Genomic DNA, 72,089 nt, shown 5'->3' on the forward strand with positions numbered 1-72,089 from the left:
ATCTCAGACATAACCTCTAAAATTCCTTAGTATAAGAGGTTAAATCTAGATGTTGTTGCTATATTCCTTGCCTTCTCTTATAGAATTGGATCTCAAAGTCTTTAGGTAGGAAGTTCTCCTTCACTTTAGTGACCATAGCCTTCCAATTTTTTATAGGAGTCTTTACCATGTTGATTCTTTCATCTTGTAGGTATTTTCACTAAGACAATGCTAAACCTCTGAGCCTTGACTTAGCCACCTTGACCTTTTGTGCCTCTAATACCCCCTCACACTCAAAATGGTTCTCCATGCCATCTATATAGTCCATGACTATATCTATGTCCATCTTTGCACTAAAAAGTGGTACACCTTCCAAAGATTTTCCTTCTAGGGATTTGATAGCCTTCAAGAAGGACTCTTCATTCAAGACAGGGCTAGGTTCAAGTACTACATCCTCTTGTACTACCTCTTTACCCTTCTCATACTCCTCTTCTTCCTTCCTCCTAGCTACATCAGTGAATGCATCCAGTTGCACCTTGACCTCTGTTAGGGATTCTTCAAGAACTTTTTTCTTATCCCTTTGTTCATCAACTTCCTTGGCTAGTTCTACATTAGTCACCATGCTAGTTTCACCTAGTGACTCTCTAGTAGCTGTAAACATCCACCAACTATTTTTGAATCTTTAACCTACTCTAATACCACTCTGATGTAACAACTAACCTTTCTCTCTAATCCCAAGCTCTTTAGGGTCTTCACTAGGTCATTCACTTGACCAAATAAGGCTTCTACACACCCTATTGCTTCTAGGGATCTTAGTCAGTAGATGTTAATCCTTCAACTAGTGCACGTCAATTAGTTAGTGCAAGCTTTCTCATAACTTCACAAATAACCCCAATTCTGATTGGATCTCTCAAATGATGAGATTAACACCTAGATATACCCTAGGTTCAAGATGCCAAACCCAAGACAAGGAAAAAACCCTAATTGAGTTGCAAACCATAAGCTGATTTGAAATCAAATGCTTAGAAAAAGGCTACAAGGATTAGCCCTCTAAATACATTAAAATTGAGATATTTGGAAAAAAACCTTAACAATGGCCAAAACAAATTACCTTTTTGGATACCCTTTTCAGAGTACTTTAAGATTTTGGAATTCTTTAGCCTTGAACTTGTTCATATAACACAAGCACATTTTTAGCCTTAATTTGAGCGTTTTAAGGGTTTGGTGTTTTTTGGTTCAAAAACGTCTTAAAATTCCTTATCAAGACTTCTCCTTGGGATTGGGGTTAGCCCTCACCATCTCCTAGTCTGTAATGCCTACCGCTAGTTCACATTTTTTTATCATTGTTGAACTTTTTTAGAACTAGTTTTATGTTGTTGGTTAGCAGCATTCTTTTGAGATAAAAATATTGTGTTATGGATTCAGTTTATTATGTGATGAGATTATTTAGACTCTACATTTCATGTATGTATGATGATTATTTTTAGTGTTCACAATTATTGATGATGATTATTACATTGCTTTCAATTATTAATGATGCTTAGTAAGATGATTTATTATCATATGTGTTTTGTTATGGATACTTACCCCATACTTGCATGTGCATGGTGTGCGTGTTTTCTTTGTGTGTTTGCTTTTGTATGACATGTCTAATGTAGTTAAAGAAGGGAGTTGTAGTCACCTGCTAGTCAAGATCTACATGATGCACCACTTCCTACCATTGTCTGTTTAGTTTAGTATATATTGTGTTTGTACATGCATAATTTTTATGCAGGTTGCAGGTACCAGGTATCGACTTTCTTGAATTGCCAGGATGAGCGTACCCTATCACATTATCTCAATGATAAGAGAGGGGAGATAAATTCTCAAGTCTAAATCGCAACCTTTTGAGCCATTTGTCCTAATTGGAAAATTAGGACAAGTATCTGAGTTGAATACCCACCAAATGTGTCGAATGACATATTTCGTGATTTTTAACCCTTTAGATTTATTTTGTATGATTTGTTCTATGATGGGTTTTCATATTTTATCCTGGAGGTCTATGGTGAATTTTCTATTAATTAAGTCTTAATAAATAGATTTAATTAATAAATTATTTATTTGAAAAAATTAATAAAATATCATGATCTTCGATATTTTGATTGTAATTAATTAAATGTGAATTATTGGGGAAAAGAAATTAAATAAAAGAAAACTACAAATTAAAAATAATAATAATTATAAAATAATAATAAAGTAATAAATAAAATAATAATAATAAAAGTTATAAAAATTAAAATGAAAGTTATAAAATTTAAATAGAGATTATTTAAAAAGTAAATTGGAGTTACAAGCTTGCATGGGAATTAACATGTGTCAACAACCTGGGGGTTAGTGCATCAATTAAGCACAAGGTGTCTACAATTCTATGACTCATCAAAAAAAAGAATTGAAAAAGACCCATGCTTAGTTGGTGACACCTTTCAGCGGTTTCAAGAAGCAATCCAAAGGTTTCTTGAGAGCTCTTGATATTCAGGCATTCATAAAAGCTTAAATGAAAAGCTTAATGGAAGCTACAAGCTTAATGGAAGCTACAAGCTTAATGGAAGCCTCGAGCTACAAGCTTAAAAAAAATAGAAACTTCAAAGCTTACATGCATGGGAGAAGATTCATATGCTCATATATTTTCTACTTGCTTCTATGCTCCTTCTAGCTCTTCTAATCACTTGGAGGATTCGATTGGTTTGGATTCTTGAAAGAATTGTGAATGATGGAGAAGGAAGGGATTTTCTATGGACTTCTGAGGCATGGCAAATTAGCATCAGTGTCCAGGTGCACTCGTGATAGTCTCATATTCCCTTTGCACTCTTTCTCTTCCTGTCTTCATCATATATGTTTTATGTGTCTGAATACTCTCTATATTTGAAATTGGAATCTAGATATTTTATTTGGATGAGAAGAAAACAATAGAAAAATCCTAGATCCAATTAAGGAGTAATAATTAGATTTTAATCAGGTTTGGGTTCGAATTTATATTAAATTAGAAAGACAAGATTTGGAATTAAAATAAAAATTTTATAGTGAAAATTCGAATGATTAGATGTAATCTTTCTATCAATTATATTTTTAGATGCATATGAACAAACCCTTTTATGGTTAAATTTAGAGAACAACTATTTTAACAGGAAATTCTTAATTCATCATAGATTGTCCTGTCGTTGCCCCTTGGATAGACCCGAACTCAATTATTCATAATTTTTTATCGAGATCGAATTCATTTGATCGCTCTAGTCAGAATTGGTGCAACTTGGCCCTCTCCAACATATTTAAATTTCAGCCTGATCCAACGGTTCATTAGGGAGATATGGCCGTCATACTGGGACTGTTTTATTCAAGGACAAATATTTCTCCATTTCCCATAACCAAGAGTTCTTTATGCTTAAACTTCACAAAAATAATATATCAAAGCATGGAATGAAGTAAAGATATTATTGAAATCTTCCCTTATTAGAATCTTATTAATATGCATTAGATTTATATGGTTTATTATCTAATCTAATTAAATCAAATTTAATTAAGATTAGTTAATAGTAGAAGAAGTGTAATTAATTACTAGTCAATCTAAGTAAATGGATGAGAGAAAATTAAAAGAAAAGAGATACTAATGATTTAGTTGTTATTCATTGATTGGTTCGAATATCAATCATTATAATTGAATATTGAAATTATTAGTGAGTTATTATTTATTAATAATTTTTAAGTATAACAAATTATTAATGAAAGATAGTATATATAAGTTTATATAATTATTAATTGATTCAATTAAGTTCAATCTAATTCAAATTAGTTAATAATTGAAGTATAGTATTAAGAATTTAGTTGAGATCAAATTAAGGGGGGAAAAATACAATGGAAATGAATTCATGTTATCATGAATAAAATTGTCATTTATGAAGTTGGTGATCATTATACTTAGAATCATCAAAGATTATTTTGGACAAATGATTACCTATTGATTATCATTAAATCTTACCCGGGGAACGGTTCTTAAAGAAGTTATATTTAATTTACTAGTTACATCATTGTTAGCAAAAATAATAAAGAATCTGTTATCGTAGATTTATTTTAACTTGTTATTAGTTATTAAACTATTACTAATCCTAATGTTAATAAAATAGAATATAGTTGATTGATAATTAGTTGAATCAAATGAGGTTTAACTAAATGATTATCAATAATACGGGTTTGTCAAGAAAAGTTAGTTTTCATTGATAGAATGGCGAAGGTGGTCATTATAGATTTATTAATAAGATTTCCAACATAGCTTGTTATTAACAAGTTATTGAACTATTAATATGAATATTTGGATTGTAGATGACTTTTTACGTACAAACTATTGTTAGTTATTAGTCAACTGGATTTGTAATTATTAATTGAATTAATTAGAGTTAATTAGATTTAATTAATAATCAAGTTATGTAATAGTTTTTTAATTGATATGCTAATATCGATTCCTCTAGCAAAGTTGTGAAGTATTTACATCGAAGTTGATAAGTCGTACTCTCATGACTTGAATAATGACCTTAAATGTTTTAATGGTGAGACGTAGTAATATTGAATTGAAAACTATTAAATGAAAAAAGTCATGAAATAATGTACCTATGTTAATTGGTAAATTAAATTGATCATTTTATTTAAGTTATAATCTTCTTAATCAAAGATTGATAATTGGTTCTTTTATGAATGAATAATGATCCTTTGATTATGTTGAAATGTAGAAGTAACATTAAGGAAGAGTTGTCCAATTAGCACTATGGATCTTAGCAAGTAAAGCAAATGATTTAATGAGTAAATAATTATCCTTAAGTTATTCTTAGAATAATGCTATCGGGGAACAATTGGGTTGACTTGTAGGTCAAATGATGAAACTTAAAACACTTGAAGTATACTTGCAAACAGAAAATTGGAAACCCCCACACATCATTCAACTATGTGAATTTAGTAAACCAAAATATGTGTTTGCATCGTGTATTCTATATGCTTCTTGTTTTGGGTTTTGGGTTGACTAGTGTTGACCAGTCCTAGGTTGTTACCAAAGGCTCGAGGGTTATGAGATGTGAAGGCATGTTGATTTTATTTGATCTCAATCTTTATAAGGCCAACCATGGTTATGTGATCGTATGCTCTATGAAATGTTTGAATTTGTTCTTCAGCCTTCATGTGTGAAGCTGAGATGTATATGTCTGAGAAGCTTGAGCTAATCATTTTTGAGTCATCAATCAGTTATCCTTGGATTATTTTCTAGTCGCCATGATGGGACTGAAATGTGGATTTATTTCTTGATAATGTCATGTTGTGACATGTTTGACTCAACCATTTTGGAGTCTTCGATTAGTATGATTTTGAGATATTCTTGGTTACTTGTTGAGAACCATTTATCTTGAGATATATTTTGGTTATTGAGAACCAATTGATACTTATGATTATCTGTGATGCCTTCAGTTACCAATAGAGAACTGTTGTGGTCATGATTTTCTATGGATGCTTTTTCAGATGCTCATGGAGATTTGATGATTCTTATCTTGAAGATTTGATGATTCTTATTATGGATATTTGATGCTTTTATGCATATTTGATGATTTTATTATGGATTATCTTTTATGATTTTGAGATTTATGATTCCATGAGCTTAGAGTAGGTAATCTACTTGTAGTGTCGAGAAGTGGCTTGCAATGGGGGCCAGGGCCCTAAGTGGCTGCCAGGGTAACTCATTGTAAGTTCGGTTAATAAGTGATAACATTTACACACTAAATGGGGATTAAATGAACTTAAAAAGATAATTGTTTTGATGTTCTTGCCCATGCCTAGAGTGCTTGTATAGGCTAGGATGGGAGTAGTGAGAATGTATGGTTGTGATAGTGCATTCCGTAGTATGCCTCGTCAGTATGAGAAGATACTAGTGGCCGCATGAGATTAGTATGGACCCGTGGAGTTTAGCTAACTGCCAGGGTAGCTTGTACATGATAATTGCGATGACACTTTTCCGCTTGCAGAGTAGGTTTCCTACATGTTTTTGTGTGCCTCTGGGAATTAGATGTCGGCTTTGTGTGATGGAACCTTTGAGTTAGTATACTTTTAAGATTCTTGGACTTATAGAGATTTGTGCTTCATGAATTGATATCCTATTTGGGACTTGAGATTATCTCCTCAGCATGGTAGGAGTGGACCACTTAGGTTCCACGCGGTCGGGTGGTAGTGTATTTTCACTCTTATCATTTGAGATCCGTCCGAGACACTGTGGCTGGAGCATCCTTGGTTGGTATTTATTCTTCATTATGTTCTTGGAGCATTATGATAGATAATATACCTTATGATGGATGTATTTACTGGTATGTTTCTTATATTGATGATTTTCTTTACTTTGCATATGTTAGTTGATGATTTATTATGCTTTACTTTGCATGTTAGTAGGATGTTTTAGGAGTGACATTCCTACTATGTTAATACCGATGATCTCTTCGGTGCTTTGGAATGTTACGCACAGAGGGATTGCTAGGATTCATGATGGTCTAATGATGCTATTAACGGTTGGGAGGAACCGTGCACTTAGTTATTTATGCTTGTGATATATGGTTATCTTTTGTGATGGATGTTTATATCTTTTGTGATGATGTATCATGTATGATATGTGGTTTCATTTATGTTATTGCATCATGGATTAATATTAGATGATGATGATGTACTTTATTTACTTGGATGTTTATTCTTTTAAGCTTTTCATACCCTGTGATATGTACAGTGGATGATTGAGCTAAAACTAAAACATAATTACAAAAGGACACTTGTATATTGTTTAAGTACATTGGATGTATCATTGTTATTTCATAAGGATGGGATGTTAGATGAATAGTTAATTTAGATGTGATACAACGTTGAGGGATCTTTAAAGAATGTAGCCTGTTATGTTTATTTTCATTTGAATTGTTGCTATTGCTTCCGCAAATGTTATGAATGGTTTTATCTTTCATGTTTAAAAAAAAAAAATTATTTGGCAAACTTAGTAAAATTCTTTGGATCCCTTGGCAGGGCATTACATAGTCATCACATGCTAGGATTGATGTCTCTATACTCTCAATCCACTCAAAATGCTCATTTGCTAATCTATGATCCCTAACCAAACATGGTTTTCTTGCCTAGGGAATCACTTCATAAGACACAACTATGCTTTCCATGGGATCTCCATTATGGTACATGGAGTATATGAATTCTAGCTCCAAATCCCAAGAATCCATACAATGTATATGAAGGGAAGTGGCCCTAAGAACCCATTTTCTCCAAGCAACTCTATTCAGAACAACAGACTGCTAAGTTACAAAATAATTTATCTAAGAACAATAAACTATCTAAAACAACAAAATTTTTTTTTACAAAATTGAAAGAAAATATCCACTTCCACTTTGAATACAGATAACACTAAACCTAATCTGTACACATGCCAAGAACTTGAAAAACACATAAACTATTACAAAGATATTGTTTGCACAACCCATACAATGTAATAACTTTCTTCTAGGATTGGCATGATTCCAAATACCTTAAGTGGTTGAAGATCTCCCATGAAGAATTTTCACTTTTTGCATAAAAGTTACAAAAGTTGTCAACAACAACTTTGCAAGAAATGAATAATTTGTAATTTCACAAATTGACTACTCAAGCTTGCTCCACTTGCTATCAAACTTTCCAAAAGGCCTAAGATGGATCCAAATCACTTTCTTTCTATATTTAGCCCTCAAAACCCAAAAATGCTCTATTGAGCCAAATGATAAATTTTGAGTAATTAGGAGCAATATTGCATAGTGTGGCTCTTCTAACCTATGTAACCTCACCTTAGCACCAAGTTGGTCCTCTTATTGATCTAGTGATGTGGCTAGAATCATTACAAGGCAAAATCATCAAGAAGACATAGGTTTACACCTTAACTTACCTAGGTGCTCCTATGCCACTAAGGACCTAAATCACATTGACCCTATGTGTGGCTTCTCAAATATTCAATATTGGGAAGCCTTATATTTCAAACCAACATTAACCATTCTTGAATCTATGCATCAATCACCTTTATTTGATGAGTACATGCAAATTGAATGTTTCTCTTCCAATCTAATTACACCTAAGACATCTTCTTTAATTCTTTATCCTTATTTTCAATTCATTTCTTATGTTATGTTTCACATGATGACTTGAAATGTTGAATGGTATATTTTTCATGATCATTTGACTTGATACATATAAATTCCTATTATGTTTCTCATAGATATGTAACATTGTTATATCTTATCTTTCAAGGGCTCTTTCTCCTACTATGTGAGAAACATAATACTCATTCCCCTTGTCTCCTCACTTTTGGGGAAAGGGTTATATTTCCTCTATTTCTCTATATCATAGGATCCATTTTCTCCCTTTGATGACATTTTTTCCTTTTTATTTTATGGCATCTTTTCTTTCATTCATTTATTGTGATTACTTATGAAGTAACATCCCAAGTGTAATCTTATGTTTTCTTGAAATTTTATGTCTAATATAAATTGAAACCACTCAAGGAGGTGTAATGTGTCCTTATTTTCTCATTCAATGAATCCAATATCCTTCATAAACTTGCATTCTTTCTGATAATTTATCCTAGATGCAGTTAATTTGTTACATAGGGATTAGCATCCTAAGTACAATTTTATGCTTCTAAGTGAATCTTTATTTTAAAGAATCTATAATTTAGGGTGTATATTGGATTTTGTTCACTTCTCTCAAGGATCTATTATCCCTTTGGTGTTCCTTTTGTGATAACTAAGAGGGAATAACATGGTATCCTTTCATATTTCTCTTTCATTTCTCTAGATAGATTGTATTTTTTTTGGTACATTCTTATCTTTGCCTATGAAAAGGTTTTTTACATGATTTCCATTGTGTGTCTATATCTAGAAAGTGTCTTTTCATATATTGGATTATAATGTTTCTCATTTAGTCAAAAACTATATTTTACTTCGTATTTGATATATTTTATAATATCTTATGTTTGGTATTTCAAATCCTATGATATTTTTGTTGACCGTAAAGGAAATATTGGTATATGTTTCTGTTAGTGTAAAACACTTAGTCATTTTCTAGGCAATGTTTGTTAGTCAATAGTGTGACTAAGCCACTATATAGGCTGAGCAAGCATAATGTAAAGTATACATATTTAGTTTATTCCAAGAACTAGTTAGTGTCAAGTACACTTAAGAGTCACAAAATAGTTTAGTGAATACCAAGTGATTAATGATATAGTATATGTCAAGTGAGAGACAGAGAAACTTTATAGTATAAGTTGAGTGGAGTTAAGGCCTAGGGACACATGAATCATACTATGTGTTGAGTATCAAAAGAGTATTAGTGTTGAGTAAAATAATTTTTGCATGTGAGCTTGTAATGACACAAAAACTTATGTAATTTTTTTTATCAATATAGAAGCATGTTTCAAAGATTGAAGAAAATTAGAAGGACCAAGAAGAAAAGGGGACGATTCAGATCATTGATCATGATCTAGAAGATTTTCTAAATAGCTATATTAGGAGGGCTTTAGACCTAATTCTTAAGTGTATGGTTGAGAGAAGTTTGGATGTGAAGTTTTGAGGTGAATTAGAGGTGAAAGATAGAGGAGATTGAGTAGTGTAATGAGGAGTGATTGAAGATCAATCATAGAGAGGTGATATCATATTGGATAGAGGAGATCTTTTGTCATCATGGAACTGCATTCCGAAGGATGAGGTATTGATAAATTCTAATAGGTGTTTTAGGGTAAAACCTCTTAACATAGTAACTTTAACAAGCCTTTGTAAATCTCCTAATATAGTACTCACTTAGCTATGATGTAAAATCCTTTAACCAAGGTAGACCTAACAATATTGTAAGCCTTTAATAGGGTAGATTTTCAAAAGTGATCAAACATTGTAGCCTTAACATGCACACTTTATTGCTGTAGTAGTCAATATATTTGTGGGTGTCATCCCCAGTACAATTTCACCTTCACCTTGGAGGGTTTAAATGTTACCAAATCTTTGTATCAAGTTTTTTATGAGTTTGTTAATTTTATTCATGCAATTAGATATTAGTTCTAATGTTACGTTAAAGTACATGATTGCATTGTCATAAGGTTAAGGTTTAGATGATGGTTTATGATGGAGACATCATATATGGTTCATATTTAAAGTGTTATAGTTTTATTGATCTTGATTCAACCCCAACCCCCACCCCACCCCACCCACCTCTCTATATCTTAATTGAACCCTATTAGATTTCCAAAAATTAGTATCAGAGCAGTACACTCTTGAAAAATATCTAACCACTTGGGAGTTAAAGATATTGAATATGGAAGCCTACAAACTAGGAAGGATCATTGAGAAACAAAAGTTTTATGTTTATATTGTACTTGAAAAATTTAAGACTACAAAGGAGATATTGAGGAAATTCTTGAAGTGAAGGAAAGAGATGACAATTCAACACAATGACACACAATAGAATGAACAAATTATTGAAGAATTATTTGATGATTGGAATTCTAATAAATTTGATGTAGTGACAAGAGATACATTGGAGAAGGAAAACACTTTAAATGAAGAAGTTAGAGAATTTAAGAGAAAACATGAAATACAATCAGTAACGCTATCTAGAGTGACTAAACAAAAGAAAAAAGTTGAAGAAGCCAAGGCAATGGTTGATGGAGAAAAGAGGAAAATAACTAAAATTCTTGATAAACATATCAATGAGATATAGAGGCTGACTCACAATCAATTTGAAATGGTCAATCAATTACTAAGTGATAATTATGTGATTGTGAGAAAGGTGGAAGAGATTGCAAATATGAGATCTAAAAAAAATCAATTGAAGAGTGAATTGAAAGATGGAAATGGATTAAATGAAAGGTTGAAAAAGCCAAAAGATGCTATGAAATTTATTAATAAATGAATGAATGCACCAAGAAGACCTCATGAGACTTCTGGACAAGGATATGCCAAGTTCCTATTAGATGTCGAGTAGGGAGAGTCATCACAAAAAGAAGAACAAAGGAATATGACTACAAAACCAAAGAACAAGAAGCCTACATGCTATTACTATGGAAACTAGGAAAGTACAACAAATTTCCATAGGAGAAAAATTGGTAAGTGAAGTCCTAAACCCAAATTTAATGATTATTACTTCAATTGCAACAAACAAGGTCATCAAGAACATGAGTGTAGATCAAGGCTAATGAGACACCGACTACTTATAGATTTGAAGGTTATTTTTATACATATTTATAGAATGGTCATAAGGTACATGATTGCATATCTAAAGTAAAGAACAATTAGAAACCTAAAGGTTAAAGTAAAGCACCTAAGCAAGGTAATACCATTAATTAGGATTACAATACTTGTGTGAATTATGAATATTGTGAAAAGTATGGACACATTGAAGCAAATTGTGCTAGAATACATCTTAGAGAAATATATAGAAACTTGATAGATTTTGGAATAGTATATTTTAATTACTATAAGGTTGGTCACCTAAGAAAGGATTGTATGAACGAAGCTTTAACACCTAATTTTGAAGACATCAATGGAAAATATGAGGCAAATACCAAATAATTCAGAATCCAAATGAATCAAAATTCGAAGATGAAATTAGATGAAATAAATAGTGCAAATAGTGAGATTATGATCACCCAATCCAACGGATTAGGTGATTCCACAACCTCAATATAGATGATGAGATATGTATGGAACTATTTTTTCAAACTACAATATTATATATTAATTTGTAAGATTTTTTTCATAAAATTCCATATTAGCATGGTGTTAGATGCATGAGGATAGATCTAAAGTTTGAACCAAGCAATGGATTCCAAGATGAGTTAAATAACATGTGATGATCAAGAGACAATGTTGGAGTCTTTAAATGCTAGTGAAGAATGTGTTGTTATAGCAACTGAGTTGGAACATAGACTAAGTTAGATATTGAAGTGGTATCAACTAAGAAAAATCTAAGAAAGTATGCTTGTTGAGTTTTACAATGATGGACGAGAAAGTTATTGCATACCCACTATATATATGACACATTAATGAGTCCCTACTATTGAATTTTTGGGGTATATCATGAATTTAATTAGTCATTTTACATACTATGCATTTGAGTTTTTAATAGACCAAAGAGAAAGAGAAACTCCAAACTATTGTGCAACAATTTGAGAGAAGATTTCTCAACGTTACTTTGAAAATAAAGTGTGATTCAATGTTTGTTTTGTTATCAAGTGAAAAAAATTTCATAGATCAAACCCTATATGAAAATAATGGCATCAAGTTCTACTAAAATGGAAAAATATGTGTCATCTCAAATTAGTGATAATTAGTTGATTCATATTGAAGCATGTAATCCTACTAAGTTCAAAGCATACCCTAAGATAGTAGCAAAAGGAGATGTATTTGGAGCCCCATACTCCATTCCACCTAGGGTTTTCTTAATCCATGATCTTAGATGTTTTTGTATATGTAATATTGGTATAATATGAGAATTTGAATTGTGAAATTCATATAAGAATCTTTTTATTGATGAAAAATTGAAGGTGGAACATAATCATATTTTTAAGAAAGGGTAAACTCTTCCATAAATTTTCCTAAGGTTTTCAAGGTAGATTGGATCAAGATCATCTTAAGTCATGTATGTGACATCAATTCATGGCTAAAAGGAGGATTGGTTTAAATCATCTGTAATGTCACATGATACCCTATTTTTGATAGGGTCAAATCTATTCGTTGCTAGGGGAGAGAAGTTATTAAGAAAATACTTTGGAAAATGGAACAAGTGAGGAATTTCCATCTCTACCATAATAGATCTTGAGATAGAATTTGTAGCAAGGGTCATGGTTCACAAATTCTATCAATCCAGTAGACTAAAAATGTACCTTGTGTTGCAATTGATGTGGACAACTTTCAATTACAAAAACTAGAGGAAAACCTAAAAAGCATCAAGAAAGGAAGCAAAACCATATGTAAGTTTGGCTTACTATTATTTTACATATTATTTTATGTGAAAAATCCATTCCTTACCATTGGTAATATGAATTTGAGTAAGAAGAAGCTAGTGACTAAGAACATCAATGAGTTTATAAAAAAATTAGGAGATGATTTTGAGAAAGTAATGGATAGGTATTTTGAAGAATTCAAACAAAAGATAAATAATAGGTCAAGGATTCCTGAATTAATTGTAGAAATATACTCTAACAACATCTATTTACTAGTTGATATAGATTAGACCTATATTTAGGTAATTATACTCAAGATTGAATGATTGAGGCCATTAGGGTATGAAATAAACATTGATGATGTTTTAGCTTCCATTACTACATTATTTGATGAGCCTATTGACAAAGATGTCAAGTCATTCAATACATATGAAAAAAATAAGATCAAAATCATGATAAAAGACAAAGTGCCAAACATGGAAAAAATGAGAAAAATGATCACAAAGACCCTAAAAGGAATATTTGGTAAAGCACCATTACGGATAAAATAGGGAAAAGGTGAAGTTTTAAGCAGTGATAAAGATAATGGTGATAATGAAGAAGGAGATAATGAAGGAGTATAATAAAAATAAGAAGGTAAAGGCAAGTAAATAGTGGCTACTGAGCCACAGGATACTAAAGAGAAAATATTATTTTTACCAAGCCTAAGGTAAAGAAGAGTCTAAAGAAGACTATTGCAAAATTGACACCCACTCCATAAAGGGGGACAAAGTAAAGGACCATGAAAATTATCACTATATTTGCCACACCTTAGAAGAAGGAAGTTGTCAAGATAACAAATCCAGCTCAAATTAAGAGATCTATAAAGAGGAAGGCAACTTGTAATGAAGAAAATATGAGAAAACTAATGAATAAACCAAGGAGAAAGCTCATGGTTAAGAAGGATGATGAAGAATATGAAGAGGATAGGGCTGAGTTAGATGACTTGAGCCAACTCAAGATAGCTACACAGAAGAAGCCACAAGACCTAGATGAGCTATGTTAAAACATAAGATGTTGTGTGTTTTCATAATATAAAGTATGATACTTTAGTAATGTTGATAAAAGTAAAGTAGAGGAAGAAGTGTTAGATATGATGGTAAATTTTAAGTATACACCTATATAGTTAGGTAAGATGATTCTAGAAGCATCATACAATAAAGTTGATGCTAAATGGAAATGGGTACTAGTAACTAAAAGGAAAATAAGGGAAGCTTCATTGTCCCAAACTATCTCTGAACTAATAAAGCAACAAATCTTCTTAGCAAAGAGGAACCATACGAATAGATTTTTTCCTAAAATAAAGCATACCTATTACTAAAGAATAGATTTTAAGATGTAGTTAAAGAGAGAAAGATGAAATGGAAGAAGATATATGGGTTAGTGCTTAATGGTGAAGAAATAAAAGATGAGGAACAAAAGGAGTCAAGTGAAGTAGAGCTAGATAACAAAGAGGACATATATGATGATACTGATAACCCAATTGATATAATTAAGAGAATTTCTCAAGAAAGTGATTGAAAAAAATATACACCATAGAGGATGAACCCATAGAATTTCAATAGAAGGATGGGACTCATGGAAAGGAAGATCCATAGAAGACTACGTTGGATGAGATAGAGTAGAAGGAGAAAGATCTTACACAAAATTTAGCAAAAGAAGCATTGATGAACACTAATCTTTTGTTAGTTAAAGTGAACGAATATCCTAAAATTTATACACAAGTAACTTCTTAATTAGTTCTAAAAAAAACCTACCTCTATTATTACTTTGAATCTTGTTGATAGTCAAGCACATGCACATGTGAGTGTTTCCAAGAAATAGATTGTGTCGATTGGTGAAGCTATAAATGCACAAGGACCTAAATAGATCAATTATGACAATAAGGTTAGTTCAACTATTAATATAGAAGAAGAGGAGAAGGAATATATTTCACATGCTCTAGTAGATTAGTATATTGTAGATGTGATAGTAAATGCCTCAGGGCTTTATATTGAGGGAACAAAGGAGGTTGTGCAACCACATTCAACAAGTGAGCTCATTTCAACTAATGAGTAGAGTAAGATTAATGCACTTGAACATCAGATGACAATTATTAGAGGGAGAAAAAATAGTCAAGAGATAATGAAAAAAGGTGTCAAGGAATCTCAAAGACCAAACATGGAATTTCCCACTTAAAGTCTACAACTATTTGTTTTGAGCACCAACACTCAAGATTCAAAGGGAAAAAAACAAAGAAAAGAAAGTTGAGATCTCTACAGGTATACAAGGAAAACCTACTACACTTAATGAAGTGATTGTGATTCCAAATTGGGACACAAATAATCCAACATATGATCAAATGAAGAAACTCCAAGAGTTGTTAGCTAGGAAGACCACATAAGAGGAGATGATAAGAGAACAACAATTGAAAGAGGTACTTTATGAGATCAAGGACATATTGCTTGAAATGGTTGTTGTTGATAATCATTGAATAGTTTGTTCAAATAGTGGAGAGATGGAATGACCTAGATATTGGGGTAACTGCAAGAAGTTGGGTCTCACTTTTGGGCAAAAAGTAGAAGTGTTTTACCTATTTTTGAAATTTTTTGTCACTTGATGTCAAAATTAGAGGCATTTTGAGATTGAATATAAAAAAACTTAAGTAATAAAAACTTTAGTATTTGGAATCTAGTTTTTGAATATGTAATTTATTTTTGTACCCATATGATGAATTTTTTTTTTGGTATGGATCTCTAAAAACTACTTTTTCAAAATGCTTGTTTCAAGACCATACCACACTCGTATATGGACATCATAATTTGACACAAATAAATGAGTTCATATAAATCCTTTTAAAGAGAGTTACCTAATACACCTAAGATTGATAGCAATATTTTTTCTTAATTTTTTATTGAATATTTTATTATTATTAATTATTAATTTGCTATAAAGGTACATTTTAAAACCTCTCGTATACGGACACCATAATTTGATCAAAATTTCACTTTTTTCAAAAAAAAAAAAATTAACCTTAAAAGAATTGTATGTAGATTGATAAAATATAAATTAATTTAAGAAAAATTTAAAAATAAAAAAGTTATTAAAGTTTTAGTGAACTTCATTAGTTTACATTTAACTACCACCTTTCATTAAAAAATAATGTAAAAATAGTAAATAAAATCATAGCACTATAAAATTTATATTTCTAAAATTAGGACAATGAGAGCTCTAATGGGTTTTTGTTTCATTAAAAAAATTGATTAGGAAGACCCTCTAAAAATTATGCCAAGACGTGAATTTGTCAGTTTAATGCCTTAGCCAAATCTTGAGACGTCAAGACATAGGCTTGGTCTCACAAAGCCTATCCCAAACCAAAATCTGAGGTGGGAGAAAAAAAATAGCACCCAATGTTGTTAGAAATGGCCACTCATTATTTGAAATTCAAAAAATGGGTACCCATTTTGAAAATGTCAAATCATCATACAAAATCCCCCCAAAAAACAAAATTTTAAATTTTTAGAAATGGGTGCCCATTTTTCACTTTTCAATAATGGGCACCCATTTCTAAAAAATTTAAATTTTTTATGTTTTCAAAAATAGGTACCCATTTTTTGAAAATAAAAAATAAGTACTTGATTTTTAAAAAAATGGGTGCCCATTTTTAAATTTAGGATCAAGTGCCCAAGCCTAAAATGGGTACCCATTTTTAAAGGATTGTGATCTCAATCCACGGACTTCTGTGGAATTAAGACCCAACTCCTTGCTTCTACCCATTGACACTAGTGAATGACTAATGCAATGGTATGGGGGGAAATTGTAGAAGCTCATGGAAAAGATTGCGACAGAGATTTCTATAAGAAATTCAAAGATTTCCAAACTTGTAGATAATTTGGAGAAATTCATTCAAAATCTACATATATTATTTTGAAAGTTACGTGATGTATCTATGTTCACACAAGAAATAAGAGCTCAAATGGACAAGAATGAAGCTGATTTGAGGTATAGTGCTAATACATTAAACATTATTTGAATTTAAGTTATGCCTACATCTCATTTGGAGGTCATGCAAATTATGTATTTATAGAATGCAAAACAACTAATAAAGAGATATCCAAATGATTCCATAATAGATAATATAGTAGATCTTGTGACTAAATTAGAGATTAAGATTCAAGAAATAGACTCTTTGAGGACTTCTTTGGATAGCTCATTGACACTAATTTTGAAAATTCATAAACCATTTTTTTAATAATTATGGTTTAACCCATTCTAATACCCACTAGAAATCATGACAAAACGAGAGGAAATAATGTATCATCAAGCACAGGGGGAACAAAGACATTAATTAGTGCATGCATATAGTTTTTGAGCTAAGAAAAGGTATGGAGCATATCCTAAGGGGGAGATTTTATAGATTTTGACATTTTGAAGTTTTGTTAAGAAGGAAATGTTGATCATGATAAGTATTTTTGAAACTAATGCTAAATGGGCAGATTATTGACCCTAAAGGAAATCTTGGTATTTTCTATTAGCACAAAGTAATTAGTTATTTTCTAGGCAACGTTGGTCGGTCAACACTACGACCAAGCCACTCTATAGGTCAAGTAAGTATAATGTAAAGTGTATGTATTTAGTTCATGCCAAGTGTTGGTTAGTGTCGAGTACACTTAAGAGTCACCAAGAAGTTTAGTGAATGTTGAGTGATTCAGGATACAATCTATATTCCAAGTGAGAGATAGAAAAACTTTATAGTATAAGTTGAGTAGAGTTAAGGCCAAGGGACAACATGAAGAATAATATGAGTTGAGCATTATAAGAGTATTAGTTTCAATTAAAATAGTTTTTCATATGAGTTTTTAATGGCACAAAAACTTATCTAAAAAAAATTTCATCAATCTAGAAGCATGTTTTACAAATCGAGAAGCTAATCAAGGAGCTAATTATGCATTTTAAAAAATATCATTAATCCCTATGAAAGGAAATCCACAAATCATAAAATTAGAAGGACCAATAAGAAAAATGGATGAATCTAGATCGTTGATTATGGTCTAGAAGCTTCGCCAAACAACTATATAAGGGGGATTTTAGACCTAATTCTTAAGTGTGTGATTGAGAGGAGTTCAAATGCAAAGTTTTTAGGTGAATTAGATGTGAAAGACAAAGGTGAGTGAGAAGTACAATGAGGAGTCATTCAAGATAAATTAAAAATAGGTGAGATCATATTGGTTAGAGGAGATATGTTATAAGCATTGAAGTGCATACCAAAGGATCAACTACTAACATATTCTAATAGGTATTTTAGGGTTAAACCTTTTAATAGATTGGCTTTAATAGTCCTTTTTAAATCTCCTAATAGAGTACTCATTTAGATGTGATGTAAAATCCTTTAACTAAGGTAGACTTAATAGTATTATAAGCCTTTAACAAGGTAGATCCCTAGCAGAGTAGATCATTAGAAGTAATCGAACATTGTAGCCTTAGTAGGCACACTTTATTTCTATAGTAATAAAGATCTTTTTAGGTGTTATCCTCACCATAGTTTTACCTTTTCCTTGGAGGGGTTTTACATTACCAAATATTTGTGTCAACTATTTTATGTGTTCATGAGTTTTACTCATTCAATTGAATATTAGATCTAATGTTATATTAAAGTACACGATTATATTGATCTAAGTTTAAGATTTAGATGAGGGTTAATGATGGAGACATCAAATATGGTTCATGTTTTAAGTGTTAGAGTTTTATAGATCCTAATTCAACCCCTAGTGCTCTTCATATCTTGCTTTCCCTATTACATTTCCAACAATTTCTTCATTTAGTTCTATATGTTGTTGCATTACTGTATGATACTTCTTGTTAGATGTAATGTTTTTTCATTTTGTGCATGATTATAATTTGTTTCTTATGATTCATCTTAATATATTATAAATATTTTATTATATAATCCATCATATATTTCAATTTCTTGTCTCGTGCTTAAGGAGAAAGGTTTTTTGTACATTTTTTTGTCTATCTTTGTCTAAGGATTAATTTTCTGTAGTAAAATGGAATTTTTTTATCATGTAACATTGTTTTCCTATAAGGAATTGTGTCTTGATCATGACCATCTCTTATGAAAGAGGTTCATGTCCTTGATCATGGACTCTTTCTTTATTAGAAAAACTATGTTCATTATAAGGATTTCTCCTTAGTTTGTGCTTTAAAGTTTCTCATCCTTCTTCCAAGGATCTCTCTACCACCTATACACAAGGGGGTGAGTAGGTGAATTTTAGTTCTTCTTCCTCTCTTTTTTTTTCCTTTTTCTTGAAGTTGTTACCTTAATTTTTGAAACTCCTCTTGAAGATAGATGTCTTGTACACAAGATCTCTTCCTTTCAAGGGTCTCTTGTCATATGTGACATATCCTTTCATAACTTACCAATTTTCTATTTTTATATGAGTCTTGTGTAGTGTAAGGTAGGAGAATCCCCAAAGGAGATGTCCTAGCCACTAGTGGAAACAAAAAACAAGATACAAGATCTGATACCAAAAAAACTCTTTGTTTAGAAAACAACTAATTACATGCAATGTACCAAGCTATAAGGCCTTCTTGGTTACTATTGAATACAAAGCAAGTAATAGTTCTATAAGATCCTCAAGATCCAATCCAAACCCTTGCTAGTACAAATGTGTAATAGAATATAACTCTAGTCAAAACCCCATATGAGATCTAAAATTGTGCTCACAATCCCAACAAGAAATCTCCTATTTCTTCAATCATAGCCACTAGCTCTGCTCAAAATTTTCTCTTCTGCCACATCATCTTCTTAAAGATGGATGATTATGACTAAAGACTCCACAAGACCCCCTTACTTATACCCAATTGAGACACAAGTTAACTTAATAAGTGTAAAATTAAATAAACCCTTACATTAAATGCATATTTAAGCCATAAGTTGGCCCACAAAAAATATTAAATACAAAATGTTAAGCCTCTTATTAATCCATGGTAACCACATGAAAATACTTAGGACAAGCCCCCAAGTTTACAAAACCAATTAAATGCATATAGGAGAGATAACCAAGGCCAAATATAGGTTCTCATGCACCCCCAAATTTATCCACATCATGATCACACACTACATGCAATGCACCAAGTCAGCTAACCATAACCTCAAGAACTCCAGTTGACACCATCACCCTATCAAGTGCCAAAAAAAAATAGATTATTCTTATTGAGATCCCACAAGCATCTCCAAGAAATCCAAGCATCGTCAAAACTAGGTTCTACCAAGCACCAAAAATAATGTCAAGTTCCTTCAGTAATTGAGCACTACAACATTTGAGTCCCTTTACAGACCATGTGCCTTTTCCAACACTACACCCAATAATGATTGAGGACCACTTCTTTGGTGATCAAGTCCTCAACTCCAAACCTAAAATCCCTCCAACATGTAGGATTATAGACTACCCTAGGATGTTAGATTGTATTAGACACTTGAAGTGTGAAAAGATGTTCTCAATAGCTAGAAAAACATCTTTTGGGATTAAACACATAAATCCCAAACTAGTTCTTCACATGCATGTCCTCCAATTCTTCAACTTACAAATACTTTCTCTTGTTGCACTTTTTCATTTTCACATCCATCCTTGATGTACCATGGGTTTTCTTTCCATGCCTACTCTAACCCTTGTAGATTCCTTTAACTCAACTTGGCTACCAATACTCAGGTTCCTTCTAACAAGTTCTTCATTCTACAAAGTAAGTAGGGAATGCTTCCTTCTACCTTTCTCAATAGTGATCACATTCTTCACACAATCATACATAGCCTTACAATCATACTACCAAAGTCTATTATGTAATATATGAGAACTATTCAGGTCCACAATATCACACAGCACTTGATCCTTATACTCCCTAATCTAAAAATCAATAAGACATTTATCTCTCACTTCCAAAGCATGTTCATTTTGTAACTAGCCAATCCTATAAGGACAAGGATGTCTCATCCTCTTCAAACCAAGTTTTTGAACCATCACCTTAGCAGCTAGGTTATTAGTACTACCTATTAGAAATATAAGAGGAATAACTAAGAGGGGAGGGGTGAATTAGTTACTACAAAAATAAGTCCAAGATCCCTTAGATGTCAGTACAAAATAAACTTTTAAAATTGAACTCTGTTGAAGCTTAGTCAACACACTAAAAAAATTTGTAACTTAGTAAATATTGAGATTGCTTGGCAAACACTTAACATGAAAATCTTAAGATATTATTTGTGATTACTTATTACTTTAACTTAGTTGCAAGTACATAAAAGAAATAGAATGAACACATTTAACACCAAGATTTAATGTGGAAACCCAATTCAGGAAAATCTACCGATTGCAACTAGTTACTAATTTTCACTCTTCTAAAGTGAGCCCTATTAGGAGCCAACCTTGTTAAAGGTTACAAAATAAACTATTAGGTGTGACCCTATTAGAAGATTTAATCACCCTATTAGGAGTGGCCTTATTAAAGGTCTTTAGAAAATTCAATAGAATTACCACCTTGTAAGAGCATTTACAAATAGCTATTAAGCCAAGTCTGTTAAGAGATTGATCACCGCTACAATGGTTAAAGAGTATCAATGACATGACCTAATTTGGATGCAACTAAACTACTAATTATAGATCTCAATTCTATTTTATGCTTGATCCTTCTTGATCAAATATATCTTTTCATCTTCTTAAGGATATTTTTCTTATCCTTTTGATTTGCTTTCTCTTAGCATCTTCAAATCCTCAATTATCTTCCATGCTTTCTTATATTTTCTAACCCTTAACATGAACTTCTATTTATATCATTTATTTTTTCAAGTTAGCTTAAATAAAACTTAGAATAATTAAAATTTATCTTATCATTTGGCTAGAACCAACAAATAAATCAATTGAGCTCAATATACCAAAACAAGAAAATCCTTCGTTAGCCAATCTTGCTTGGTAGGCACTAATTTAGAGATGATTTTCCTATGTTAACCAAGTGAAATTAGTCAACACAACATATTCACATAGTTCTTTTGGTAACCAAGTGAGCTTGGTTAACAATGGTTCCATCCAACATTCCTTCATTAACCAAGTGAGCTCAATTAACACTCAACTTTCCTTTGATGCTTGAGTTAACTCATTAGACACTGTATTCTAAACTAAAAAAACTCTAGAATTCTCAGTAGCCACAAAAAACTATCTTTAATGCTCGAGTGAGCTTAGCATACACTGACTGATAATGATATGACATTTTATGTAACATCAAAGACAATACATAATCAATCAATTATTTCAACACTACCACCATCCACAATCACATTGTAGATCTTGGTACTAGAGTTACAATGAGTACTAAATAAATTAATCCTTTGAAAAGGTTCTAGTAACTTCTTACCAAGAAATACTCATCGACTAGTAACTTCTCATGTTGCTTAGGTTCAATGACCAAGCCTTTAGCTCCATTCACCACAATAGTTGTTCTATCACCAACCTTCTGTGAACATTCAAAATCTTTGTGTCCTTCTTCACCAAATCTGTAACAAGTACCCTTAAACTCACCTCTACCTATGCTCCTCTTTAGATCAATAGGTTTTGGTTTTTCTTCTATACTTAGTTTATGTTGAAAATGATTGAAATAATTATAAGAAAAGTTGAGGGAGATTGTTGGAATAAAATATGGAACTAGTAAAGAATGTCCTCAATCATTGTTTTGTCATTGATGTCAAACTTGCTACTTGTAGGAATGACAATTGCTTTAGTGATCCAAATACTATCAATTAGTTGATTTTCAAGGTGGAGGCAATTAATAAGATGTAACTAAAATACCTAGAGAAAGGTTGAAGTTATGATGTTGTAATCAAGTACAAGGATCAGTTAATCCATTGATGAAAAAAGTGTATTTGATGACATAATACAAAGAATGGGCACACTAAAATATATCAAAGATTTAAGGTTTTAGCTAAGTCTTTTGTAAAGCTCAAACTAAGTTCATTAGAGAGAAGGAGCCCAGCAAGCTAGTAAGAGTCAAGAAAATTCCTAGTTAATGCCAAGTAAACTTTAGATTCCGAGTGGTGCTGAGTAGAATCAAGTGCTAAGAAAGTTCAAGTGCCAAGCAAGTTCAAGTGTCGAGCAAGTTCAAGTGCCAAGTAGAACCAAGTGCCAAGCTGGTATAGGTGCCGAGTAACACAAAGGTGCCGAGCACCAGTAACTCAATAATGTCGAGTTGCTGCATTATTTTGGAAATCAAAGATTTTCCAAATCTAAGCTGACAACGTTGTTATCTAGAAATATATGAATTAAAAGGAAGATAAGAATGATGATCTGGTGGCACAGAACACCATGTAGAACATTTTTAAGATACAACTGGTGAAGTTTCAAGAAGAAAATAAGATATGGGGTAGATACATTGTATCCTACCTAATCTATTTTAAAATCCTAAAATTGGAGAGGGAGAATTGAGCAACAAAGGAAAATCAGACTTCTATATAAGAAGACATAAGTTAATGAGAAAAGAGAGAGTGAGAGGGGACAGAAGGAAAGAGAGACAGTGGTCAAGCATAAAAGCATGAAATGCTGAAGAATGTGCCTAGGAGAAGATAGCATAGAAATTCTATTTGTATAGATGACCACAAAGATAATTGCATTGGCAAAATGAGTTAGAAGACTCAAGGAGACGAAGCTTGAGAGAAAGTCAAGTAGTCAGAGCTGAAGTGATTGAAGCCAAGCATAAGGATTGAACTAAAAGTGTGATATGAAATCTGCAAAGTATGTTGTAAGTTATATCAGATCAAAAGACCATTATTGTTACTTTCTAGCAATTGTAACTGTAAGTCTAAATCCTATGGACTTAGGTTGGTTTAACAACCATTAGATAAATCCTTTAACAGGGTGAAATTCCAAGTGAATGTTTTAAAGACCTCTAACCAGGCCCATTCCTAACAGTTTGGTGAAATCCTTTAACAGGGTCACATTTAATAGTGTGTTGTAAGCCTTTAACAGGGCAGGCTTTTAACAGGGCATCACTTCAGAAGAGTGAGAATCAAGTAGCATGTTACTACTGGTTTTTTCCAAATTGGGTGTCCACGTAAATCATTGTGTCATGTGTTGATCTTGAATGTTTTATCTTTGCATGTTGATTTACAGTAATTTTCTTATATGTTCTATTTAAGTTTGAACAGATGAAAAGGGTATGGATTCATTAAAAGTAGTAAAAAGGTATTAATAGGGCATTTGGACCTTGAATAACTGATTCACCCCCCTCTCAGTTATTCTAAAGAATTCTAACAATTGGTATCAGAGCCTGACTGCTGATTCAGTTTAAAGGGACTACTAGCAGAAAAGATCAAAATGCCAAAAAGAGAAGTTCCCAAGCTCAACAAAGACAACTTTGTTGCATGGCAAAGTTTGATGAAGCTAAATCTTAGATCCATAGGAGATTATACAAAATTCAATTATGACTAAACATGTAGATCCAACAGGTGCTCCCACTACAGCAGACATGAAAAAAAAACAAGAACACAATCAGACAATGCTGGAAATTGCATCTGCACTCAGCTATGCTGAATTTGATGATATCAAAGGATGTGACACTGCATTCAAAATGTGGAAATCCCTATCAGACATCTATGGAGGAGATTAGAATGTACAAAGAGCAAAAAGAGAAAGTCTCAGAGGAAAGTTTGATGACATGAAAATCGAGGAAAATGAGAATGCTACTCAGTATGGTGCAAGAATAAAGGAAGTGGTAAGTGCAATAAGATGCTTGAATGGTCAACTGGATGAGGATATTGTTAATAGTAAGTTCTTAAGAACCTTGCTCCCTATCTATGCTATTAGAGTATCAGTCGTACAAGAACTAAGATGCATACCAAGAAATAATCTAAGCTTTGAAGGTATAATAGGTAGACTCACTACATTTGAGTTATCTAACTTTGACAACTACAAACTTGAAAATTTTGAAAATGCTTTTAAAGCCAAGTTATCACTAAAAGATGCCGAATAGGTGAAATCAAAGAAAGGAAGAAAAATGAAGTATGTATCTAGTGACAGTAGCACTGATGAGGAAGATGTGGGACAATTGGAAGCATTGCTCACTAGAAGATTTCACAAGGGCAAAGGAAAATTCAAAGGTAAGATGCCTATCATTTGTTTCAATTGCAATGAAGTAGGTCATATTGCTGCAAGGTGTCCATAGAAAAAAGATTCCAAGGAAGGTAACAAATACAAGAATAGAAGAGATGATGACAAGCGAGATTATAGAGAAAAAGGTAAGAAGTGTTATATTGTTGAAGAAAATTCTAATGACAATGATGATGAAGTTGTTTATGTAGCCATGAAGGACCAATCTGATGAAGAAGAAGCCACAGCACTGGTGACATGTATAAACAAGAATGACAGATGGATAATAGATAGTGGATGCTCACATCACATGATAGGAGACAAAAGTAAGTTTGTTAACTTTACTTAGTATGATGGAAATAGTGTTAGATTTGGTAATGATGCTCCATGTCAAATCAAAGGAAAAGGTTCCATTAAGCTCACAGAACAAATTTCATGTAACAATGCATACTATGTTGAATGATTAAACTACAATTTACTGAGTGTCTCACAATTAGGCAATATAGATTGCAAAGTGGAATTTGAAAACAAAACTACAAAAATCTATGACAATGATGGTAAACTAATAGGAAAAAGAGATCAAACAAAGAGTAATTTGTTTTACCTTGATATGGATGATGTTTCTTGTCTATTCGCAAAATTTGATGATGAATGGTTATGGCATAGAAGATTATGTCATGCCAACTTTGACAATCTAGTCAAAATCAATAAAATAAAAAAAGTTAGAGGGCTACCAAAATTAAAGAAGCCGGATAATGTCATGTGTAAACAATGTCAGCTAGGAAAGATGGCAAAGTCAAGTTTCAAAAGAAAAAACTATACATCTAAAGAGATACTTGAGTTAGTTCACACTGACTTATGTGGAGCAATGGAAATACAAAGCTATAGAGGAGATAAATACATAATGCTATTTGTTGATGACTATTCCAGGATGATGACTGTTATATGCTTGAAAAAAAAAATTGATGCTTTTCAAATGTTTAAGTGGTATGTGGCTAGAGTTGAAAAGGAAACAAGAAAAAGCTTGAAATGTCTAAGATTAGATAGAGGTGGTGAATTTACACCAAATGAATTTGAGATATTCTGTAATGACAATGGAATCAAAAGACAGACATCAGCTCCTAAAACTCCCCCACAGAATGGAATTGCTGAGAGAAGAAACAAATTTGTGATTGACTGTGCCAGAACATTAATGATGGAAAAGAATGTTGCTCTAAAATACTGGAGAGAAATTGTAAGTGTAGTTGTTCATACACTGAACCGAGTACAAGTCAAGAAAGGTACAAATACAACACCTTTTGAATTATGGTATGGTTAATCACCCAATGTAAAACATTTTAAAGTGTTTGGTTGAAAATGTTTTATCCTAAAAGATACTAGAAATGAAAAATTTGATGCAAAAAGTGATGAAGGTATATTTCTTGGTTACTCCACTAGAAGTAAGGCATATAAGTGTTTGAATGTTAACACTAACAAAATTGTGGAAAGTGCAAATGTAAATTTTGATGAGCACACAGAAGTCCAAACTGAAGAACCAAAGAAAATGGAAGAATACAGAACCTTTTTATATTCTTATGAAGGAATGACTACTGATGAGGATGATGACAATCAAATTGAAAATCAACAACAAGTGTCAGTTTCAGCCGATTCACAACCAGTGAATGCCGTGTTGCATTCAGAAGCCGAGTTACAAAATGAAGAAAATGCACAATCTGATTTTGAAGACAGTACACATAATGAAGAACAACTTGACAATGAAATGCATAGTGATCCTGAATCTGAAAGATCAAACATGGATATAAGGACAGAGCCAAGATTATCCAAATATGTAAAAAGACATCACCCTACTGAACAAATAATTGGTGACAAAGATGCAAGACCAATGACAAGGAGTAGACTAAGACATGAAACATGTCTAATCAGCAAATCTAAACTGAAGATAGTATATGGTGCATTATAGGATGATGACTGGTATAAAGCTATGGAAGAAGAAATTAATCAAATAAGGAAAAACAAAACTTGGAGTTTGGTTCCCAGACCAACTGACAAGAATGTGATTGGTACCAAGTGGGTATTCAGAAACAAACTAGATGAGAATGGTGAGATTACCAAAAATAAAGCCAGATTAGTATGCAAGGGTTATGCTCAAGAAGAAGGAATAGATTATGGAGAAACATTCACTCCTGTTGCTAGAATGGAAGGAGTAAGAACTTTACTTGCATATGCTGCCTACAAAGATTTCAAAGTCTATCAAATGGATGTGAAATTTCCCTTCTTAAATGGTATACTAGAAGAAGAGGTCTATATTGAACAACCAGAAGGATTTGTTGATGAAAACAATAGGGATATGGTGTGTAAGTTACATAAAGCACTCTATGGTTTCAAACAAGCACCTAGAGCATGGTATGAGAGACTTCACAAGTATCTAGTGCAAATTGGATTTGAAAGAACTGATGATAACAACAACATGTACATCAAAGCTGAAGAAGGTAAAGACATTATTGTATCTAAAATTTTTGTGGATGACATAGTATTTGGTGGTAAGGAAGTACTTTGCAAAGGCCTTGCTGACAAAATGAAACATGAATTTGAAATGTCTATGTTTGGTGAAATCAAATTTTTTGTTGGATTGAAAGTACACCAACTTAAACATGGAATATTTGTTACATAATCAAAGTACATCAAAGAAATTCTTAAAACATTTGGATTGGAGGAATCCAAACCAGTCAACACACCAATGGCCATAGAAAATAAGCTGTCCAAAAATGATGAGTCAACTAAAGTCAATCAAACAATGTACAGATCCATGATTGGAAAACTACAATATGTTGTACATAGTAGATCAGACATAGCATTAGTAGTTGGAATAGTGGCTAGGTTTTCTACTAATCCTAAAGAAAACCATCTCATAGCAATAAAAAGAATAATGAGATATCTCAAAGGGACTGATGATTTTGGTCTATACTACAAAAAGAATGGAAAATTTGAACTCAATGCATATACAGATGTAGACTGGGGAGGAAACATTGATGACAGAAAAAGCACAAGTGGAGGTGCATTATTTCTAGGCAAAAGGCTAGTTACCTGGACTAGCAAGAAACAAACATGTATATCCCAGTCCACTGCAGAGTCAGAATATGTGGCAGCTGCAGTCAATTGTACAAAAATTATATGGCTCGCACATCTATTGAATGGAATGAAAGAAGAAGTAACAAAACCAGTGATATTGTATTGTGATAATACAAGTGCTATAAACATATCCAAAAATCCAGTAATGCATGCAAAAACCAAGCATATTGCAATCAAGTATCATTATGTAAGAGAATTGGTAGAAGACAAATAAGTGAAGTTGAAATACATTCACACAAAGGAACAAACTGCAGATATCTTCACCAAACCATTTCCCAAGGATGCCTATGAATATCTTAGAGGCAAGTTGGGGGTTATACCCTTAAGTCAACCAGTTTAAGGCAACAAGGAAGCTTCCTTGCATCAACAGGAATAAATCCTTGAAATATTAATAGGTTGATGCAAAGGATGATAGCAGGAACTAAAGCTCCAAATTAGTCACAAGCATGGTGACAGAGGGAGAAAGACAACAAGAAGAAAAAGCTTATATTTTGTATGATAAAGATTATACATCTTTGGAATTTATGTCAAAGAGGGAGAAATATGCAGGAAACTGATCAATGCAAAGAAAGAGGGAGATATATGAGATCAGTAGTGAAATACAACAACAAGACAACGTATACAATCTTGGTGGTAACTGAATTGATTACTTGATCAGTTTGGTTTGCCATCAATGCCAAAGCGGGAGATTGTTGAAAATTATTGAAATAATTATAAGAAAAGTTGAGGGAGATTGTTGGAATAAAATATGGAACTAGTAAAGAATGTCCTCAATCATTGTTTTGTCATTGATTTCAAACTTGCTACTTGCAGGAACGACAATTTCTTTAGTGATCCAAATACTATCAATTAGTTGATTGTTAGGGTGGAGGCAATTAATAAGATGTAACTAAAATACCTAGAGAAAGGTTGAAGTTATGATGTTGTAATCAAGTACAAGGATCAGTTAAGCCATTGATGAAAAGAGTGTATTTGATGACATAATACAAAGAATGGGCACACTGAAATATATCAAAGATTTAAGGTTTTAGCTAAGTCTTTTGTAAGGCTCAAACTAAGTTCATTAGAGAGAAGGAGTCGAGCAAGCTAGTAAGAGCCGAGCAAATTCCTAGTTAATGCCGAGTAAACTTCAGATGTTGAGTGGTGCCGAGTAGAATCAAGTGTCGAGCAAGTTCAAGTGCCAAGCAAGTTCAAGTGTCAAGCAAGTTCAAGTGCTGAGCAAGTTCAAGTGCCAAGTAGAACCAAGTGCCGAGCTGGTATAGGTGTCGAGTAACACAAAGGTGCCAAGCACCAGTAACTCAATAATGCCGAGTTATTTGGGAAATCAAAAATTTTCTAGATCTAAGTCAACAAGGTTGTTATCTAGAAATTTGTGAATTAAAAGGAAGATAAGAATGATGAGCTAGTGGCATAGAACACCATGTAGAATGTTTTTAAGATACAACTGGCAAAGTTTCAAGAAGAAAACAAGATATGGGGTAGATACATTGTATCCTACCTAATCCATTTTAAAATCCTAAAATTGGAGAGGGAGAATTGAGCAGAAAAGGAAAATCAGACTTCTATATAAGAAGACATAAGTTAATGAGAAAAGAGAGAGCGAGAGGGGATAGAAGGAAAGAGAGATAGTGGTCATCATAAAAGCATGAAATGCTGAAGAATGTGCCTAGGAGAAGATAGCACAGAAATTATATTTGTATAGACGACCACAAAGATAATTGCATTGGCAGAATGAGTTAGAAGACTCAAGGAGATGAAGCTTGAGAGAAATTCAAGCAGTCATAGCTAAAGTGATTGAAGCCAAGCATAAGGATTGAACTGAAAGTGTGATTTGAAATCTGCAAAGTATGTTGTAAGTTATATCAGATCAAAAGACCATTATTGTTACTTTCTAGCAATTGTAACTATAAGTCTAAATCCTATGGACTTAGGTTGGTTTAACAGCCATTAGATAAATCTTTTAACAGGGTGACATTCCAAGTGAATGTTCTAAAGACCTTTAACCAGGCCCATTCCTAACAGTTTGGTGAAATCCTTTAACAGGGTCACATTTAACAGTGTGTTGTAAGCCTTTAACAGGGTAGGCTTTTAACAGGGCATCACTTCAGAAGAGTGAGAATCAAGTAGCATGTTACTGGTGGTTTTTCCCAAATTGGGTTTCCACATAAATCATTGTGTCATGTGTTGATCTTGAATGTTTTATCTTTGCATGTTGATTTACAATAATTTGCTTATATGTTCTATTTAAGTTTGAACAGATGAAAAGGGTATGGATTCATTAAAAGTAGTAAAAAGGTGTTAATAGGGCATTTGGACCTTGAATAACTGATTCACCCCCCCTCTCAGTTATTCTAAAGAATTCTAATAGTTTATCCTTCATTGAGTGGTCTTGTTTCTCCTTTCCTTAGAAACTATCTTGATGTCTTCTCTTCAACTTATCTTCTTCCATCAAAGCATACTAATAAGAATAATCAACTAAATCAATATTCAATATAAAAATCTCATTTTGAATGTTCAATATCAAACCATAAATATACCAAGCTACCTTCTCCTTAGACAATTCTCTATGCCTAGACCAAATTGTCAACTTGTAGAACTCCTTGGTATAATCCTTCACAAAGATATCATTTTGCTTCATATTTTGCAACCTCTTAAACAACTCAAGTTCATAATCAGAAAGAATTAACTTAGCCTTCAATTTTCTCATGTCAGTATCCAATGAGTGATCTTTATTTCACCTTCCTCTTCTCTATCTCTTTGCAATTATTTTCACAAAAGAGCAACATTTTCTTTCAGCTTAGTATGTGCCAACCTCATTCTAATCAAATCTTCAATATCTTCTAGCTCAAAATAGTCTTCTAATTCACCAATCCAATCTAATCAGGTCTTCAAGATTCATACTATTTGAGAAATTAGAAACCTTCATCTTATGCTTCAGCTTCAACTAAGCTCTAGATATAGCAAATTGACTAGTGCTATTTCCTATAGGTCTCTCAACTCATTCAGATGTGTCTTCACCACTCAAACTAGCAACCTCAAATTCTTCAACAAATTAATCATAACCATATTTTGTATCCATATTCCTAGGTATACCACCTATAATACTTATGATCTCAATGACCATATCACTCTTCATTAGTGTTATCTTAGATCTGAAATTTTCTTTAACCTCCTCCATTTCATATCTAAAATCTACTTTAGCCTTCTCTAAAATCCTTTCTTCCATATAATTATAGAGATCCTTAATGATCCTAAGGTCCAACTGTCTCAAAAGCATCTCTCAAGATCTTTCCAAACCTTAAGAAGAAAATCTCCAACCAGATCACAATCTTCTCATTTCAACTTCTCCCAACCCAAGGTACCAGTGTAAACCACCTCAGCTTCAGTGATCTATCCACATGCTCAGGAACACCTTCACTCTGATACCACTTGACATAGTACAAGGTAGGAGAATCCACAAAGGATATATCCTATCCCATAGAAAATAACCACATAGTGGAAATACAACACAAGATATAAGATTTGATACCAAACACAAATTTTTATTCATAAAACAACTGATTACATGCAATTTTTTGCATTGTAAGGCCTTCCTTATTATGACCAAATAAAAAGAAAGTAATAGTTTTGAAAGATTCTCCAAATCTAATAAAAACCTTAGCTATTCCATATCTATAATACAACAACACTATAGTAGAAACCCCACATGAGATCTAAAATTGTGCTCATAAGCCCAACAAATGATCTCCTTGTTTCTTCAACTACAACAAATAGCTCTACTCAAAATTCACTCTTCTACCACATCCTCTTCTCCAAGATGGATGATTATGAATGAAGACTCCATAATACCCCCTTACTTATACCCAGCTAATCCACAAGCTGGCCTATTAAGTTATAGATTAAATAAATTCTTACATTGAATCCATATTTAAGCGACAAGTTGACTCACAAAAAATATTAACCCTCGTGTTAACCCAAGATAACCAAATGAAAATACTTATGACAAGCCCCAAAGTTTACAACACTAAGTAAATGTAGATAGGAGAGATAACCAATGACATATATTGGTCCTCATGCACCCCTAGATCAATCCATGTCACAATCACACACTACAAGCATTAAATCCACATTGTTCAAACAAAACCTCAAGAACTCTAGTTGGCACCATCACCCTATCAAGTGTGAGAAAAATAACTCACCATTCTTGTGGATCTCCCATAAGCATTTCCAAGCAACCCTAGCATCACCAAAAAAAGGTTATGCCAAGCACTAGTAACAATGTCAAGTTCCTTCAGTGATTGAGCAACACAACAAATGAGTACCTTTAGTGACCAAGTGCCTTGACAAATATTGCACCCAATAATGAACAAGAACAAATACTTTGGTGACTAAGTCTTTAAATCCAAAACTAAAATCCTTGCAAGATGTAGGGTTTCTAACTACCCTATGATGCTCTTGCTTCAAACTTAATCCCCTTTTCCAAGTTTATGGCATACATTGTTGATAGAGTATATCTCCTTATTGAAAGAATTAGCTATCTTTTATTCTCTTACTTATTATTTCTATGCATACATATTCATCACAAGGAGGAGGCATACACATTCTCTCCTTAGTTTCTATTGACATCTATGCAGTAGAAAATATAGATTCTAATTATGGCTTAAAGTTCTTTAGCCTTGTTAACTTTGTATGATTTCTAGGTTATCCTCAATCCTATGCATTTTTTTAGTCATCTATTTTTCACACAAAAGAACATATTCTAAATCTCATATTTTATTATTTAGCCCAAATTCACACTTTTTAGAGCAAAAACACACTTTCCCAAGCACATTTTAAGGAAATTTCTCTATCATTCATTTCCATTTTAAATTTTTGTATAAATCTATTTCTTAATTAGGTTAATTGCATATATTTAGGACCTGGACCTATCTTATACTCCTCATTTAATCAATTAAATCAATTACACTCATATATTTACACATCCTCAACCAAATCTATATTGCATGGAAGAGGACTTGCTAACACACACTTCCTTGATAAGTCTTTAGGTTTTGTATTACTATCCCTTTATTACACTTGGGTTTTCTAATCAAACCTAGGTCTTATCAAGAGTTATTCTTGGAGGCCCTTCTTTATCTTGTATTTTGAATGCTTTAGACATGAAAATTGGAGGCCTATATCCTATTTAAGTGCTTCTTTTTATTCACTAAATGGTTATTATATAGTTCATTTATGTAATTAGAATTTTGAGAAAAACCAATAATTAGTATGTCCTTCCTTAAATTCTCATAATTCCTATTTTGATTAGTGATGTCAAGGTAAACATGTTAGTCCTAAGGTATAAAAGAAAGGGGTATTGAATTAGTAATCAACCAATTAAATAACTTTTCAACCTTTAATTGTTTATCTCAAGGATAAATTAATAGTACAACAAGAAAGAATTCAAAACATAAATACAACCACAAGATTGACACAAAGATTTTGGTATCGCAAAAACCCAACTTGGGTGAAAAATGTGGTGGAGATTAGTACCCATAAATTGTGTGCACTCTTTTAAAGTACACTTTGTAGGGATCTCAACCCTATTAGGAGTTACAAAGATACTATTAGGTGTCACTGAGTTAATAAATTTATCTCTATCCCTATTAGGAGATTCTACATATTAGGAGTAGCCTAGTTAAAGGAGTTTAAACACTATTCAAATTGCCACTTTGTTGAAGAATTTACAATAAAGGACCTATAAGAGTTCACCTAGTTAAGGGATTTTAATGTTGTAACTATTAGGAAACAACAAAAAGAATGATCTATAGAATATAACTACCTTTTCATGATCACATTGATTGAATCTCAAACACACTTATAAACATACTCAACTCTACCCTAGCTTGATTGCAACTTGCACTCTTCACTACACTTGTTCAACTGTGATCAAGAACAAAAAAATGTTTTTTTTTTACTAGTATATAATGGACTTTCAATTCCACCACCTTAATCAAGACCTAATTTTAAAATCAATATTTATATAAAATATATTTATTAGATCCTATTTCATGATACTGAATGACAAAGATCCTTTCTAATCTCTCTCTTGAGAAGCTTATCAATGACCGATTCCATGGTTCTAGAAAGAAACTTTTATACCTATTGGGCAACTCAATTTTATGTAGGAGCATCTTGGGTGTAAGATCAATCTTGCATCACCCAAAAACATTTCCTTTCATTTGTTTCAATAAGGGTTGTTTTAATGTAGATGTTAGTGTAAATAATTAATTATTATTACACTTTACTTAAGTTTACTTAGGTTAAATTCATTATTTTATTATTTATCATATAGACACCTAGGAGTATGTGTAGTTATATGAGTTTTCTTTTTGACTACATAGGAGTTTGCATATTCATTTGAGTTGTCATGTAGACAACATAGTTGTTTGCAATCCAATTGAGCACATGGTGTCTACAACATCTCTTTATGAGATACACCTATGTAAGCTTATCCTCTCATCATTGCACTAGCTTTTGTGATCAATCAAGGACAATCCACTCTTGGTGGACATGTGCTTAGACGTGAGGCTTATCACTTTGCTAACTCCTAGTCAGTCTAGAGGCCTTTATATAAAATAACTTCTAGTGTGTATGTACACATATGATATTCTCATTATTGTTATTCTAATCATCCATTATTAGTCCATATTGTGCTAATGTTTAAAATTTCTTGATATTGGTGTTATTTTTCTCTAAGGAAAATTCTTACATGGTATCAAAGCTGAGGGAGCTTCTCTTCACATAACCATTGGAGCCAATTTTTGCTTCACCTATCAGAGGACCATGATTCAAATCCAAAGTATCTATGTTTATTGGGAGCATATAGAGCCAAAGTGGACCTTATCATTGCATCCAAGGATTGATTCAGTGAATTTTGACTATAAATTTGCCTACCCTAGGCCATAGTCAAATCTGAGGCAATTTGTTTTTGCAAATCAAAACTTGAACGCCTGATTTGTGAAATTGGTATGATCTTTTTATATCTATCCAATTAATTTTTTAGATCTAAATATTTTTGCATCTCTACATTTTTTCTTTTTAGATTTGCATTTTATTTCTGAAATTCCGCAAAAAAATTGGCCTTTTAGGCTAGCAAGAGAGATTTTTTTGTAGGACAAGATTGGAGCTTGTTGGTGCAAATCAGATATTGGCATCATATATAAAAGGTAAAAAAACCCCCAAATCAACTTTTTTTTTCATCAAAACTAGACATCTAAGGTGAAATCTAGAGTCAATTGATCTTTGGAGGTGTGCCGGTGGCAATTCAAGAAAAACAATTGCAGAGATGATTTTGAAACAGTGATATCTCCCTCATACGAACTACTTTTTCTAAGAAATTTTTTATGTTTTGGGGTAGAATTTCATGATCTACACATTGGTGCAGGATGTTTGAGATCTTTGTTCCTGAATTTTTCTACAAATTGCAAATTCTAATTTTTGCAACTTTAAAGGCTTAGTTCGAGCTCATCTAGACAAATATTCAGGTTCCATTTTTTTTAAAGTGCATAATTTTTTGTCTACTTTCCAAATCTATAATCATATTATAGGCTAGTGTGGATAGAAATACCACTTTTAGAAATAGGTCTTTTTTTGCATTGTATTGCTTTGATTAAACTTCAAATTTGTTGTATATTTGAGCTACATTGCTAAGTACTAGATTTGAACTCCAAGAGGAGGTTGTAAATAGAAAAATTAGAAGTCCACTTTTGTCCATTTTGATAAGTGGCCTATTGTAAATGCACAACATATAAAGTGCCTAAAGAATTCATTTGGGGTGGGTTCTTTGAATGAGTGAAAGGGGGGGGTGTCTTGTGTTCTTGTGTCTCCTTGATAGCGTGCTCTTTCTTTTGCATTATGGGTTCTTTCTCTAAGTTAAGACCACATAATTATGCTACTTGGAAAGAAAAGATAAAGGAACAATTAGTTGAAAAAGGTTTACTGCATTATGTAACTAGTGTAGTAAAGAAACCTAATGATGATGTTGATGAGTCTTGTAAAGAAGATTGGGCATGAAAATAAGAAATGGCCCTCGGAACCTTGTTAAAGAATATCTTAGATCCTATCAAATATCACATCAACATAGACTTGAAGCATTGTATGGGATAGTAGATGACGATGTGGCCAACACCATTGAGGACAATCTTCTCAAATTGGATCTTAGAAATTTTGACACCATCAAAGACTATCTTACCCAAGTAGACATGTATAAGGAACAACTTAAGGATTTTGGTGAACCCAAGAAGGATGGAAAGTTGATCAAACATGTGATGACTCATCTTCCTCCCAAATATGTAGATTTTCTTTCCAATTATAATACTCACAAATTAAAAATGGGTAGTACCTTCACTAAGCCTTCATTCAAGTCATTTTCAAGAATGCTAGTCTTAGAGCATGGAAAGTTAGTGAGTATGAGAATTCTATAGTCTTCAAAGACCAAAACCTTGGTAGCTAATCAAGGGAATCCAAGTGGTAGAAATTCCAACAAGAAACAAAAGTAGTGGAAGGCTAAGCCACAAGATGACACACAACAATCTTCCTCTACCCAATAATATTTCTCTACATAGAAATATTATTCACAACAAGGCAAGTCTTTTTCCAAAAATAATAAGAAGGGGGACAACTTCAACAAAAGGGAGAAGAAAATTTGTGCCTATTGTAAGAAGAATGGTCACGATGAACATGAGTGTAAGGATAAGAAAATTGATGAGTTGCTAAACTTAATGAGGAAACATACAATTGATGTACCAAATGCCTATAAGGATAAAGGATCTTCAACTACTTCAAAAGGAAAGGGACTAGCTTTGGTAACAAATACAAACAATTTTGAGGAATGGGTTCTTGATTTAGGAGCTACACATCATACGGGTACTTAAAGGAAGCATTTTTTCTCTTTGAAACCATTGCATGTACCTTACATCTATGTGAGAAATGAAACTCAAGTGGAAGTTAAAGGAAAAGGAAATGTTGAGTTGGGTAATGGAGTCTTCAAGGATGTTCTTCGTGTTCCCAACCTTAGCACCAACCTTCTTTCAATCTACCAAATAGCTCACTATGGATGTGACAACAAAGTGGAGTTCCTTCTTGATTTAATTATAGTGAAAAATCTAAAAGATGATTCTATGGTGACAATTGGAAAGACTAATCATGAGAAGAGACTTTATATTTTTTTTCTCATTTTGTGCCTAAGTACACTTCCCTTGCCTTGTTGACCCACTCAAATTCACAAAGTAAACTATGGCATGAGAGATTTCGACATCTCAATTACCACTACCTTCAACAACTTAGCAACAAGGATATGGTCATCGGTCTACCTCAAGTCAAGTATTCAGAGGGTGTATGCATAGGTTATGAAGTAGGAAAGCATCCTAAAGAGAATTTTGACAAGGGGAAGTCTTGGAGAGCTACTGTTGTTCTTGAATTGGTTCATAGTGATGTAGCTAGCCCATTTCCAACACCATAATTTGGAAAGGCTCACTATGTTCTCACCTTTATTAATGAATTTTCATGCTACACTTGGGTCTTCTTTCTTACTCATAAGAGTGAAGTGTTTGATAAGTATATCACCTTCAAAGCTCATGTTGAGAATAAATTAGGGAAAGCCATCAAGATTCTACAAATAGATAATGGATGAGAATATGTGAACTCAAGGCTTATAGAATTTTGTACTCATGAAGGTATTAATCTTCAACATTTAGTTACATACACTCCATGAAAAAATGGTGTTGATGAATGGAAGAATAGAACCCTTAAGGAGATGATGACTTGTATGCTACAACATAAGTCTCTAGATCAAATTTTTTGGTTAGACGCCATGTGTTGTGCCAATTAGATCCAAAATAGAAGTCCACATAAGGCTTTGGATGGAATTACACCTTTTGAGGCTTGGTGTGTTAGAAAACCAAGTGTAAAACACTTTAAAGTTTTTGGTTGTCCAACATGGCCAAGGATACCTCCACAAAGATGGAAGGCATTAGAACTTCAAAGAAAACCTTGTGTATTTATTGGGTATCCTAACCATCTTAAGACATAAAAACTCATGGATCTAGAGACACATGAAATCTTCTTTAAGAGGAGTGTTCACATTGAAGAAACTTTTCCAAATTTGGCTTCTTCAATGTCATGTCCCCTTTTCAAAATAATTAAAAATAATAAACTTTGCTAAGGCAGGTAGGCTCCAAAAGGGTGAAGTTTCAGAAAAAGGGGCTAATCTTTGGAAACCAATGGACTAATAAATATAAAATATTATTAAATTATATTTTATTAACCCCTCTTGGACTTGAGTTAGGGTTATGCTCTCTTTTAAGGGGTTTGGAGGCATTTTGGGCTCATTCCAGAACTTAATTTTTGCTCATTTTCTTTGTTGTTCTTCAGAGGCTGCCAAACCTGTGGAGAAGGAGACCCAAGAATGGGAGTTTGTAAGTTTCTAAGAAGGATAAGGATGATATTTTGAAGCCATTCCATGTGTATGATCATACAAAGTTTTCCTTTGTGTTGAATAGTGCAGATTTGTGGGTTTTCGGGGTTGTTTTTTTGTATGAGTTTGGTGTTTCAGTTGAGTATTTCATATCATTTTGGGTTGCTACTGTATTTCAGACTTTAAGATGTTAAAATAGAGCTGAATATATTTATTGGGATGTGATTAAACTTTTGAGATAGTTTATTAGTGTTTTTGTAGTGTTTTCGAGTATTTTTGTGTTAATTTCGAGAGCCCGATGAGCATAGTTTTTGTCCTACATTTGTGAGTTGTTGTGTAAATGCTATACAGATCTAGAAATGTAATTTTGTAGGCTTTTATGCTGCTGAAATTTCTGTAAAAATGTCCATTTTCAGATTTATTAGTAATTTGTGAAGTTGTGAAGTTTTTTGGCACTATTTCGGACATACCCGATTTGGGTTTATTTGAGAAATTGGTGGATCTTTGTAATATTGGTTGTTTGGTTTTAAAAATCTAATTTGAGGCTTGAAATATCATGTAAAATCAGAAAAGGGACATTTCAGTGGTATCAAAGCCATGATCTTGCTAGCCTAAGGGTTTGTAGAAGCTTGCATGTCAGTTTTGACAACTGCCCAGATCTTGCATGTCAGTTTTGACAACTACCCAGATCTTGCATGTCATAATTTATGGTTGCATGTTGCTTCTAATTAGTTTCATGTCAAAATTTATGGTTGCATGCAACTAAGTGAAAGAGAAAAAAGATATTTGCAGCGAGAAAAGAATAAAGAAATTTTGATCAAACCTCCAGTTGAAAGTAAAAGTACAAAATCCAAGGAAGAGAAAAGTATGGCTGATCCAGATGAGATGGCAAAGAAATTCTTCCAAGACATCCAAAATACTCAGAAGCAAACAGTGGATAGTTTGGCAGAAACTAGAGAGGCTTTGTGAATATTGACAAAAAAACTACAAGGAGTTGCATCTATTAATGAGAAAGGGAGCACTTCAGAGAAGCCAAGAAATCTGAGATCCACACTATCTAAATCAACCAAAACTATTTTATTACCTGCAGATGAGCCACCAGTACCAAATCTAGCCATTAATCTTGTGGAAGAGGTTACAGGTAACTTGATTATATTAAGAGCTACTTACAATGGCTTAGATGATGACTTTCGTAGTTTGGTTCCTTTTAGAGAATATGTGGATATGATGAACACTTTGATGCCCAAGAAATAGAATAGGAGGGAGCATGACATAAGTGGAAGAGAGATCAAAAATAAAATAAGCAAGTTTATAGCACCTACTTTTGATGGAACAAATAAAATTTCAGCTAGAGCATGGCTACAAAAATTATAGACTTTCTTCACACTTAACCCCATGAAGGAGAGTGATGCTGTTCAGTTTGCAAGTCTACACTTAGAAAATGCAACCTATTATTGGTGGTATCATGGAATGACTACTCAAGGTCATGATTAGGTAACTACATTTGATGATTTCAGTCAAAGAGTGATAGATAGATTTGACCTCAAGGATGATGAAGAGTACTTTAAAGAATTGTCAAAGTTGAAGCAAACCAAATTAGTTAATGAGTATGTAGAAGAATTTCAAAAAGAGGCTGTTATGGTACCTAATATGAGTGAAAAGAGGATCTTTTATCTTTTTCTTGATGGTTTAGAAGATTCTGTTAAGGGTTTGGTCAAGGCTTTCTCACCCTCAACCTTACAGGAATCTATCAAAAGAAGCTTGCAACTTGAAACTTGTGTGCCTATAAAATCAGTCACTAATCAAAAACTCCCAAATCTTTGGCAACATAAGGGAAATTTTCAAAAAAAGACTTTCCCAACACTACCACCAAAAGATGTGAAGAATATGGCAAAAAAGAAGGTAGATGAAGAGACTAGGAGTGAATTACAAAGGAAAAAGCTTTGTTTTACTTGTAGAGAACCATGGGTTCCAGGACACAGATGTTTGGGGAAAGGTCAAGTGCACTATATTGAAATTGCTTCAGAATCTGATTCAAATGAGCATGAGGAATTTCATGATACTAAGGAGGAGGTAGAAGAAGAGAAAGAAAAAGAAATCAGCAAGGATGACACTTTAGCAGCATTATAAGGAGTCCCAAGATACCATCCCTTCCGAATTCGAGGGGTACTAGCAGGGCAAAGGTTGACAGTTCTTCTTGATAGTGGGGCAACTCACAATTTTATTAATGAGGGATTTGTCATGAAAAGAGGGCTTAAAGCAGAAGATTTTGAGGGATTTAATGTTATGGTAGCTGATGGATTCACTATGCCTTGCACACAGGTGGTGAAACAACTCAAGATGACCTTAGGATATTATGAGTTATGTGATGACTTCTATGAGGTTGGTATTGGGGAGATAGATCTTGTATTGGGTGTTCAATGGTTGCACTCTATTGGAGGCTATTACATGAACCATCAAACTATGGAGTTTAAATTTCATTCCAATTGGAAAGAAGTCATATTGAGAGGTTTATCGAATGGAGCACCTAAGGCAGTCTCTACAAAGAGGTTGGAGAGGACATTTTGAAGAGAACAAGTAGCATGGGCAGCAGGAGTCATAATCCATCCAACAAGCTCTCCAAAGAATCAAGGTAATTTCCATTTTGAAATTCAAAATATTCTTGATAAGCATAGTATAGTTTTCAATGACTTGCCTCTAGGATTACCACCAGATATAGGTTTTGAGCATGTTATAGAGTTAGAACAGGGTGCCAAACCAGTTATAACAACCCCATACCACCATCCAAGAGGTTATAAGGAAGAAATTGAAAAAACTATTCAAGAACTCCTGGACATGGGATTCATAAGGCCTAGCTCTAGTCCATTTGCATCATCTGTGGTACTTGTCAAGAAAAAGGATGGTACAATGAGAATTTGTATAGACTGTAGGGCTCTAAACAAGAAGACCATAAAAAATAGGTATCCCATACCACGCATAGATGAACTCATTGATGAGTTACATGGTGCTATATACTTCTCAAAAATTGACTTAAGATCAGGGTACCATCAAATCCGAATGAGGAGTGAAGATGTGGAAAAGACTACTTTCAGATGTCACTTTGGGCACTTTGAATTTCTTGTTATGCCATTTGGCCTCACTAATGCACCTGCAACATTCCAATCTTGTATGAATAAGGTATTCAACCAGCATCTTCAAAAAAAAAATTTAGTATTTTTTGATGATATCTTGATTTATAGTAAAACATGGGAAGAGCATCTAAAACACATAGACACTATTTTGGAAATCTTGGAGCAGCAATCCTTCTATGCTAAGCTATCTAAATGTGAGTTTGGTTTGACAAAGATCCTATATTTAGGACATATTATAAGTTCTAAAGGAGTACAGGTTGATCAACAAAAAATTCAGGCAATTTTGGATTGGCCTCCACCCACTAATCTTACACAGTTGAGAGGTTTCTTCCGGTTGTGTAGCTACTATAGGAGATTTGCCAAGGGATTTTCTCAGCTTTCTACCCCCTTGACTGATTTGACAAAGAAAGGAGCTTTTGTTTGAATAGAAGAGGCACAAACAACATTTGATAAGCTTAAGGAGGTAATGAGTTCATGCCCTGTGCTTGCAATTCCAAATTTCTCTTTACCTTTTGTTGTTGAATGTGATGCTTCTGGAGAAGGTACAGGGGCTGTCCTAACATAAAGGGGACATCCAATAGCATTTGAGAGTAGAAAATTAAATCAATTAGAGAAAGGTTACTCCATCTATAATAAGGAAATTTTGGCAATCATGCATGCACTTCATAAGTTTAGACAATATTTGGTATGTGGGAGATTCATTGTAAAGACAGACCATAATAGCCTCAGGTTCTTCTTGAACCAAAGGGATTTGAATGATCGTCAACAAAAATGGGTAAGAAAATTGCAAGCTTATGATATTGATATTGAATACATGAAAGGAAAGAATAATGTGGTTGATGATGCTCTCTTAAGAAAGCCCACTTTGTGTTCCTTATCATCTATCACTACTGATTGGAAAGTCTCCATAATTTTAGAGTATGCTAAAGATTCCTTTGCCACCAAGATTTTGGATAAGTTAGTGGATGATAATAGGTACAAGGTTGTTGATGAATTGATTTATTACAAGAACAGGATCTTCTTAGTGCCAGGATCAAAAACTAAGGAGAGGATATTGAGGGCTTTTCATGACACACCTTTGGCTGGACATCAAGGATACTTCAAGAGATACAGGCAAATTTGAGAGTGGTTTTCATGGAAGGGTATGAAAGAGGATGTCCTTAAACACATTAAAGAATGTATGGTATGCCAACAAAGCAAGAGTGAGCAAAATTTTCCTGTAGGGTTGTTGCAGCCACTTCCTATTCCTAAAAAAAAATGGGAAAGTATTTCCATGGACTTCATCACTGAGTTGCCCAAGGTTCTAGGTAAGGATTGCATATATGTGGTGGTAGATAGACTAACTAAGTATGCACATTTCTTTCCTATCACATCTGATTTCAAGGAATCACAAGTGGTCAAATTTTTCTTCAAGGAAATTTTTAGATTACATGGCTTGCTTAGAAACATTGTTAGTGATCGGGACAGTAGATTCCTTAGCTCTTTTTGGAAGGAGCTCTTTCATTTGGCAGGAACTAAACTCACTCCCAGTACTAGCTATCACCCTCAAATAGATGGAAAAATAGAGATAGTTTATAAATGGATAGAGAGATATTTGAGGAACTATGTTTCAAATCAACAACATGCTTGGGTGAAATGGTTGCACCTAGGGGAGTATTGTTACAATACATCTCATCACATGTCTATTGGTATGCCTCCTTTTCATGCTCTTTATGGTTATGATGCCATTTCCTTTGTTGATCTAATACTTTCTAATAGTAGAGCACCTGTAGCAAGTGATTTCGTCAAGCAAAGCCAAGACATAATAAGGTCCCTCAAGGATAATCTATAACATGCACAGAACCAAAAAAAGTTATATGCTGATAGGAAAAGGATTGAAAGATCTTTTGAGGTGGGAGATTTGGTATTTTTTAGGTTGCAGCCATATAAGCAAAGCACCTTGAAGAGGAATGGGGCAGAGAAACTCAAGCCAAGGTTCTATGGGCCTTATAAGATCATCAAGAAGGTAGGAGAGGTAGCTTATAAATTGGAGCTCCCACCAAATAGCAGAATACATAATATTTTCCATGTATCTTTCCTAAAGAAGGTTCTAGGCCAGAAAACCATAGTATCTACAGAATTACCACCTCTTGATGATGAAGGGAAATTAGTTTTGATACCAGAAGAGATTTTGGGTACAAGAGAGAAAAGATTGAGAAATAGGAGCGTCATAGAGCATTTGGTCAAATAGAAAGGATTACCACTAGAGGATGCAACTTGGGAAGGAGCACATATTCTTTAGAATTCCAACCTTCATTGCTTGAGGACAAGCAATATTTGGGAGGGGAGGACTTGTCATGTCCCCTTTTCAAAATAATTAAAAATAATAAACTTTGCTAAGGCAGGCAGGCTCCAAAAGGGTGAAGTTTCAGCAAAAGGGGCTAATCTTTGGAAACCAATGGACTAGTAAATAAAAAATATTATTTAATTATATTTTATTAACCCCTCTTGGACATGAGTTAGGGTTATGCCCTCTTTAAGGGGTTTTGAGGGATTTTGGGCTCATTCCAAAACTTAATTTTTGCTCATTTTCTTTGTTGTTCTTCAGAGGCTGCCAAACCTATGGAGAAGGAGACACAAGAATAGGAGTTTTTAGGTTTCTATAAAGGCTAAGGACAGGAGTTTGAATCCATTCCATGTGCATGCTCATACAGAGTTTTCCTTTGTGCTGAATAGTGCAGATTTGTGGGTTTTCGGGGTTGTTTTTTTGTATGAGTTTGGTGTTTCAGTTGAGTATTTCATATCAGTTTGGGTTGCTACTGTATTTCAGACTTTAATATGTTAAAATAGAGCTGAATATATGTATTGGGATGTAATTAAACTTTTGAGATATTTTATTAGTGTTTTTGTGGCATTTTCAGATATTTTTGTGTTAATTTCGGGAGCCCGATGAGCATAGTTTTTGTCCTACATTTGTGAGCTGTTGTGTAAAGGCTATAAAAATATAGAAATTTCATTTTGTAGGCTGTTATGCTGCTGAAATTTCTGTAAAAATTTCCATTTTTAAATTTATTAATAATTTGTGAAGTTGTGAAGTTTTTTGGCACTATTTCGGACATACCCGATTTGAGTTTATTTGAGAAATTGGTGGATCTTTGTAATATTGGTTGTTTGGTTTTAAAAATATAATTTGAGGCTTGAAATATCATGTAAAATTATAAAAAGGGACATTTCATTCAACTCCTCCTTCCTCTGTCATGGATAGTGATGATAGTGATGATAGTGACTTAGAAGATGATATTCCTTCAACTTTGACTAGCAGGATACCACCTTCATATGGTCCACAAATAGTTGGGGATATTCCTTCTTCTTCTTCTAGTAGACCTCGTTGGGCATAACAAATAATTAATTCAATAGGTTCATTGGTGGGGAATCCTTTAGTTACTAAGAGTATAAGGTCACAACACAAATCATTTCCACATGCATATATTGCCATTGCTTCTGATCCACAATCATTTTAGGAAGCATTAGGAATTCCTAAATGGGAAAAGGCCATGGAGGAGTAATATAATTCTTTAATGAAAAAAAACACTTGGGACTTAGTTCCTCTTCCTAAGGGAAGAAAGTTGGTCTGGTGTAAGTGGATCTATCAGACCAAGTTTGTAGCAGATGAAAGTGTGGATAAGTATAAAGCTAGATTTTTTGCCAAACAATTTTCATAGGTTTCTAGTATTGAATATACTAAGACCTTTGCATTGGTAGCTAAGATGAACTCCATTCACTTGACACTAGCTATTTTTGCAGCTCATGATTGGTTTGTTCATCAGATGAATGTGAAGAGTGCATTCTTGAATGGTGATCTTTTTGAAGAGATTTATATAGAGCAGCCACATGATTTCATTTAGGATACTACTTTGGTTTGTAGGTTGAAAAAGTCTATCTATGGCCTCGAGTAGGCTCCTCAGCCTTGGTATGCCAAGATGGATACTTTGCTTCTCTCAATAGGATTCACTAGGTGTCATTCAAATTTGAATGTCTACATTCTTCAGAGGGATGACTCACACTTGATACTCATGCTTTATGTAGATGACTTGATCATTATAGGAAGTACTTCATCCATCATTGCAAATGTCAAGACTTCTTTGTAGGATACATTTTCTATGATAGATTTGGGTTTACTTCATTATTTCCTTGGTATTGAGATCACATAGTCTTCAGATGGGATCACACTTTCTCAACCCTAGTATGTTCTTGATTTACTTGCTTGATTTTGCATGAGTGACTGCAAGCTTACACCTACTCCCTTTCTTTTAGGCATTGAGTTAGAGGAAAAGTGTTCCACTCCACTTGTTGATGCTACATTTTATAGATAGTTGGTTGGGAGTCTCATTTACTTGACTCATACATGCTTTGACATAGCTTTTGCAGTTGGCATGGTTTCTTGCTTCATGCAAGAGCCATATGAGATTCATTGGAAGGCTACCAAATGCATCTTGCATTACATATAGGGTACACATAAACTTGGTATACACTATGCAATAGGTATTCAACATTAGTTGGTTGGATATATAGACTCAAACTATGTAGAAGATCTTGATTCTTGCAAGTCTACTTCAAGTTACATGTTTCACCTTGGTTCTAGCCCCATTTGTTGGTAGCATAAGAAGCAAAACACTATTTCTCTTTCTTCAACTGAGGCTAAGTATCAAGGAGTTGTCACTATGGCTACAAAAGCTATTTGGTTACAACATATTCTAAAGGAGTTTGGATTTGACATACCTAAACCCATAGTCATTTATTGTGATAATTAGAGTGCAATTGAGATCTCAAAGCATCAAATTCAGCATCAATAGACCAAATAGGTGAAGGGAGGGCTAGTAGTTAAATTAGGCCCTACGTATCTATAGGCACACCTACCTACTTTAGTTGAGTTGGCTAGAATGAAGCACCTTGATTAGTTCCCCAATTCAGGATAGGGCAAGGGCACTTGAGAAAGGGCCAAAGGTCTCGTATAGGAAAAGATATCCTTATGCTTCTGAACAGGGGTAGGAGAATGGAAGGCTATAGATATCCTCACCAAACCCTTCATAGAGGTCAAGTATCTTCATTTGTGACATCTCTTGGGGGTGCGGGATATTTCTGAAAGGGGAGTCCCTTGACTTCTGTCTTCTTTCTTATGGGAGGGATTTTTTCCTTACATAAGGTCTTCTTCTCTCTCATCTTATTTATTGTACTTATCTCTCTTTTTGGGGAAGGGTTTTTCCCATGTGGTTTTCCCTCTTTCTCTATTTTTAGAGAAATTACATTGCATTACATAGCATTGTATGTAGAGCATTTCATTTGTATATGGGTACCTAACATGGCCTAGTAGTTGGGACCCATCATACATTTTCATCATAGCTTTTGTGATTTTAAGTGCATTCCCCTAAGTGTCATTTAAGGGGGGGTGTTAGTGTATATAATTAATTATTATTACACTCTACTTAAGTTTACTTAGGTTAAATGCATTATTTTATTATTTATTATATAGACACCCGGGAGTATGCGTAGTTATATGAGTTGTCTTGTTGACAACATAGGAGTTTGCATATTCATTTGAGTTGTCATGTAGACAACACAGTTGTTTTCCCTCCAATTGAGCACATGGTGTCTACAACATCTCTTTATGAGATATACCTATGTAAGCTTATCCTCTCATCATTGTACTAACTTCTATGCTCAATAGAGGATAACCCACTCTTGGTGGAAATGTGCTTAGTTGTGAGGCTTATCACTTTGCTAACATTGTCAGTCTATAGGCATTTATATACAAGCACTTCTAATGTGTATGTACACATATGATACTCTCATTATTATTATTTTGATCATCCATTATTGGTCCATATTGTGCTAGTGTTTGAGCTTCTTGATCTTGGTGTTATTTTTCCCTAAGGAAAATTCTTATAGTAGGGTTATTTTTTGTGGAGGCTTTCTACTTATTAAGTCAATCACACGATCTCAAAATGTTCTAATTTCAATGGTGAAGGTTCATTTTTGTTATATCAATTTGTTAGTGGAGTTTCTTGGCCATATTATATGTATTTATAAAGTCATTACAAATTTTTGTTGTGTAATTTTGGTATAAAACTTCAAGCTTAGTTTTGAAGGCCTTAGAGGCCCCAAATGAGGTCTAAAAATTCAACGAATGGGTGCTCATACATATTTGAGCTTGTAGATTAGGAGATGAGATTTTTGAAAAGTGGCTATAATAGCCAATCAAAGAAAAGGCTCAAGAGTTATGGGCTTCTTAAGCTGGGCTACTCAAAACTTTTAAAATAAATGTCAAAAGTGTATTTGGCCAATTCAATATGTTTTGTCAAGGTCTATCAGCCTTAGGTATTAAGTTTGAGTGTCTAGAACCTTCCCAAGTGGCATATAATTTCCTATTTAATAAAGGCTCAAACATTGTCTATGACAATTCTATTCATAGCTTTATCTTGTGGATTACTATAATGAAGGTGCCCATGTGGGTTAGCATATTGTAATTCCACATTTGCACCAATAATAAGAAACCCATTTTTTTTCTCACAATTTTTTTTGTTTCTTAATTTATGTTATATGTTTATGGTATTAAGGGGAGCACCCTTCATCAAGTGGTATCAAAGATGGAGTTCTTGAGTGTGTGGACATATTGTTGATTATGGGGTAGTGTGCACTCGGAGTGTGGTTTAGGCTAAGCGTGTAGGTAAATTGTCAATTGTGAGGTATCTTGCACTAGGGTTTCAGTAGAAGTGCAAAAATGCCTCCATGAAAAGAGCATAGTAGAAGAGTTGAAGGTGTTACTCCTAAGGTTATTAGAGCCCTCTAGAGGTAAATGCAAGAATTGCAAGAACATATGTATAGAGGAATGAATCTTGCCATAGGAGATGAGGAAAGTAAGGATGAAAGTGAAGAAGAAGGAAATGTGGACTAAGCCATAGTAGAGGAAGTTCTTAACCTAGAGGAGGCAAATATTTTTAAGGCCATTTCTAGAATTGGAAAAAGATCTAAGTTTGATGTTTCCATATTTTTGGGAAATATCAACCTAGAGGAATTGATCAACTAGATCAATGATTTAGAAGAGTATTTTGAATATGAAGATATTGAAGATCTAGATAGGGTCAAGTTTATAAAGGCCAAACTAAAGGGTCATGCAAAGAACTGGTGGCAAGAGGTCCAGTTGGATCACAATAAAAGATGAAAGGACAAAATTACTAGGTAGGATCAAATCGTATCTAAAATAAAGTGACAGTTCATTCTCATAGATGATGAGCTTGATTTTTTGAAGAAAATTCAAGGGTTGAAGCAAGTGAGAAAATATGTTCAAGATTATACTAAATAGTTATATTGAGTTCTCATTAGTACCGACCATGCAAAAACTAATAAGGAGAAAGTGGCTAATTATCTTAATGAATTAAGGCAAAGCATTCAATAGGAACTAAGTCTTGTTGGAGTGACCAGTATTGAGGATGCATACCAATTTTCCCTAAGAGTTGAGGAGAAGCTAAGAAAAAATTTTGATAACAAAAATAATGGTAGAGGTTATGGTGGAAGATCTGGTAGATGGTCTTATGGAGGCTAAAATGATGATCAGAGGAACAAGGACAAGGTTAGAAGTAGTAGCTAGAACCAAAGAGGAAATAATTCCACTTTTTTTCATGATCAAAATAATAGAGATTAGAGAGGAAGAGGCAAAGGAAAAGGATCTTGAAGAGGAGGCTTCCATCGGAAATGTTTTCACTGCAGAGAAGAAGGGCATAGAGAATTTGAATGTTCCCAATGCCAAGGAAGGATAGATTAAAGAGTAGAAGGCTAGGCTAGAGTTGCACATGTTGATAAAGATGCTAGATAATCATATCTATAAGGTGCTAAAAAAGGGAAAGTCCTAGTTAACAGGAGAGTCCTATTGAGAGGTGATAATGAATGTGATCAAAGAAGGAGCTTATTTCAGACAAGGTGCAAATGCAAAGATAAGTGTTCTAAAGTGATCATTAATGGTAGAAGTACTGACAAGTTGGTATTAGAAATTATGGTCACAAAATTTAAGCTAAGGAGGTAGAAACACCAACACCTATATCATATTTCTTGGGTGTAAGATGACCACAAGGTCATGGTCAGTGAGCAATTCTCAATGAAGTTCAAGATCAAAAGCTACTAGGATGAGGTGCTTTTTAAAATCATACCTATAGAAATATGTCATAGTTGTTGGGTAGGTCATGGTAGTTTGATAGATATTATGTTCATGATGGCAAAGAAAATATCTACACTCTAACAAAGGATAGAGTGACGGATAAGTTGAAGTCATTGAAGGCAAAAGAAGAAAATGTATGTAGTGCTGCTAGAATGTGTTTTATTGATGGAAAAGAGTCCTTCAAAGGTATGAAGTGTGAGCATATGTGTTTTTCTATAATTCCAAAAGATGTTAAAGAAGAAGTAGATGAGGTATCTACAAAAGTTGTAGACATGTTGGGAGAGATTTATGATATTGTGTCAAATAGTGTACCTAATGGATGACCCCCAGTGAGGAAGATCAATCACCAAATGGATTTGATTCCAAGAGCCAATTTTCCAAACAAGGTATTACGCAAAATGACACCAACAGAAAGTGAAGAGTTAAAAAGAAAAGTTCATGAGTTGTTATAGAAGGGAATGATTCAAGACAGTCTAATTCCATATGGTGTACCAATAGTATTAGAACCAAAAAAGAATAGACAATGGAGGATGTGCACAGATTCTCATGTTATTAACAAGATCACAATCAAGTATAGATTTCCATTACTAAGGATGGATGATATAATGGCTTATTTGAGTGGGGCTAAGTATTTCACAAAGATAGATCTAAAGAGTGGATACCATTAGATTTTCATTAGAGAATGTGATGAGTGGAAGACTGGTTTCAAGGTAAGGGAAGGACCATATGAATGGTTAGTCATGCCTTTTGGGCTAACCAATGCAAAAGAAATTCCATGTGGCTTATGAATGGAGTACTAAAGGAGTTTATGGTTAGGTTTGTCATTATTTACCTAGATGATATATTGATCTTAGTAAGACATTGGAGGAGTATTTGATGCATATTCAAAAGGTGTTTAATAAGTTAAGGCAAGAGAAGTTGTTGATAAACTTGAAGAAGTGTCATTTTGTGAAGGAGTTGGTATATGTAGGATTTGTAGTCTCAGTGGAAGGTTTGAAAATAGACCCAAAGAAATTGAAGGCTATCCTTGAATGACCTACTCTAAAGAGTGCTATAGAGGTAGCATCTTTTCATGGACTAGTTAGTTTTTACAAAAAGTTCATAAGAGGTTTTAGCAATATTTGTGGACCCTTGACTAAAACAATGAGAGGGGATAGGAAAGAATTTAAGTGGATTGTAGGAGTAGATAAGAGTTTTAATCTATTGAAACATAAAGTTACAAAACAACCTATTTTAGTACTTCTAGATTTTAACTAGGTGTTTTAGGTAGATTGTGGTGCTAGTGGTACTACAATAGGAGTTGTTTTGAGCCAAGAAGGTAGACCTATTGCTTACTTTATTGAGAAATTGAATGATGCAAATAGAAAATATTTTGTTTGTAATTGGTGCTTGTGTGGATCCAAGCCTAAAGATCAAGAGTTGAGGTTTCCAAAAAAAATTATAATAGCCAATCAAAGAAACTATTTCAAAGTTATGGTCTTCAAAAAATGGGCTACCAAAAAATTTTGAAATAAATGTCAAAAGTGTATTTGGCCGGCTCGATATTTTTTTTAGGCTCTATCGGCCCTAGGTATTAGGTTTGAGTGTCAAGAACCTTTTTAGGCATCATAAAATTGTATATTTATCTTGTAGACTATTGTAATGAAGGTGCACTTGTGGGCTAGTATATTGTAATTTTGAATTCTATATTTGTAGCAATAAAAAGAAGCCCATATTTTGTTCTCATGATTGCTATTATTTCTTTGTTTTTGTTGTTATTATGTTATTACCTTCATCACAATTGAACATAAATGTGTATGTTCATGAGGAGGCCTATGCTAGTTCTAACCAATTTACACAACCTGTTGCTAAAATATAACCACGAAGAGATATATTTTTGTGTTTTTTTTTATTATTATTATTATGATGAATGCAATTTATCAATATGAATATATGAATTCCTATTTTAACCAAGTGTTTGAAAATCAAATACAAAGAGAGAGTAACAAAGGATTATAAGAAAATAATTAAAAGGGAATCCTAATAGACATAAGCCAAAGTAACAACACATCTGCAAATTAAATTATCAAAAGGATTTGGTAGGAAACCAATAAAATTAAGAGCAACACTTCCTCAACTCCACTACTTCAAATGTCAATGGGAACTTCTATAATAGCTAAAAAGATGTTTCATCTTTCATCAAATTGTGAGGCTACAAAAAGTGTGCTCAGAGGAGGCAAAACACTATGCAAGAACAAAGATGATCCTTTCTCCAATTTGTCAAAATAATATAATTTGTTAACACAAGGCAAACACCGAATTTAAAATATCACACACTTATAATAATACAATAAAAGCATTGGCTCCATTATTATTCATGAACATGCATTCACAAAAATAACACACTCACATAAAAATAACTACATTTAGGGTGAGAGAACCAACAACATATATTATTGCATCAAAATAACACCCTAGAGTACATATTACATCCATGTACTTGAAAGAAGTCCTTTTCCTCCATTTTTGTTAGGAATGAGAGATCTTTAAATGGAAACTTATTCTAAAAACTAATCAAACAAATCTAATTATATTCAAACTAACTCTCTAAATGGTGCTAAGTAGGTCCCCACCCTTGTTTATATATATTAATGGGTGTATTAGCCTTTACATAACATAAAATAATAAAATAATGAGAAGATAAGAAGATAAAAATTGTGAGATGATCTAGAAGTCTCTAGGAGCTCTAAAAATGGAAGCTTGGCCTTCTTTAGTCATTTCTAGTAGTTAAATGGTCATCCAAATGTATTTTTGATACATTGAATGCTCTAAAATAGCGACTAGTAGTTAACTACCGATGCACTTCTTCTTATTTAAAATTGTTAGCAAAACTCTAAGAAAAGCACACCTGCACACCTTGGTGATAGGATCCAAAATCTACACTCAAAATATGTCATGATTTAAACCCTTCTATGCAAGTAATTCCATGAGTTCAGAATGCTTGGATGTTATCTTAGAGCTCCCTATCCATGGAGTGCAAGAAAGTATATTTGAATGTGTGAGGGCTCTCAACAGAGCCTAAGAAATACATTTTTTTTCCTATAAACCATGCAATGGGAGGTTCTCTTAGGGACAAGATGTAAGAATGCAAAATGTAGCTATGTTAACAAGAATGAGCATCACCTAGATCCAATGAGTGCTATGTGTTCCATTTATTCTCATGAGAGATGGTTTCATGTTGAATCACTACTCATGAAACATGGGTCAATGAGTTTGACTCAAAATCACATAGTTAAATCTTGATAGCAATATCATAAGAATGAGAGTGTTAAAAATCCAACTATTAAACTATGTGAACTAGATTATAGTAAAGGTAACTAAGCTGTCATGCAAATTTTCTAAAATGTCATGATATGAGAGAATGTAAACAAGAAAATGGAAGTTCTCCACAAAATCTCTCAAGAATTTGAATGGTAAGCTTGCAATATAATAGTACTCAAGAGTGTGGATTCTTTGAGGGGGAAAGCTCTCTTTCTCTTTTAAAGTCATATAGACCATGAAGATCAAGATCAAGATGATGGAAGATCAAGGGTGGAGCTTGAAAATGAGATTGATCCATGTGCAAATAGAAGTCAACCAATAAACAAATAGTTGACTTTTCATATGAGACAAAAAGAGTCTTTTCCTTTAATTTGCAAAATAGGAATAATGCTTATGTGTGCACATTGAATGGGTTAGAAGAAAGGGGACTTTTATTTAGTTAAAAGGAGACGTGTTCTTTTAATCAAATAATGAACTTAGGATAGCATAATCAAAACTATAGGTTATAATCAAATTAATTGACTTATAGCAATTTGGTCTAGGTAATCAATTAAATAATTTAGCCAAAATGTTGAGAAGGGTCCTAATAGTCTAGATGACCAATTTTGGGTGATTACATTTTCCCCTCTTTGACTAATGTATGATCAAATAAGGAACACATTATGTCAAAGAAAATAGAAGCCAAGTAGGCAACAATGGAAATATCTAATTCCAAAGAATGAAATGGAGAAAGAGATAGTATATCTTGAATGCATAGCCTAATAGCGATAGTACTGAACACTTAGGAAAGAGATGATATCATCACTTAAGAAGAATGTTAACACCAAAAAAAGCAAATAGATCAAGAGCAAATAAAAAGATCCAACATATGCTCCTAAGAAATAGATAGCTCTAACAAATGATAATAGAGTATTTCTACCCCCTTGGGATCAAAATTGAAATGAGATAAGGGGGATGTAGAAGTGAGCTAGATATGAGTAAATAAAGATATAGAAAATTCTATGATGATAGATAGATGATTAGAACCAAAGAGTGACCATAAGGAAATAATAGAATGCCCTAGCTTGACTAGAGTTGACCACAAAGAATAAAGCATGAAAATTAGGTCAAATTGAGTAGAAAGGTGATTTTAGATATGAAAATGTGAATTGGAGTAGATATGAAATGTAGAAATCATAAATAAATGAAGAAATAAAGATACCCCAGTGAAGATTTGAAGATTAGACCTCAAGAGGTCACCTAACTAAATAGAAGAAGGTAGAATTTCAAAATCTGATTTGACTATCAAGATGAACTCAAATTTTGATTTCAATCCCAAAAATGGATCCAAGATGTCAAAATTAGCCAGGGGTGCAATTTTTGCGGAATTCTAAAGAGCTTGAAAAATGGGTCAAAATTAGGTTGAAAGGCTATATAAGGGGTCCAAGTGTCATTTTCAAATAATTTTTTCTTTTGTGAATTTGGAGAGCTTAGAGTGATTTTTAGAGAAAAAATATTGTTAGCTAACATCCCAACCCACTGACACCATTTTGAGTGAAGCTAGTTCCACAATCGACCTCCTAGCTATGAGGCACTAGTAAGTCATCAATTTTTTTTCATTTTTAATGCATTTATTTCCTTTTTCCACACATTTTAAGGGTTTAAATATGAAATATCATGTGATATTTCAAAATTATTACATGGGTACTTTGAGAAATATCGCACAATATTTCACATTAAAAAAAGTATCGTACCCATTTAAAAAATTATGTCATATGGGCTATATCGAATTGTCATGCAAGTTGATACAAAATATCACCCAAGTACTATAACAAGTATCACACAATTTTTAGACAACAACAATATCACCTATATATAGGAAAAAATATCACACAACCTGATTTTTGTGTGTTTTAGTTTGAATTTTGAAGGTTTGAGCACTATTAGGCAATGTTATTGATGTTTCATTGTCATTATTTTGCAGATGGTATTCCTTGCATTACTTATCAAGGCCCTCAAAGTGGTGGGGTTGTGTATATTAGATTGTCTTACTGATGACAAGAAGGATGCCATATTGAGTATGGGGTTGAAGTGGATTACACAAATGCCCCACATACAAGCAAACCATGAGTTGTTGACTATGCTAGTCGTGCAATGGTATAACGAATACAACACCTTTTACCTACCTACTAAAGAGGTAATGATCACATTAGAGGATGCATATCACATCCTTTGTGTACCATTTTATGGTGATCTAGTGAGTTCTACATTCAATTTCTCTTTTGAATTTTCAAGTTTTGATATTCATGTGAGGTATACTAATGCAAGGTTTGTTATATGTCATAGTTGTATTATGATCAAATCCTGATAGAGGGGAGAGAAGTAGTATAGGAGATGTTTCATGATGTCACCATTTAAGACATCCATTGGAGTTGGGAGTGGCTTATAGATGAGTATGGTGATGAGTACCCAATGTAGTTCTTGATTTGTTCTTTAGTTGTTCAGGCTCAAGCTACTGATAGGAGCTAGAAGGGCTTCATACTAGGATAGGGTTGGTTAGTAGAAGATCTGATTGGGTAGCCATAGAGGATGGCATGGGGACTGATGATCCTTGTAGATATGTATCATGAACTACATGAGGTTATCTATCATGAGGGACACTCTTGGGCATATGGAGTACTGTTGGCTTAAATATTGGTGTTGTAGCACATCGTTGTGATCTAACTATAGGTACAGTTGTGAGAACATAGCCAGCTTTACATATTTAGATATAGAGGCTTTTGTACCATAGACACATAGTGGAGATCTGACATATCATCGACGGGTTTCAAATGAGATCACATCTTTTGCATGGTGGCCATACTAATAGTACCATAGATGGCCTAACTCATGGGATCTAGAGTATACGCATTATAGTTGGCTCCTAGTCAGTGGGCATATAGAGATTGTTGAGTGATTTGTGATCAACCAAGTATGGAAACAATTTCTAGAATGATAGGTGTTTTTAGTGGAGATGACCACCTATGCATGGTACCATGGATAGGAGGCATAGGGTTGGCTTCCTATGCTAGACTATCGCACAACACTCTAGGAGATAGTAGCATTAGTGTGAGAATCTTGGGATTATAGGCCAAAGGTAGTAGATGTAGGTGTTGATTCAACATATCTATAAAAGAGGTAGAGACATCCTTTCCCATGGTTTACTTAGCCATATGTCCCACTTGTAGTAACATGATAAGGGGAGATGGGGGAGATGGTGGCAAAGGTAGAGGTAGAGGTAGACATATGGAGGTCAAAGAGTTCCCAAGTTGGGAGGAGGTAAATGTAACCCTAGGCCACAAGGGAGGAGGAGTAGCCACTAAGATGCTAAAGAGTGGGGTGAGTGGAGGTATAGGTGGAGTAGCTAGCTAGGGGTGATGATGAGCAAGATGCTAGGCTTTAGGCTATGAAAGAAGAGTTGTAGGTAGCATAGCTAGCTATTGTAGTTTGATACTAGTAGCTCATGGATGAGTAGGTGAGAGTGGATGAGCTTTGTAGGGAAAAAGATGCTGCTAGGAGAAAGACAGTGCATCATGGCACACAAGTTGCATATTATTATGTTGCCTATAGGGGTGTATTGTTGCTAGAGTAGGGCCTTCCTAACTATTCATAGTGAGCTAGTAGATCAGAGGGTGTAGTATAGCCACCAGATAGAAGATAGGATCCTCCATCAGGGCCACCACCAATTGTAGAGGGAGTTGTTAGCTTAAAGAATAAATTTGACAATTGAGCGTAAATACACTTAACCAAGATCAAGAGTAAGTTCCAAGTAAGATAAGGTGTCAAGTGATAACAAGTGCCGAGTGCAACAGATGCCAAGTGATAACAAGTGCCAATTTTTAACAAGTACCGAGTTCAATAAGTGTCGAGTGATAACAAGTGCCGAGTGCAACAGGTGCCGAGTGATAACAAGTGCCGAGTGATAACAAATGCCGAGTGCAACAAGTGCCGAGTACAACATGTGCCGAGTGATACAATTTTGTTTAGGTGCCGAGCTATCCAAGAAACAACATGTGCCAAGTATCAGAAATACTTCAGGAGCCGAGTAACTCAGTAGATCAACATAAAAGTTTGAAATTGCACAAACTATGATGCAAACAATTTTTGCAGCTGACAGAAGGTAAATCTCGAAGGATTTAATGATGAGATCAAAAATTTTATTTTTCCTATGTAATTTGCATGCAACCAATAAGAAAAATGCTAAAGGCATGCAACCAATCAGCAAAAGATAAGTATTGAGTGAGAAATTGAGAATCAATATGGGTCGTAGATCCAAAACAAACCCTAAGTCTTTGAAGTCTTTATAAGGAAGATGAAATTTCATTGTAAACATACATATGGAAGGACATACAAGGGTGCATAAGAAAATCTATTTTCAGAAGCAAGAGTTATTAGATCACAAAGGATCAAGATCAAGAGAAGGTAGAAAAGGAGCCTGCATTTAGCAATCAAGGATTGTAATCTATCAGGTTTATTGTATCTAATACTCTCTAGCAATTGTATTAGAATAAAAATCCTATGGTGATAGGTTAGCTTTATAGCTACTTTGTAAGATCCTTATGAATAGGTGATTAAAATCCTTTAACCGGGTGACACTTCATGTTAAGTTTTTATAAATCCTCTAACCAGGTCACTATTAATATAGTGTAAAGCCTTTAACAGGGCAGGCCTTTAACAGGGCAAACCATCAGAAGTGGTTGAACAATATTGCTACAGTAATTTTTGTGGGTATCATCCCCACCCCATTTTTACCTTCTTATTCCTGGAGGGTTTCTAGGTTACCAAAATTTTGGTGTTATGATTTATTGATGCATGAGTTTTGTTACATGTTTATTTGATGTATTTACATGCATGCAACTTACTTTCAATTAAAATTTTATTGGCTAAAGTTTGATACTTATGATTCACCCCCCCCACCCACCCCCACTCTCATAAGTACTCTTTCCATATTTGAATATTCCAACAATTGGTATCAGAGCTAGCCAGGTTCTCACAAGGAAAAGCCTAACAGCTTGGAGGGAAAGATCTAAATATGGAAGCTTTCAAACTTGGAAAGATCATTGAAAATCAAGTGATAGATGTGCAACTTGCTCTGCATAGCTTGGAGGAATTTAGAAACAAATTGAGAAACTCATTAAAAAAGAGGAAGGATCTAGCCATAGTGAAAATGATATACACTACAAGGAGATTGAAACCACCAACATATTTTCTAGTGGAGACACTAAAGAGTTTGATGCAGCAATAGCAGAACTGATGGAGAAAAATAAAATTCAAGCAGATGAGATAAGAACTCTCAAGATGGAACATGAATCACAGGCTATAATGATATGTGAAATTAATGAACAAAAGAAAAGAGCAGTTGATGATAAGGTCATGATGGAAAATGACAAAAGGAATCTTTCAAACAGACTTCAAGAAAAATGTACTGAACTGAAAAGGATCTCAAACATGCAGATGGATACACTTGTGCAAATGATGAACCTTCATCATGAACTCAATATAAAGGATATTGAGATCTCTACCTTGAAGATGAAAAATGAACAAATGCAGAATGAATTAAACAGGGAAAAAGAGGTAGCAGAGAATCTCAACAAATCAAGTGAAGCAATCAAGTATTTTGAACAGTTGCTAAAATCACCAAAATCTACCCATGATACATCAAGACTAGGATACAATAGCACTAAAGTTGGAGAATCATCAAAGAGTGCTAAAAAAAGAAGTGATAAAGGTAAGAATTCAAAACCCACTTGTCATTTCTGTAATAAGAAGGGACATACAGCTAATGTGTGCAGGAGTAGAAGATTCAATCAATCAAACATACCCAAAAGTTTTTATCACAAGTGCAACATGCAAGGACATAAGACACAAAATTGCGAATCCAATGTCACAAGGACTCAAAGGTTTGATGGACATTGTTATAATTGCAAAGAGTATGGACATAGGGCATTTGAATGTAGATCAAAGTCTATGTGGACAGTAAATCAACCAGCAAAGACATCAAATCATGAATTGTGGGATTAGAACACCAGGTACAGCTGTCACTATTGTCAAGAATATGGAAATATCCCACAGAGCTGCATAAGAACACATTTTAGAGGGAACTACAAAAGATGGTTGAGTTAAACCACATGTTTTAGTTGCTTAAAAACTGGTCATGTTAGCAAAAATTGCCCAACAAGGTCAAAGGCATCAAGTTCTGAGTTCAGCAATGGAAAGGAAAAGATAGATGTTGGACATATCAAAAGTGAAGTGAATAAGACATGGAGGAAGAAAGATGAGTCTAGCACATCAAGTACAAAGATAACTTCACCCAATAGGTCAAGTGATCACACTTCATCAAATTAAGAAAAGAACAAGTGTGAGGGATTGATAAAACAAATTACATCATAAATCAGTCCCAAGACATATAAGAACTGCAAAAATGAAATCAGCATAAACAAAGATGCTAAGTCAAAATTGAGAACTTTTTGAAGATATGTCAAAGTTGCCTTCAGGAGCCGAGTTGCTAACAACAACCGAGTTGATAGTTGATGTCGAGCTATGAAATATCAATAAGAGCCAAGTAAAAATAAAACATAATGGGAGCCAAGTCATGACCAAACCTTTCAAGTGTCGAGTAGATAGTTGGCAGCATACTAAGAATTTATTACTCTATTTTGAAGGGTACATAAATCTGATTTTCGATCATTTTCCCACCATTCGAACAAGAAGCAAAGCCAAAAAAGAGCGGAGAAGATCAAGATCAGCTTAGAAGCCATTCATGAAGATTTCAACAGTGATTCAAGACAAATTTCATCAATTTAAGGTATTTTACTTAAGTGCCGAGCTACATAGGACTTATAAACTTTTTTGAATTATAAACCCTAGTTTGGCAAACAATGGCATCTGGGTCAGGAACCAATAAGGGTATAGAGAGTCATGAAGTTCAGTTGGTCAGCAACAAAGTTAAATAGCCTGAATTCAAGCCCATTCCAGAAGTAGCATACAAGAATGATCATGCAGGTGCATTATCAGTTATTCGAGATAAAGTTGTTATGGTCCAAGATGTTCACAGATGTTATAATTCCAAAATTGCTACCATAGGAGACTTAGAAATTCATAATGCATATGATAAACTATGTGAAAACAAAGTACTAAAAAATGAGTTTTCAATAGTTGAAAGAAAAGGATTGACCAAAACCCTAGCATTTCTAACTGTTTTCAAAACTGAATGGGTATGGATAGTTTTGAGCCGAATACATGACGGAGCTTTTTGGTTAGAGTTAGGGCCAATAAAATTCACCAAGAAAACTATTCATAGGGTTACTAGTATTCCAAACCTAGATCGGCCAAAGACCCTACGAAGTGACAAAAGAGAAATAATAGAGAAAAATACAGGTGCCAAATGGAACAATAGAGGAATGACTATCGACATAGTCATAGATCCCCTACTAGATTTTTCTATGAGAATCATTTCACACAAATTCTATCAATCAAACAGGTTGAATAGTGTACCTTGTATAGCAATTGATGTTGCATACAAGATAATCAAAAGAGATCACACTTATGATCTGGCAGAGCTCATGTTTCAACAGATTAATGAAAATCTGGGATCTATAAGGAAGAGCAAGGGAGCTCAATGCAAATTTGGATCAATTTTGATGTGTATGTTTTTCTATCTGATGAAAGAATTTCCTTCTATGGGTAAAGTAAAATGGAATCCGGATAAAACAATTTTTGAACAAATCAATGGATACATTGAATAGATGGGTGAAAATTTTGATGCCCAAATGACTGGTTATTTTGAGGACTTCAAAAAGTCCATGAAACAAAGAATGAGAATTCCAGTCTCATTGACTGAGAAATATGAAAAAGATATTTGTTTTCTTGTAGATATAGATTATACTTACATACGAGCAGTTATACCTAGAGTAAGATGGCTTAGGCCACTAGGTTATGAACTTGATGTTGAACAAGCCTCTGCAGCAATAATAGCTCTACTTGCAGAAGAAGCTGATAAAAATGCAAAAAAAATTGGAACCTATGATGTTGTCAAATCAAAGGTAATAATAGATTTGAAGACTGCTTTAGCAGTAAAGAAGAAAGAGAAAATGGTGAGACAAATCAAAAGAAAATTTTGTGTGGAAGAAGAAGAAGGAACAACAGAAGAAGAAGGAGATAAACTTCAAAGTTAGACTCAAGGGTTAGGAGAAGACAAAGAGGAAAGTGTTGAGATAGAAGAAGCCAAGGAAGCACTAGTTAAGAGAAAGACCACAACTCCCTCTACTCCTAAATCCAAGGGAAGGAAAGTGGCTGCCCCTGCATCAAAGAGACCTACCACAAGGGCTACAACACAAAAATCCCAAGAAGAGGAAAAAGGAAGGAAGAAAGACTCAAAGAAGACTACTTCTGAGTCAAAGAAAAGGAAATTTATTCCCTAGCCTGAAACAGTTGAGGAGAAAACAGAGTCAGAGGACAATAGTCAATTTCAAGTGGTAAGACACAAACCCCAAACTATTATTGATAAATTATGTTCAAAAATTAGAAATAATGATTTAAAAGGTCTAAAGAACCTAAATTTTTCTAAGCTCACCAAAGAAGAGAAAAATAAATTAGAGGAATCTGTGTATGCTATGATGGCTGAGTATAAGCACACACCTCTAGAATTAGATGAATCTATGCCAAGAGAATTGTATAAAATTGTAGAGGATAAATGGCATTTTTGTTTACAAATGGAAAAAGAAATAAGGGAGTCTACATTAGCAAGATTGTTTCCTGATCTAACTAAAGATCAAATAATAAATGCTGTAAAAAGGCATAATAACAGATTCACTCCCAAGTATAGAGCATTCAACATATTGCAGAATAAAATTGAAGAGGTAGTTACTAAATCCACAAGATTGTAGAAAATAGTTTACAAGAAAATTGAAGATGTATATAATGAAGAATATAAGGCAGAGACAATTGCCAAGACAAAGGAAAAGAAGGTGACAGAAACCAAAGAAAAAGAGAAGAAACTAGTGGAGGAAAGAAAAGAAGAAAAGGAAGAAGAGGCACACAATGAGGAGAAAGAGGAAGAGAAAGATACAACTGAGCCACAAGATCAAAGTATGCAAGATATACAGGTATCTCCTCCTAGTCCTCCTCATGCCACCATCACACCTACAGATATCATAAAAATAAAGGATGTTATAGATACTTCAAATCTAAACATCAATCCATTAACTGTAGAGGATTTGGAAATCCTTGACCAATCATCACTTGTAGAAAAATTAAGTTCAAATCCTATATTGGTTAGTGTTGATGAATTACAGAATCCAGAACTCAAGGTAAAAGCACAAGTGCCACCTTTGACCATACAAACTATTGGTTTTCTATTCCTTCCACCACCTCCTCCACCAAGTATAGTTACTGATACACTCCAAGTACCAAGTACGGAAACAGGGGAAATAAAAGAAACATCTGAACAGCCAAAAAGTTCAACCCCACCTAGCATTCATAAAAGGGATATTCAAGCTGAAGAAAAAGATGAGGCAAAGAAGAAGGAGGAGACTGCAATACAAACACTGGTTGCATTACCAAAATCTGGTACTCCTACACAAACTCTTCAGCAACCAAGCACAGATGGATTACAGTTGCAAATCAGGACACCAAGCTCGAGCTCATCAAAGGCAGTCAGGAAACTTCACTATGGAGTTCCTAAGCTTGATGAAGAAATAAAGATCCCATACTATGAATCAAGCACTCTTACTGAAGAAAAGATTAATGAAATTTAGAGTGCATTAGACAAAAGAAGGAGACAAGAAGCACTAAGAAAGGAATACAAGCATAAGCTTACATTGAATGAAATTAAAGATACATTCACAGAAGCTTTTTTCTTACAATCTCCAGATGAGTCAAGACCAATCATGGAACAACTATCTGATATAGTTGACCAGGTGACTAATGAAGACCAGGAAACAAATGCCAGATTGCTTGAATGGTCAGAAAAGAAGTTCCAAGGTAAAGTAAATAGTAAAATATCCAGTGATATAGCACTGTCTAAAGAAGAACTGGCAAAGAAAGTTATAACAGTTAAAATTGTACTAGGAAACATCTTTTCCCTGTGCAACAAGTTGTGTGATTTTTCCACATTCACATGGGACACTAGCTAGAAAATACTGAGCTTGGAAAATAATTTGAAAATTTCTAGCATGCAACTCCCCACAGATCGAGCTCAGAGTGAGAAGCATTTTGTCCAATTGCTTCACACACAAAGAGAGTTATCTGTCTTAGCAGCAGATTAGGAAACCACAAAAGCCAAATTGATACAAATTCAATCGTCAATTACTCCTCATTTGGAATTACTTGACAAGGAGTAGATAAATGCAGAAATAGTCCTCAGGAAAGACCCTAATCTTTCTTCATCTGATGGACTTGTACACCTAGCAGCAGAGATTTCCATCCAGCATAAAACATTGGATGTTGCATTAGAAAATTGGGATGCAGCTCTGAAGGTACTCCTTGAAGTAAACAACACATTTTTGGCCAAGTATGGCATTTCATTGTAAAGACCCTTGACATTAGTGTCAAAAAGGGGGAGAATAAGTAATAAGAATAAGAGTTAAGTATAGGAATGAAATGATAAGTATACTAAAAGGGGGATAGCAAAAAGGGGGAGATAGAAAATTTTGTGATAGCAAATTTTGGGAGCAAATTAGCAAATTTTGGGAGAAAATTTTGAATGAAGGATAAATTATTGAGTCACATGGATCTTAATTAAGTGTTTTTGCCACTCATGTGAAAGGGGGAGATTGTTAGCTTAAAGAATAAATTTTACAACTGAGTGTCAATACACTTAACCAAGATCAAGAGTAAGTGCCGAGTAAGATAAGGTGTCAAGTGATAACAAGTGCCAAGTGCAACAAGTGCCAAGTGATAACAAGTGCCGAGTGTTAACAAGTGTCGAGTGCAACAGGTGCCGAGTGATAACAAGTGCTAAGTGCAACAGGTGTCGAGTGATAACAAGTGCCAAGTGCAACAAGTGCCGAGTACAACATGTGTCGAGTGATACAATTTTGTTTAGGTGCCGAGCTATCCAGAAAACAACATGTGTCGAGTATCAAAAATACTTTAGGAGCTGAGTAACTTAGTAGATCAACATAAAAGTTTGAAATTGCATAAACTATGATGCAAATAGTTTTTGTAGCCAACAGAAGGTAAATCTTGAAGGATTTAACGATAAGATCGAAACTTTTATTTTTCCTATGTAATTTGCATGCAGCCAATAAGAAAAATGCTAAAGGCATGCAACCAATCAGAAAAAGATAAGTATTGAGCGAGAAATTGAGAATCAATATGGATCATAGATCCAAAACAAACCCCGAATCTTCAAAGTCTTTATAAGGAAGATGAAATTTCATTGTAAACATACATATGGAAGGACATACAAGGGTGCATAAGAAAATCTATTTTTAGAAGCAAGAGTTATCAGATCACAAAGGATCAAGATCAGGAGAAGGTAGAAAAGGAGCCTGCATTCAACAATCAAGGATTGTAATCTATCAGGTTTATTGTATCTAATACTCTCTAGCAATTGTATTAGAATAAAAATCCTATGGTGATAGGTTAGCTTTATAGCTATTTTGTAAGATCCTTATGAATAGCTGATTAAAATCCTTTAATCGAGTGACACTTCATGTTAAGTGTTTGTAAATCCTCTAACCAGGTCACTATTAATGCAGTGTAAAGCCTTTAACAGGGCAAACCATTAGAAGTGGTTGAAAAATATTACTACAGTAATTTTTGTGGGTATCATCTCCACCCCAGTTTTACCTTCTTATTCCTAGAGGGTTTCTGGGTTACCAAAATTCTGGTGTTACGAGTTATTGATGCATGAGTTTTGTTACATGTTTATTTGATGTATTTACATGCATGCAACTTACTTTCAGTTAAAATTTTATTGGCTAAAGTTTGATACTTATGATTCACCCCCCCCTCTCATAAGTACTCTTTCCATATTTGAATATTCCAACAGGAGTGAGTCAATTTTGTGTCTAGGCTGATGTATCATGAAATTTTTTGAGTACCCATGTATTTTGAGATAGATATCCAAATTTTGGATCTCACATTTATATGTATAGTGACACAATTTTGATATATATGAGATATTGGATTTGATCGATAGTGTTGTGTTCTTGTCTCATTTTGATGGATGCTTCAACACTTTAAGTTTTTATGTGATGTTTTAGTTTCTTGCTCATATATGTGCTATTTTTTATGCTCATGTTAATATGCTCAAGGATCTCTCACATGTATGATATTTAGCTCTCATGTGTATGATGTAGACTTATGTTTTTGTAAAATGTAATACTTTGATAAATTAGATGTGATGTTTAGATTAACCCCTTGGGATGATAAGATAGCAAAGAGGTGAAGTGAAAGATCAAGAAGATGAAAAGAAATGATTAAGAAGAAAGAAAAGAAGGTATGAAAGTGGTTAGTTAACATGTCTAAAAAGGATGAAGAGAGAGCTCTCCCCATATGCAAAAATTCAAGGCTAAGCTAGAAAATGAACCTAAAATGCAAACTAATATACAAAGTGGTTTACCAGGAAAAAAATGCATAACATTTAGACTCTAGTTTCATCATTGAGAATTTATTAGGGACATCATGAGATCATATAGTCATTAGTAGTGTAATTATGGGGATATGAATATGATCAATATTATATAGAAATGTGGAAATCCAATATAAGCATGAAAGATACGTAAGTCAAGATGGTTACGCAATTAGATTCCCTAAGTTTAATGTAGCAAGATTACACCTGTATCAAGGCATAAGTGCTAAGATAACCCCCAAGTGTGGTCTTGCAAAAATAGTCAAGGATGATATGTTTGTGAGTCAAAGTGTCAAATAGGACAAGCATGAATTCTTTAAACACTATAATTCTTTAAACACTATAGATGAACAAAGTATACCCACAAGTAGAAAGCAAGAAAACATGCCCCATGCCCCCAGTCTTCTAGTCCATGACATCCTCAAAAGACTATTAGGGAGGAAACACATCGAAAAGAAATTGTCATAGACAACACACAAAAGTAGATAAAGTTCATCATAGCTCAGTTGGTTAAATTTTTAAGTATGTTTGTGTGTAATTCACTTGGCTATTTCTTCAAGCCTTGGTTCTGATAGAGAGAAATATCACAACATCTAAGACTATAGGTAAACTATTTGAAAAGTGTCAAGAAACACTTGATGTCAAAGGAGGTAGTGTTGAGAAACACCATTGTGTGAGTTGCCAAAGAAACCCTAATGCACAAGGAGACCTTAATAGGATAAGTAGTTGTGCTCTTCAGATGAGGACAAGAAATAATTTCAAGCTAGGAAATGTGTTGTAGAGTGAGTGATTAAGATTGATAGACATAGGTGCAAAGGTCTCAAGTAGTACCTGTTTCTAGGTTTTTACCACCTAAAAGATTTTTTTTAGCACTTTTTTCAATTTTTTTATATTTTTTGAATTTTTGAAATTTTTTTGGTGATACATCAAAGAGCCTTTTGCTAGGTTTTCACTAATATGATCATTTTTTAGGATATTTTCCAATTTTTAGGAGTTTTCTAGGATCAATAAATATGTGCAAAAGAATTGAGTGGTGAGCCTCTAAGTATATAACTTATTAAAATGTAGGAAATTGATAGGCTTCACTAGTTGTTCAATGTCTAAGGGGAGGAAAACCTTAGAAACATATATTAAATAAAAAGGTGTAACCCCTATAGGAGTATAGATGGTAGTTTTGTAGGCTCATTGTGTGGGATTGATATATAAGTTTTAGTCCTTCCTAGATATGTGAATCATTCAATGCAAGATTTTTAAAAAAATTTGGTTGGAGGCCTAAGATTGGTCATTCCCTTGAGGGTAGTAGATGGAGGACCAATGTTGTTTGATTATTAATTTCTTGCATAGATGTTTGAGGTCCTTGTTCTTGAATTATCCTCAATTATTACTAACAATGGAGGAAGGAATTCCATAAGGGCAACATGTTTGTTTGGAGTAGTAGATAGTGGCATAGTCTCAACCCATTTGGTAAAATACTAAATTATTGTGATGATGAACTTGTACCCACTAGATGAACTTGGATGAACTTTTCCTACCAAGTCAAAGGCCCATTGTTGAAATGGCCAATATGTCACAGAGGGAGTAAGTTCATGATTAGGAGCATGAATCAAATTACAATTATGTTGAAATTTCTTATAGGACTTAGCATAATGAACAACATCATCTTGCATGTTTAGCTAGTAATAACCCACCCTAAGAAATTTTTGAGCAAGTGCAATGCCATTAGAATGTGCCCCACAATTGTCATCATGGACTTCAGCTAGTGTCTTTTTAGACTCCTCTAGCTCTAAACACTTAAAAAACATTTGATCTAGGATCTTCTTATACAAGTCACCAAGGACCAAAGTGTAATGTGACACATTATAGTGGATTTGGCATTTCTAGTTGTGCGTGAGGGTTTTAGGAATAACCTGATCACATAGGTACGAGAAGATAGTATCATAGCAAGAGGAATCATGACCTACAATAGTGTAGATCACATGGTTATCTGAGGAATCATAGGTAGGATGATGTAGTTCTTCCACGAGGAACTCAAATCATGATTCATGCTCTTGCAACTGGAGGATAGATGCTAGAGTAGCCATAGCATCAAAAACCTTGTTTTTTGTTCTCAAAATTTGTTGGAATATCACAAAAGTGAAATAGTTCCTTAGAGCATCATTCAAATTCTTGTAGGGTGTCAACTTATCATCCTTTTTTTGATATTCATTTTTTCTTGATTTATGACAAGTTGGGAATCTCCATAGATGTGTAATTCAGTGATTCTCCATTCAACAATTATTTTGATCCCATTTGTTAATGCTTCATATTCTGCAATGTTGTTGGTGCAAGGGAATAAGAGTTTGTAGGATTTTGGGATTGTATAACCATGATGTGAAATAAAAAAGACACCTACTCTGACTCCATTCTATGTATGAGAACTATCAAAGAACATTTTTCAAGTTCTCTCAATGATGTACATAATTGAGGCATCTAGAAAATCAATTTTCATAGATGTTGTATCTTCTAGTGGAAAATCAACCACTTGGTCATCTATGGCCTACCCCTTGATAACTTTACATTTGACATACTAAATGTTAAATTCTTAAAGAATCATCATCCATTTAACTAGATGGTTGGTACATATAGCTTTGCTCAACAAGTATTTTAAGGGATCAATTTTAGTAATTAGGTGAACTGTACATGTCAACATGTAATATCTGAGTTTTTGAGAAAAAAAGATCACATCTAGGAAAGCCTTCTCAATGTTGCTATAGTTCATCTCATAAGCCACCAAAGTGCGACTGATGTAGTATATTACACATTCTTTTCTAGCCTCATCACTCTATACCAATAATGCTCCTAGAGAGGAAGCTATAGATGACATGTAAAAAAACAAAGGTTTTCTTGGTATGGGTGGAAATAATATAGGAGGTTTAGCCAAGTATCCTTTGATTTGGTCTAGATTTTGTTGGCAATCTTTGATCAAAATATGAGTAGAGCCTTTATACAAATTCTTGTTTAAAGATTGATCTTTATCAACCAACTAAGAAATGAATCTTCTAATGGATTGCAAACATCCTTGTAGACTTTTGAGTTGTCTAATATTTCTTGGAGGAGGAATTTCCATGATTTCTTGTACCTTTTCAAGATGAACCTCAATGCCTTTTCTGATATAATGTAGCCTAGTAGTTTTCTAGATGTGACATGAAAGGCACACTTTTTTGGATTTAGCCTAAGTTGAAATTATTCCATACGGTCCAAGATCAAACTAAGGTCATCAAGATGTGTGTCTCATTTTTTAGAGTTAACAAGTGTGTCATCAACATAATCTTCCATACTTTTATGCATCGTATCATGGAAGATGATGGTCATTGCTTGTTGATATGTAGCTCAAACATTTTTTAGCCCAAAGGGCATGACTTTCTAGTAGAAGGTGCCCTAGGCACATGTAAAGGCTATCTTTACTTGATCAGTTGGAGCAATCTTAATTTGGTTATACCTAGAAAAGACATCCATTAGGTAGTACACTTCATAACCCATTTTCATATCCACTATCATGTCTATGTTTGGTAGTAGAAAGTTATCCTTAGGACATGCTTTGTTTAGATCTCAAAAATTAGTATAGTCTCAGATGGATTTATCATGCTTAGACATAGGTAGAATGTTTGAAATCCACTCCACATAATTAGTAGTTCTGATAAAGTTTGCACTCAGGAGTTTTTCCAACTCTGCTTTGACCAAGAGGGCTACATGTGGATGCATCTTTCTTAGTTTTTATTTAAAATGTTTTACACCAAGATAGATAGATAAATGATGCATGATAAGATTTGTGTCAAGTCCTAGCATATCTAAGTACATCCTTGCAGAATTGATTTTCTTGTCTTCAAAGAATTTGGAAAAACTCTCCTTTTCTTTAGTTGACAATGATTAAGCCACATGGATAATTTTAGGAGATTCCTTTGTCCCAAAGTTAAAAGGCTATGTAGGTTCAATGAGAACCAAATATCTATACTAAAAATAGCTTGGAAAACTACCAAGTACCTCATCTGTAGGTGCCTTAAGGACATTTTCACCATTGGATATGTCTTTGTTTTTACTTTTTTAGGTTCAGATACCCCCATAAAGTTATTTCTTTCCATCTAACCACTTATTTTTTCTTTTAATTTTATGACCAAGGTACTTGATATCTAATTCTATCATGTTAACTATGGGTTCAATGACATTTAGGTAGGAAGTGATCTCATAGTTGTTTTGAAAAAATGGTATTTTTGGTGTTTGATGTTGAACCAACCAATCTATGAGATTAGGGTGAAGTAAGGAGAGAAATTTGGAAGCATCAAGGTTGTTAATATAAAAAGAGTCATCTATTGGAATAATTAAGAATAACTATGGGGGTGAATTAGTTATCCAAGGTCCATATGTATAACTAAAACTTTTCATAGCTTAGTGAACCCATAAAATATTATTCATCATGCATGCATCCATAAGATTATGCAATCACTTAAAACTTGTAGGTTATTGTCAAATCAACTTGTACAAATGTAAACATGAAACATAAAAGATTCATCAATACACTTGATGATTTATGTGAAAATCCAATTTGGAAAAAACCTCTAGTAACCTATTACTCCTTTTTCACACTTCTAAAGTGATGCCCTAGGAAAGGCCAACCCTACTAAAGGTTATAATAAACACGATTAAATATGACCCTATTAAAGGATTTCAATCACCCTATTAGGATTGAGCCTTGTTAGAGGACTTTAGACCATTCACTTGGAATGTCATCTATTTAAAGGATTTACAAATGACTGTTAGGTCAATCTTAATCCAAAGGATTTACCCTAGACTAATACAATTGTTAGAGAGTAATAGTAAGGCTTGATTTGATACAACTTACAACTTCATTTTTAGATTATAGATCACTATTCAACCCTCAATTCTACTTGGCCTTATACCCTATAGCTCTGATAGCTTGTTCACCCTTCAAGCATTCATCTCCTTAAGCCTTTATTGCTTAACATGTTAGTGCAAACTCTTCTCTTAGGTCACTTGATGAAGTGGAACCCTTGACTCCTGATAAGCCATTCCTATAAATAAGAAATAAAGATATTATGCCACTCATTCTCCATTATCCAATTTAGGGTTAGGATGGATTAGGTAGGATATAATGAATCTATCCCACATTCCATCTCTCTTCTAGAAACTTCTATTTGAATCCTCTTTGAATTAAACTAAAAATGGTTTACCTTAAAGTCTATGACACTAGCTCAACACCCTTATCTTCCACTTGGTTCACATAATCCAAGAAAAAAAATTTATTAGCTCAGATTCATCGAATCCACGATCTATTAAATAATGCAGCAGCTCAAAATTATCTAGCTTCTAATGCTCGACACATACTACATTGCTCGGCATCCATTGTGAAATTACTCAACACAAACTAAAGTTTTACTAGTGCTCAACATAAATTAAACTTTACTTAGCATCCACCATTATGCTTAGTATACACTAAAATAAACTTTTACTTGACTCTAACTAATTTTTTTCTTGGCTTGCACTTACTTTTCTCAGCACCTACTATCCACTCGATCAAGCTTGGCAGATAATCTTTGTTTAACTTGTTCTTCTAAACTTTCTTAGTGTAACTAGCCTTTGTAACCTTAAGTAGATTATTAATACATCATGTCATCACTATCTTAACTAATTCTTATACTTCATTACATAATCATAACTCAACCTTTCCTCTAGGTGTTTTTGTTACATCTTTTGATCAAATCCTCTTCATCAATCATCTAAGTGATAGTACTTAAATCATATAAGTAGTTGTCTTACTAGAAAATAGTAGGTTTAAAATCAGTGATGAAATAATGATTGAAGCATATTGTTCATACTTGTATGTTCTCAACAATCTTACTCTTTGATTATCTTCTTCAATCCATTCTCAACAATCTCCCTCTTTGGCATTGATGGCAAACCAAACTGATTAGCCAAATCAACCAAATGGTAAACACCTTGTTAAACCAAATGGACTAGGTTAAAATAGTAAGACAATACCAATATCAAAAAGAAAATAATTCCTTGTATTAAAATCTCTCCCTTTATCAGCAACTTCCATCTTCTAAATAGGTTACAAAACTCTTTATAACTCCCTCCGAGTTTCATCTTATATCTCTAGGTAGATAA

This window comes from Cupressus sempervirens, chromosome 9 (assembly GCF_028749045.1).
Source record: "Cupressus sempervirens isolate cs-2001-9-10 chromosome 9, ASM2874904v1, whole genome shotgun sequence".
NCBI lineage: Eukaryota > Viridiplantae > Streptophyta > Pinopsida > Cupressales > Cupressaceae > Cupressus > Cupressus sempervirens.